Source organism: Micromys minutus (genome assembly GCF_963924665.1).
Source record: "Micromys minutus genome assembly, chromosome: 17".
Taxonomy (NCBI): domain Eukaryota; kingdom Metazoa; phylum Chordata; class Mammalia; order Rodentia; family Muridae; genus Micromys; species Micromys minutus.
The window spans coordinates 26700229-26771075 of NC_137952.1; the positions used below are offsets into that span (position 1 = coordinate 26700229).

Sequence of the window (70847 nt, forward strand, 5' to 3'; positions counted from 1 at the left end):
GGGTATTGGACAGAGTATGCTTAGCAAACTTCCATCCCAGGGGCAATAATGAAGGTGCTTCCAGAGAGGGCCACTGGGACTGCAGCAAGGATCTCTGAGAAGGTCCAAAGGAGGTAGATATTCCATGTCTATGAATCATAAACTTGAAACCTTCGGGGATTAAGACATCTCAAAACATCCCAAGTAGGAAAGCAGGGACTGTGGGCAAATTAGAGCATGCCCACCCCCACAAAGATGGCACTTACTACATCCTATCAGCCTATCACTGCATACAGAATGTGAGCCAACAGTAGCAAATCTTTTGATTTTTTAAAGAGAAATTGGAGCTTACTTTAAAACTCAAAAAAAAAAAAAAAATCAGCATTGGCTTCTAATTTTAGTCTTTTCTGAAAGTCCTGTGAAAACCAGCAATACTTGCTTGCTGGGTTGTTCCTGGAGACTAATTTAACTTTAAGTGGACTTGAGGAAGGGTATAGAGGTGAACGGCTGTATCCAGAGGTTAAATAAAAGCTGAGGAACAGGATGGGTCATGTTTCCTTGGGGCCAGAAACTATGGTGGACCCACAGGAAATCACGAAAGAGGATGTGGAAGCCACAGACCTGCCCTTCAGGTATTCCTAAGACTCATCGTCATAGAGACCCAGATGCAGCAAGCAATAGGTGATCCAGAAGGCAGAGGCAAGGAGCTGTGTGGTCTTCCCAGAACTCTGAGCTTTAGAAGATCTTTCCAGAAAGTCAGGATTGACTCTGAGATAGCAATTCCAGAGGCAGAAATTCTAGAGGGTTCCAGAATGGAAGGTGAATAAAATGATCAGAAGATGAGTAATATAGCACTAGTGTGTAACCTGAGAGTTCTGCAGCCTGGGGCAGCAGAAAGGTGAATTTGAGGATAGCCTCAACTAAAGAAAGTTTGAAGCCTGCCTGGGCTATCTAACGAGACCTGGTCTCTTCAAATAGACAGATGTATAGGCATGGCCTGTGCGCAAAGAACTTGTTTGCAGGTTAAAATCTATATGGAAAAGGCAGTGGTATAGCATGTGGCTTCCAACATACTGTCACATGGTTAAATTCCAGAATGAGATGAAGCCAGCTGGGGGTGGGTGGGGGATCCTGCAAACAAGGCCCTACATGCCCTTCCCGTGCTGTGGGCTGGGGTTAGTGAGACAACTCCAGGTAGATGCTGAGCGCTGACTTATGAGGTCAAGAGACACGTAAGTTCCTTTCTGTAACTAGGAATAAGGCACTTACTGTTTTAATCATGGGTTTCCTCATCTGTGAATCATCCGCAGTAACTGCATCCCAAGTGGGACTGTGGTAAGAATGGGAAACGAATTCACTTTTCTCCATCTATATACGACACACAACCCCCATACAGGCTCCAACTAAGTAGCCCCCACTTAGTATGGAATTCACTAAGTAAACCAGGCTGGCTTCGAGGAGATCACCTACCAAAGGATGGGATTAGACACGCTGGTCTCTATGATTTTTATAACCTGAGAGTTCTAGTCTCAAAGGGAGTAGGGGTAGGAGGGAGCATTTTTGGTCTCCACGTTGGCATATTTTTTAGTAGTTGCTCCAGTAAACAAGGGTTGGGGGTTGGCTGCCTTGGGGAGAATAAACGCGAGTCGCTTTTGCCTTCCTTCCTCGACCTTTCCCGGATATGGTGGGCAGTAGTAGGAGTAGGAGCTGTACGGGGTGCAAGCATCCTCGGGTGCACTGTACCGCAGAAAGGACCATTTTCACCCAGTTCTTACCTGGGAAAGAGGGTGAGACCCAAAAGTTAAACTACCAGGAAATCGAGGGGCAACCCGACTACCCCTGCAGGAAGGGATCTTATTGTTCGATCAGTTTGCATTTTTGGATCTCAAGACAGGATTTCCTCTTCCTTAAATGATCTAGAGAGCCCCCAACGCCTTTGGGGCAGGACGTGGCGTGTCTTAGAAAACTTGAGCAGCCCCAATGGCTTTCCAGCTTCGGGTCCTACTGTCAGCGGGTCTCACAGTTCCCTGCCTATACTAAAAGGGTGTCCTCATCTTTCCAGTTCCCGAAGGTCAGCCTTAAAAAACAAAAACCAACCAACCAAACAAACAAAGAAAACCACACCGACTCCTCAGCAAAGTAAGCTCGCGTGGTGGACTCTTGTCAGAACACCCGCACCTTTCCCAACCCTACACCCTGTAAATGACCCTGACACCTGCCCCTCCCCAGCAGCCATTACACGACGTTCTCAGAAAGTTAGTTTTCAGTCTCCTCCTCCCTCTACCCACAACCCATCCGGGTGCCGGACTGGAAGCATCTTGAAAGTAGGAAGTCACAAGCCTCTGCCTTGGGACATCCAGATCACTCCCTAAGGGATGGAGCGCAGCGGGAGGGGGGGAGTGCGGGGAGGGGAACGTGGACGGGTGCAAAACCCAGGCTGCGGCCGACCCGGCAGCTCAGCCTGAACCTTGGGATGGGGGCGGGGGGAGGTTAATACTTCGCCCTCTAGGACAGGCTCCAGTCTAACCCAGCCCACCCGGCTCTGCTCCGACTCCCAAAGGCGTGCCCACCCAACCAGGTGATCTCGAACCTTCTCCCTCACACACCCCAACAACAAACAACCCTCTGCGCTCTCCATCCGGAGAAAGGAGGTGGAGCCTGACCTCAGCCGGAGGCTGCTGCAGCTACGGGGGAGGGGGAGGGGGGGCTCACTGCTTCAGCCCTTGGGGGAAATCTCTTCCTGAGAGTGTCAAGGGTGGGCGGCCTTGGCGGGTCCCCAAGCGTCAGCAAAGTCTTCTCCCAGCAGTGTCGACCCTCCACCGGCGAAGGGAGAACGCAGAAGAGGTGGCTTTAGTGAGTGCGACTTGTGACTATTCCTCTCCGGCTGAAGCGCCCTCGGACCCCTCTCCGCCATTTATGCCCCCCCTCCTCCAGCCCTAAGGGTTGAATGAACCTATGTGCCTAGTAAGCGGCGGAGAGAAAGAAGATGCAGCTTTGCTGCGCTCTAGGGAGCCGAGGTGTGCCCATCCCCCAGCCTTTGACGGGTGGGGGTGCAGGCGGACCCCAGGGACGCCGACTAGGGCAGGAAGGAGCCTGAAATAGGTATAAGCAGCAGTTGTTGGCACTCGCGTGTGGGGTAGAGAATGCATCTTTAGGGGAAGGACAGGGGACCCTACGAGGCGAAGTCTGTGTCAAAGGGAAGGAGAATACAGAAACGGCTTTCGCTGGGAGGGGCAGTCTGCAAACACTTCCCTGGCTAGCAGTCTGGAGGATAGCTCTGGACAGATAGGGGTTTGGGACGTAGCATCATGGAATGCGGTCCCCAAAGTCTAAGCCCTGGCTGGCGGCTTGTTTGAAGACTGGTCTCACACAGACCCCTACATCACCCTGATCCCTCAGACTCATCCCGTGGCCTTTAGGGAAGAGAAACGATCCACTTCTTTGATGGGTACTCAACAACTGGCTCCTTGGTGGCAGGAGGGGGCCCAGCCCTTTCGCCTTAGTTACTAAGAGAACACTTCTGACTCTCCCATCCCTAGAGAAAAAGGCCACAGCAGGTAAAAACCAGACTTCTACACTTGGCTTTGCCTGGGGGCAAATAATTTCCGGAGGTACCTTTAAGGAGGGGGGGTGTTCTGATCCCTTTAAGAGTGAGCGGGTCCCAGCAAAAGGACTATAAAAGTCTAACTTTATTTCCCCGCCCCTGGGGGCTTCCTTTGATGGGGGAGGGGGCACGTATTGACCATGAATGTAATCTGTGACAAGGAGTCCCTCCAGAAGAGAGACATTCCTTCATCTTATCCAGTGGAGCTTAGGGGCCAGGTTGCTCAGTGTTCTAGGACCTGGAATTTGGACGGTCTGAGGTGAGGCAGGGGAGGGCTGTCTGCCCACACTCAGCAAGGAGACACCTGGACAGGACATCGAGTCAGGCGAAAGTGGTCGGTGCCACCTTCATAGGAACTGCTGCGGGTTTGGGTTCCCTGCCGCGCGCAGGGACTGGATCTCAGGGCAGGCGGTCTGCTGGGACTGCTGTGGCAGTGGGGGGAGGTGCCTTTCGGCTGACCTGGGAATGACAGAGCAGCCAGTCTGTCCCTGCTGTCAGTCTGGTTGTACGTGGTGGGGGAAGGGTGTGCAGCATGCAGCATGTTCTCTCTGGCCCTGGATGTCCTCCTCCTGGTATCTCTCTCTCCTTTTCTCGGCTCTCCTACTCTCAGGGAGCTAACCCTTACTGATGGGTCTGGAGATGCTGAGGGGGCTAGTCGCAGAGACCTGATGAATCCATCCATTTCCAGATCAAATGACAAACCTTTTTTTTTTTTTTGACGAGAGAGAGGAAAGGTGACAGCCCCCAGGCACTGGCACAGCTGTTCTGGTGGAGTGGGATGGGAACTGCATGCACTAAGGAAGAAACTATGGGAGCAGGAGCCTTTTCCATTTCCAGATGTGCTGATTAAGGCTTATTATAAAGATAAAGGTTTGTGTGTGTGTGTGTGTGTGTGTGTGTGTGTGTGTGTGTCTTTTATCCGGGAACTAAATGGTCAAAGGCGGGGTAGAAACCCCGGATTGTGATTTAATATTTCTACAGCAGGAAGGCTCTGGATTGGGAAGGAGGATGGTCCAGATGCAGGGGTTCCTGAAAATGGAATGAAAAGACAGGAGGCCAAAAACTCCCTTTGGGGTACAAGCAGCTTGTCTAAAACCCTGGCCTCCTCTTGTCTGGTTTGTGGACCAGCCTTAAGAAGCAAAAGAGAAATGGGACCCAGAAGAGCAATGGGCTGCTAAAGGAGGAACACCAAGTGCCTTTAGGAAGTCTGTCCTCCTCCCTCCAGACCCCACCCCCAGCCTTAAGCCCGCTGAGCCGGAGCCTCCTGGGGCTGATGAGCCAGCCACCCTCCGGGAAAGCTCTGAGGACAGAGTTCCTTTGGCTATTGGGCAGAATGGGCCATCTAAGCAGCTCCTGGGTCTTCCTCCACCATCAGGATTCTCTCTTCCCTTCCACTTGGGTCCCAAATAAGTCAACCTTCTCAGGTACCAGGACCACAGGGGTTTTACCTGAAGGTGCCAGGAAGAAGCCTACTCCAGCAACAGTATCTGTCAGTATCCAGGCTTAACATGGGCTGCTACTTGAGTTTCTTTCCCTCTGACCTGTTACATTTTTTTTTCTTGATCCTCACATTCTCAAAGCCTCCCCCCCCCCTCCTCATCAGAGTCTGCTCTCCTAAGTGGCCATAGGTACCCTCTACTCCCAATTGATGAGGACTGGGGTCAATCATGAGACATGACAACGGACTTGGCTGAGGAGAGGGGCTCATTTTGTGAGATGGTTGGCATACCCGGCCTGTATGTGTTGAGGACACTGCAGAGTACCTTTGCCTTGGAGGCTCAGTGAAGGGAGAAGTCCTTCAGTGCCCTGCTGTCCGAGGTTTGGGATTTTGCCTTCCCTAGGGATGGGAAGTAGAAGGACAGAGGTACTAAGATTGTTTAGCCCTTTGAGAAGTTGGCGCACCACGATTTTAGCCCGGCCTTGGTAAACCGTCTGGAGACTAGGTAGTCGACCTGGGGCAGTTCTGGAGGCAAATTAATTGGGATTGTCATTCATATTCTCTCTCTCTCTCTCTCTCTCTCTCTCTCTCTCTCTCTCTCTCTCTCTCTCTGTGTGTGTGTGTCTCTGTCTCTCCCTCCCTCTCTCTTCCTGAGGGAAGGGTATTGCTCACTCACAGAGGCTAGCAGCCCTAGTTACTTTACAAGCTGCCCGGGTCAGAGCGTCAGTAGCACGGTCTAGGAAAGGTGGGGAAACTGTATCTGGTGCAGGAGGAGCCCCTAAGCCACTCTCCAAGGCTCGGTTTTTCCTGCTTACTAACTAGGCTTCCTCAGCACTCTGGGCGCTTCTCTGCCCTAGGCGTTCCAGGGCCCAGCCCCTCCCCGGCTGCTCCCAGGCTCGGGTGACTTGACACTACCCTTTCTGCTCCTGCTCCTTTACCTCCCAAAGCGCCCCTCCCCCGCCTGAATTGGGAATGAGGCTTTGTTCAGGGGTGGACTCGGTATTTCTCAAGAACCTACTGTGTGCACATTACGGCTCCTTGAAGTGAAGTCCTGGGCTGGCTCTGGCGCTACAAGGTGTCCAGGACACGGCCCCTTCCCGCACCTCCCAGGGACTTCCCACCCCTTCGTATGACCTCAGCCTGCTGTGCCCACCCACCCAGCTGACCCCGAGAGCGTGCTCAGGCTTGGAAAAGCACGTCTGTGGGTGTGAGAGACGGAGCCACAGCATAAGGTGACTATGGGGAAGCTAGGTAAGTATCTGCACTGGTTCTACCCTGGCTTGGGGACGCGAAGGAGTGTGTCCAGCCGCGCCTGTTGGGCTGCCCGCCCCTTTCCCTCTCCCCCGGAGAGCTCTGATGTTCCCCGCGGTGGTGGAAGAGGGTGTGTGGGTGTCAAGGACTCACAGACCAGGCTCTGCTGTCAGCTGGAAATGGATGAGGGTTCCACACTTGGCTTCTGAAAGAGGGCGAATTGGGAGCTGGGGTGGGGGCGGTAGGTGAAGGGCAGAAAGAGGAAAAAGAGATGCGGGTGAGGGGTTACCGAGCCAGGACCGACCTTGCTAGGAAGGAAAGGAGACGTGGCAAGCAGGGAAGTCGGAAAGATGAGGCAAGGGCGGGAGGGGCTTCTCAGCAGTCGGGGCCCTTTCGCGCGAGTCTGGGGCCCTTTCAGGAGGAAAGGGGGTGTTGTTCTTGCTTGAATTTTTCGGTTGGTCTTCCCGAAGCTTTGCTACGGGGGCAGCAGCCTGAGTAGGGTGGGGTGTCCCCTCGGCCCTCAGTTTACTGTAGCGGGTGCTGGAAAGGTTACAAGGGATGTAGAAGGGTGATGGTCAGGGCGGGGGCGCGCTAAGATTTTTTTTCAGGGTGGGGGGTCTGCAGTGAGGTGCTGGGCTTCAGGGTCAGGTCACCATGGGATACTGGCTCAGGCTCCAAAGACCAGGAGAAAATACAAGAAGCCCGCAAAGAAAATCATCCCCCGCCACCACCCTTGGCACCGTACCCCTCCCCCCAGGCCCCACCACTCCCCGCACCGCCTCCCCCGGCCGCCTCGTGCTGCCCCCTGCGTCGGGACGACCGACCCACGATTCTGATTGGTTGGAGACCGGGAGGGGGAGCCGAGGGCCGGATTGGCTGGCGGGGCCAGCGCAGGGCGGGGCGGCTGATTGGCGGAGCTTGCCGAGGGGCGCGCCGCTGATTGGCTGGGGACGAGGAAGCAGGAAGGAGGGCGGCGGAGGCTCTGCTCTCGGGGAGTTTGTGGGGGAACCGCGAGCGGCGTAGCGGATCCCGGAGCCCGGCCCCCGCTGCTCGCCCGTCCGGCCGCCTGCCCCGCCCGTCCGGCCCTAGCCCTCTGCCCGCCCCGGCCAGGCGCGCCCGCCCCCCCCGACGGCCCCGCCCGACCGCGGCCCCCGCTCCGCCCGCCCGGCCCCGGCCCCCAGGAGGAGGCGCTGACGCAGCAGCGTGGAGCCCGGGAATTGAGCGCCCCCGGGGGGTTCCAGCCGCCGGATTCCAGCCCGGCCAGGGCCTGCGGGCGCCCAAAGCCGCGCCGTCCGCGCCGCTCGTCCCGGTGAGCAAGGAAGCGGGATCCAGGAGGGGGAAGGGGAGGGCTAACGAGCGAGAGCGAGCGAACGAGCTGGGTAGGCGGACTAGCAAAAGGGAGAGGACCGGCCGCCCGTCAGCGCGCCCCGCCGAGCGCGCCGCGCCGCCGCCCCCGCCAGCCCCGGGAAGGGACGGACGGACGACAAGAAGCAGGTGCGGCTGCTTGCCCGCCCGCGCGCGCCGCCTCCCTCCCCCGGGTCCGGCGCTGCGGTCCCGCCATCGGGGAGCACTGCGCGCCTCGAGGTGACAGCCCCCGGGGGGCGCCCGCTTCGCAGGCCGGGGGCGGGGTGGGTGGCGGCCGCAGGGTGGCAGCTTGGCCGGGCGGCGGCGGCGCGGGCGTCCCGGGCTACGGAGGGCGGGAGGACGCGGGGTGCTTCCTTGCCGCGGCGGAGCCAGCTCGCCTCCGAGTGCGCGGGCGGCCAGGCCCCCGCCAAGCCCCCTCCCCCATCGTGGTCCCCGAGGCTAGGGGCCGCGGCTGGGGGCGTCGCCGCGGGAGCGCCCTCTCGGGGTGGGGGGCGCCCTCCGTTGTTGGGAGCTGACCGGCAATTGCCGGAGGGGGGGTGGGGATGGGGGCCGCGTCAGGGTGAGGGGTAGTGTGGACCCGATCGGGTCGGGCTGAAGGAAGGGAGGCGCCGAAGACGGAAGGGGACCGGTTCGAACAGCGAGTGTGGGCCGCGGGAGGCCCTGTGGGGACCTTGCGGGGCGGCGGCCGAGTCCGAGGTGGGGCGGGGGGAATCGAAGTTGTCAGACCGCCTCCAAGTGACAGCCGGACCCGGTGCTCCAGGCCCGGCCTGGTTGTGCCCTGCCAGCCCCGCCGCCTCTCCTCTGGGGCCGGGGGCCGGGTCAGGTCGGGCCCAAGGGGCCCGCTCGGCGGTGAAGAGCCGGACAAAGGCGGCGCCCGAGCGGGCGCAGGTAGTGGTATCGGGGAGGGGAGCGAGTCCGGGGCACCCACCCCAAGGGGCGGGCACGGGGCCGGACTCTGCCCTGGGGACTGCGGGGGCCGGGGCGTCCACCGGGAGGAGCTGCGGCACTGGCTCTGGGCTGTAGCCGCAGATATCCTCGCGGCTCCGGGAAGAGTGGGGTCGACTTAGCCAAGGCGGAGGGGCAGGGTTGGGGGTGTGCGCACCGAGTGCCCTGGCCGGTGGTGAATGGGCTGGTGGACTCACAGAGGCGAGCAGAACCAGCTAGCAGTGAGAGGCTTTCAGCAAGTCTGCCTATCGGTGGAGGTTTAACTCCACCTGGGATGTCTCCTAGTGGCCCATTGTCGGCAGTCTCTAAGAGCACAGACAGCTACTTGGATTGGGACTAAGGGACCCCACCCCCCCCAACACACACACCCACTGTGCTTGGCGATGCCTTCACTGTTGCTGTAGCAGTTTTCCTTAGGCAAGAAGGTCCCCACATAGGGGAATGATAAGCTGAGACCATAAATCGAGGCAGAAATTTGATGATGACATTAAATAAGGTTTCCAGCTCTCTTTTATACCACCTGGCTCGTTCCTCCCCCTCTTCTACCAAAAAGGAAAGAGCCTCAGAGGGACCACATTTCCCGGGGACACCACTATCCGAGGACACATTGGAATCTCTGGCTTAAGCTATGAGAGAGCTGCTACCCTCAGCGGTGAGCACCTCTAGGCTGTGTGCTGTTTACCCGTTTGTGAGAATCCACTCAGCTCCCACGGCCCTCTTCATGTGATTAGGTTGGGAACAGGAAGAGCGGGGACTCGGGCAGATAACGGCTGAGAATATGGCCTTTTGCTGAGAAAAATCTGGGTTGGAGTGGTACACCAGTGGGACTGGTCAAGAGCAGCGCTCGGCTGTGTTTGGCTCTAAGCCCACCTTGAGAACGCTGCTGTCTGCCAAAGGAGCAGGAACAGCGGGGTGTGCAGTTCATTCATAGCACCCCATCTCTCTCCCCAGGAGAGTCTGGACCCCAGCTTGGGTGGAGTTGAGGCTTGTGGGGAAAGGAGGATATTACTTCACACAAGAGACTGAAGTTTGTTTGAGAGAGTTTAATTGTATGTCTAAAATCCAGAGGAGGCTGGAGAATATTCTTTTGCTGGGGTTGCACTGGATGTGATTTCCTTTGGTGGCAGTCAGAAGGGTGACCTGGTTTGGCTGCCGGAAGGTGGGAATTGCCAAAATAACATTTCCCTCTGTGACAGGGGTTTAACCTGGCAGAAGATGCTTGTCTGTCAGATGAGTGGTTAGGAGGGCTGGCTCTGGGGAGTTGAGCCATTAATGAGATGTTTTCACTCTCCATTTTCTTCTGTCCCTTCCCTCCCTTGTTTTTCTCTATATCTCTTTTTAGAGAACCCAGGCTAGCCTGGGACTAGTACGTCCCCTCTCTGGTGTGCACTACATTGCTGGTGTCTGTCTGTTGGTTCTTTTTTCTGTCTCTCCCTTCATTTTTGTTGGCATGCCTCTGTGTCGTTTTCCTCCTGCTCTCTCTAGCTCTTCTGGTCCAGTCTGTTCACAGCTAGCAGATCTTTCTCCCACAGCACCCCTTCCACGAGTCAGTTTCTTACTCCCTAGCTTGTGCTTGCGGCTTTTTCCTGCAGTCTGACCCTAGACAGTGTCCCTAAGGCTGTCACTGGTCACGCCGAGCACTTTTGTCTCTTCCTGCCCTTTGCTCCCAGCTCCTACCCTTCCTTCCCTCTCACTTGTCCATTGTCTTGGTGTTGGTCAGGCCAGGGAGCTCATGAAAACGGTTTGTCGAACATGGTGTCTTCACAAGTGTTCTGTAGATTAGAAGGTTCTTAAGGGTTGGAGTAATGAGTTAAACGTGTGTATCTGTTGTGTGATCTAATCTTCCTCTCAGGGTTGTGTGATGTGGAATTCAGTGGGGATGGAGAACCTTTGGCTCTTCTAGAACTGCTAGTGTGGATTTAGTCCTTGGAGGTCTCTGACCTCTTCTGTGAAAGGGCATGTTTGTGAGGCTCTGCCCATGGGCCTGTTAACTGCTGTTTCTGATCCATCTGCTGAAGAGTCAGTCCTGTAGGTGGTTCACATGACACCACACAGACATGAGTTGGGAAGGGGCTGTGATCCTGTCCAGTCCCCGTGGACCATTCTCCTTCTGTACCCAGCTTTGCTGTGTGTTTGCTACTTACCTGCTGTCCGTGCTGCATGGATCCATACGCTTCACCTCTTCTTGTCTGGATGTCAGTGAAGGAAGAAAACACTGGAGAACAGAGAAGAAAAATAAACCTGGGTCAGTCCCATGGGTGGGATTGTGGGGTTCCTTTTATAGTAAGTGCTTTTACTGACTTTGGGGGTTATGTCTGTCCCGAGGTACAGCTTTGGGGAAAAAAGGCTTTTGTTCAACTGTCTCAGAAGTTGGTGTATTGATGATCAAGCCTAGACCATTGGGGGCGTGGGAGAAGACTGATGACTGGTTTGGAGTTAGGTGATAAAGAAACATACCCCCACCCATCCTCTCTTCCCCCCAAACCTTTCAGTTGTGCCCCAGTTTGATGATTAATGAACCAGCATTTACCTTCCAATCGGGAAGGCCACCCCTCACAGTTGCCATGGCAATGCAGACCTCTCCCCGTCAATTAAGAAAAAAAAATCCTACTTACCTTTTACTGCAACAGAAAAGCCACCTCAGAAAGCCTCTCCCTGAGTGTTCTCCTCATCTGCCTGCACAGGCACGCATCTGGGAACACAGTCCTTCCCCTCTTCAGGGACATTTCCTCACCTTGAGCAATTTTTGTCCCTCTTGGAGCCAGCAGCTCTAGAACCATCAGAAGAGGAAACAACCTTTTAATTTATGCATCCATGATGCAAATTACAGTCCAGAATGAGCCCTTCTCTCTTCTGTAGAGATAGAGGAAGTGCCTGCCTCCTTATGCTCCCGTGTTAAGAGACATGAATTGGATAGCAGTCAAAAAGAAAATTTCAGTAGACCTGAAAGAAATTCAACCTAGCATATCTACTTGAAACTGGAGTTCAGTGAAAATTGGCTAATTATTTTCATTTCTCTCCGCCGATCCATCTTAGTGGCTAAGAGGACTTACAATGTTTTCATTTTATCTACTTTTGTTCCTCTTGGTCTTGCTCAGGCAACATCTGGCCTCAATGCCCTGTCAAAAGGTGAGTCATTAAGGAGGAGAAAAAAAAATCCAAAGGGGGGGAAGTCCCCAGAGCTGAAAAGTAGCCTGTGTTGTACTAAAGCTGCCAGCCAGAGCTGCCGAGTTTATGGAGCATTATATGAACAGTCCCGACATTAAAGGGCCTCCTTTTTATGAATGGGTTGTGAAGAATGTAAATAAAGCAGCATCTCTCAATGGGGAAGCATTTCACATAAGTAGCACTACCCCATCCCCAGTATTTATGGGAGCTTGCTAGCACAGTCTGGCAAAGCTTGTTTCCTTTGTGACTTTGGAGGGACTTTGGTTCTGATGCAGCCTCAGCAGGCGCTCTCTAGCTTTGTGGGCTTGGCCTTGTCTTAATGGGTCAACTCGTGTCTTTTAGCCCTCAAAAGATGGGAAATACCAGGTGATCTCCAGAGCAAAGGCTCCTGACACCTAGTGCTGAGGTTCTGCAGCTCCTGACTCCTGGCTGCTCACATCTACCACATTAGGCCTGGGAGGTCTTCAATGATGAGATCCTGACTAGTTTTTATGGGAGCTACATAACTGGACTAAAATGGACTGGCTTGAGTGTCAACTCCTTTTATGTTTCTCCAGCCCATCTCCTGGTTTTGCTGCTGATGAGGTATAAGATGCCTAAAGGAGGTAGAAGAAAGCAATAGGCTTCAAACATCCTGCCCTTGGGTCCCAGGACAGGTGTGTAGCTATACCAGGCATCTTAGGTGAGAAAGCTAGGAGTTAGAGGCCACTGGGATAGGAGAAGAGGACCCAGAATGTAGTCATTGTCCTGGGGTAGTCATTGTTCTTTGACACAGGATGGTTATTTACATGACTCAGTGTGGAGGGTTCTCTTCAGGCTTGCTCTGCCAGGGAGAAATGAGAGTTTGCCTCTAAGTCTGGCCTTACTAATTGATAACTTCCAAAATAACTATAACCAAGTTACTTTAATGAAAAGACTGGTTTTTCAAAGATAACGATTATCAGTACTAGCTAAGGACTTATTTGGGTCTGATTATTTTTTCTTGCCTCTGCATTCTCTGAGATTTGGGAAGGATAGATATGTTGATTCCCAACCTGGAATAAAGGAGTGTATCTAGTTTCTGCCTCTACCAATTCAACTTTTCCCGTTTTCTGCTTCAGGAGAGAAGAGTAGGCCCTTCAAATGTAGTCACTTGTCCAGAATGTTTAGGGACAACACAATTTGTTTATCAGCTTTCCGTGTGGCCAGGTGGTTTAAGAAGTGTGTTTTTAGGATAGTTATCAGGGTACCACTTGATGCCCTGAGATCTTAAAAAGTTTTCGAGAAGCACAGCACCATCAGGGTCAACTGGGACCTTCCCAGCCCTGGATTGGTGTCCCTTGCACCTGTACGTCCTCACACGGTTTCTATTGTATGTAGAAAAATAATCACATGGAGAAGAACGATGTTTAGAGAAAATCGAAAGTACTAGAGATTGTCTGCTCTGAAGAAAGGAAGCCAGGAACAGTTACTCTGTGTCTATAAGTTAAGGTGGGGTGTAGGCCACCCTGAATCTTCACTGCAGTCTAAGTCAGGGGAAAGGGGTCTCCTTCAGCACTATAGGCTTGCATTGGAGCTGGGAAAAGCTTTTTCTGTATTTACTGTAAAATTCTCTCTGGAATACGCACCACTTTCTAGGTAATGGGTTTGTTTTGGAAATGCTTATAAGAGTTTATTCGGAACTTTGAACCAACTTTCTGTTTGTTTGTTTTGAGACCAGATCCTGTATAGACCAGTTTGGAACTCTCCATCCTTCTGTTTCACTTTGGGTGCTAGGATTACAGATGTGTGAACAAACACATCTGTCTGTACAAACAGTTCTTTAAACTGAAAATTCAAGAAAAACTATTATGTTGGGCTGTCACCTAGCCACCTACCTGTGTGAGGCCCTAGAGAGCGGCAACATGGTAAAAGTATAGGCTCTGCCCTTGCTTATAATAAATAGTGCGAGGAGGGGAGGGTGGAGGGAGGGTGTGTGCTCTCTAGTGCTCACTGGTGTTGGTGCACACTCAGATCATCTACCTTGGCAATATGCTCCTTTACCTGCACGCGCACCCCCACCCCCATTCCATGCATCCTCCTCCTCTTCTTTTTTAATGAACTTTCTGAATCTGTTTCCATCTGCCGAAGATGTTATGGTAACAACTTTTTCCTAGAACTGTTGTGAGGGTAGATGCAGTGATTGTCATGTGCCAGGTGGTACTGGCTACCCAGATTACAGATTAGCATTCCTGATAGAGTAGGAGGCTCTGGTGAATCAAGTTCTCTGCCCTCTTAGACATCTTGGAGATGGGTCTTTACTCTGGCTCTTTGCTGCTGATTCCATCTTCCTATCTTTTCTGGATTTATTGCTTATTTTGTTTTGAGAGTCAGGGTCTCTCGTGCAACCCAGGCAGGCCTCAAAATTGCTGTGTAACCAAGGATGACATTAAACTTCTGGTCCTCCTGTTTCCACCTCTGGGATGCTGGGATAAAGCTGTGCATCATCCTGCCTGGTTTTACACAGTGCTAGGGATCAAACCCATTACTACCAGCATTGGGCAAGCACTGTGCTCTATCCCCAGCCCATCTCGGGCATTCTTTGTCATAAATGTATTTAATGGTGGTTGATGGTAATAAATAGAATCTTTTCCTTGAGGTAGCTAGGGCAAATTGGGAGAGAAAAGGGGATGGTCGTGAAAGCGTTGAATAAATATGAATTAATTTATGAATCTGAATAGGCACTGTGGACTCTCACGGATGAGGGGAAAAGTTGAAGGCCAATGGGATCCTTAATCTAGGCACGTGAAGTCCTTGGATTGCTTTCAAAACTGTTTGGGAGCATATCCTATTTTTTATGTTTCAGAAACCTGTGTGTACCTGAAGAGAGAGAGAGAGAGGGAGTGTGTGTGTGTGTGTGCGTGTGCGCGTGCGCTCGCAAAATGAGCTAGGGAAAATACCCAGAAATCTAAAATACTTAACAGATCCAAGCATTTTGAATAAAGGGTTTTCACCCCTTGTGGGTCAAGCCAGTGAGCCAGCCAGCCACCAGGTAAGCCTGCCTTGTGGCTGGAATTTAGTAGTGGGGAGGTCAGATGCTACCTAACCCTCCCCCAGGCTTGCAACCTGTTGAGGTAGCATTGCAGCCTTATGACTCCCTCCCTTGCTGGAATGTTTGGAAGGCTTGGCCTTGGGACTTGTTTTTTGTGGCAGCCTTGTTCAGGAGGTTCTTTGTTGGGAAGGTCTGGGGTGGAGCTCTCCTCCTGACTTGGTGGGTCACTTCTGTTCAGGACTGGGAGGTAGCTGGCAACCAAGGGGGGGGGGGGGCCTCCCAGTCTTAACCAGACTGACTGAAACTCCTTGAGCAAGCCTGACTTAAGATCCACCCCCAACCCCCTTTTCTTTTACTGATGCTGGGGATTTGCAAGTGTTAGGCAAGGAAATGCTTTTCCTCTGAGGTCCATCCAGAACTCTGTCCGGGTGGCTGAACCTGTACACATTCTTTACTCCTGGACAGGCTCGAAGAACAGGTCGGTAAGCTGTGGACTCTTAATAAGGAAGGCTGCATCAGTAATACAGGGTTTGCTCCTTAGTTGCTAAAAGCCCATTACTGAGGTATGGGAAGCGCTGTCCCCATTCCTGTCTCCAAACAGCTGCTTAGAGCAATGGGTTGTGGCCCCAGGCATAAGTTTGCTTCTGCTAACCCAGCCTGGGTAGTGTGGCGTATGGTAGTGGGGTTTGAGGGAGCCTGGCCTGGAGATCCTGTACCCCACCTTGGAGTAACCCTTGTGGAACCCAGCAGCGGAATATAGGAAAAGTTTCTTCCCTCTGTTGTCCTGCAGCCTGGTACTTAGGATTGGCTAGCACTGCCTTCCCTGCTGGGCTTTTGTTCTCACCACACACCTGGTGTGTCTTAGGCCCTGAATTGATGAATCAGAAGTGCCCTCTGCAAACTCAGCCAACTCTGGGGCTCCCCATCACAGCCTTCTCAGAGCTGGTCCTCCCTTCCCCCAGCTCCATGCGTTCCACTAGCCCACTCTCCAATTTCTGGCTTTTGCACTTTTATTTTCATTCCTTTGCCTGGTACTTGGAGGGAAAGGGGAGAATGGGCTAGGGCTGGAAAGGTGGCTCAGACCCAGGTTTGATTCCCATCACCCACATAGTAGTTCACAGCTGTTTGTAACTCTGGGCTCAGAGGATCTGATACCGTTCTGACACACAGATGGTATACATACATGTAGTTGAAACCAAACTCGGCACACAAAGGGCAATTTGTAAAATGAGAAGAAAAAAAAGAGAATGGGCTTGTATTAAGTTCCTGGTGTATACTCAGCACTCGATATATGTTCTTACTTAGTCCTATAAACAAAGTCTTGCTTTGAGAAGGAGCCCGAGCAAGGCATGGGATTCAGGCTCTTTTCCAGCTTGATCAGGTTAGCTCTGCCGTGTGGGGCTGACAGTGGGGGCAAAGGTTGTAAGAGGTGCTGGGTATGAGCAGTGGGTGCTCTGAATGCTCACCGGAGCACCAGGAAGAGCTAGTAGAGAGTAAATTGGCTAAGGTAGAGGTTTGGACCTGTAAACAAATCCCTTAGGGCCAACTGCGTGGCTCAGTGGGCGGAGGCATTTGCTGCCATGCTTACTCCTGAGTTCAGTGTCAGAACCCTCCTTGCAGGAGAGAGCTAACTCCCCCACAAGGTGTCCTCTGACCACCACATGTTCTCTTGGCATATACACTCATACACATATGCACATAGCAAAAAAAAAAAAAAAAGTTTAAAGAAAGTCCCTAAATACTAGTTGGCATTGCATGTGGTTTCCTTCTCACTTGTCAGTTTCGGGGAACAGAACATAGGTGTTATTAAAGCACAAAGCTCTCTGCCCACTCTCCTTGTTTAGGGATCTGTAGATAGGAAAGGTGCTTGCTCCCTTTTTCCCCTTCTTCAGCCCCTGCCTGTTGGGGCTTTGCCTCAAACTGAGGCATTGGCAGTTTCTGACCATCAAGAGCTTACCATTTCTGTTGTTAACTGCCCTGAACTTTGGTCTCTAACAGACATGGGAGTATGTAGCACACACACACACCCCCATCCCCAGGGGTTCTGTGTGCCTTTACTGTTACTGGAAGGGGGGCTGGCTGGCTTTGGCCCATGGGTTATCATGCTGGGGTCATCAGAATTGATAAAAGTCAGACCTGGCTTTAAGGTTGTGCTGAGCTGGCTTGGCCCTGCCTGCCGGGAGTGAGCGAGAACCTTTGCTGTGCAGCTATTCACCCTGTGTCTCTGGGGTCCCAAAGGCCCCAGAGGAGCCTGTGACCTGTGAGGAGCAGGTGTGGTTTTATAGGGCCTCAACAGTACTGGTGTCTCTGGATGGCAGGTGTGATTCCTCAGATGGATGCCAGACCTAAGAACAATCGAAAACTTGCCAGCGCCCAGATGGGTGGGACCTGCTCCATTTGGTTGTGCGCTATGCTGTCCTCTCTGCCCACGTGTTTCTGTAGTTAAGCTCAGCTGCAAGGTGGCTTGAGTACCTGCAGCAAGTGAGGCCAGATTGGCAGGGCCACTGCTTCTTAGCAGGTGGTGCTTAGCAGGGGGGTGGGGTAGTACCTCAGTGGCTCCTCAGTCAGATACTGTGGGCAGAACACCTGCCACCTTGACCCCATCCTGTGATTGCCCCATCTCCTCCCATTGATCCTATAGTGGCTTCACAAGGGAAAAGTCCCCATCTTTCCCTGGGATGGACATTTGGGTGTCCATAGCAGAATAGTAACAGAACAGAGTTCAAGTGCAGGCTGGATGCTTGGATGGGCAGTCCAGGCTGCTCTTGGCTCCTGCTATAGAGAACGAATGATTGGTGCCTCGCCTCTTGTGACTGGGAGGGAGAGGAAAGCTTCTGTTCTCCAGAACGTCTTGCTTGCCATCCTTGTCAGTACTGGGAAGTAAGGTTCAATTTGGTATGTCTACTTCAGACAAGGAACCTCCAGTTCAGAGAGTTTATTTAGGTGAGTGATGCATTTGGCATAGAACCAGCTTTTGTCTTGCAAAAGTTGAAAGTAGAATGAGCCCAGGACCTCACACTTGGTTAGACAAGCCTTCTACCATGGAGCGGCAGCCCAGTCTCAGAGTCAGGTCCACCTTCCGTAGGTGCTCGGGTCTGTCTGATTTTCACCAGAGACTAGCAGTGTGGTACCTTTGCCTGGCTTTACCGTAAGTCCAGCAGAAGCATCTGTTTTCCCAGGTGCCATTACACATGTACATGGAAGGGAGACTCTACCTTTACATGATTGTTGCTCTTCTCCAGTAAGAAGATTCAAGAAAGCCAGTGTTTCTGACAAAGGTTACTCCTTTCAGGGGTGGAGCAGCTCCTGCCCTAAGACTGGGGCACTGTAGTAAGGGGAGCAGGAGTCAGTTCTAAGGATCTCCTCTTACGGGGGTGGGGGGCAGATTTAGTTTATGGGAGTAACTCACATTATGACCTCAGTCAAGGCCCCTGGCCTCCCTTGCTGGAGCCTTCAGCTAGACACCTAACACTTTGCATGTGCACCAACTACGTCTATTGATCAGGATGGTATCTGCACAAGAGACAGAACATCTTGCCTTTGCTTCTGGGGAATGGCTTCTGCTAGCCTCAGGCAGACCTCAGTCCCAGTGAAGTCTAGCCCCACTCACTCACCTTACACTTCAGACCCACTCTGTACGGAGCCTTTGATGTACACAGTGGGACTCTGGCTTGCCCAGCCTTGCTGTATACTCATGGATTTTGGATTCAACTTGTGGGGTCTTTGACCTAGAAGCCCTCTGGCCAGCCACTGTCCTTCAAGGCAGCTGTTTAGAGCTGATGACAGTCAGACTGGTTTTCCCCAGTGGGAGCTTGCTTGATACCAGCTTAGTAAAAGGTAATTGCCTGGGGGCTTCCTTCTCTCAAGGGGCCTGCATCCTTGTGCAGGGGTAGGCTGTTCCAGAGGCAGAAGAGCAGTGCTCAAGTACCCCCAGCCCCACCACTTATAAGCCATACAAAGTTCCGGGTTGCATTAGTGTAAATGAGAGAGCCTCCAGGACATCTGTCCTGGAATCAGGGCCAGGCCTACTGCATGCTTGGGATTTCCTTCCCTCTGGTTGGAGGACACACACACACACACACACACCCCACGAGCGCAAGCTGAAAGCCCCTCCACCCAGCCCCACCCCAGGGAAAAGCTGCTGCTGAGGTTCTCACTGGTGCTTCTGAACATGACTCACACCAGCTCTCCAATATCTAAGTACAGCAGAAGCTGGCAGCAGAGACCCCAGCCTCTCCTCAAGACGGCCACCAAGGCACCACATGAAAGCTGGAGGTTATTGCACAATGTGCTTTGATGGCCCAGGCAGTCTTTGGCCAATGACAAACAGGAGGTTTGGCAGATGCAGAGGAGGCTAGCGGGAGGCTCCTGTGCTTGGCTTGGAAACAGGACTTGCTCCCTAATGTTCAGCCCTGGGGGAAAGGGGGGAAGCAAAGGCTCCCCGAGTACCGAATGGAGTTTAAAATGAAAACCATCTCTACAGGGAACATACACTCCAGGGATAGTCTCCTGAGAGTGACCTGCTTTTCTTCCCACCAGTCTGCTTGGGAACCTCTAGGGTGCTAAGAGGGAAAGACTTGAGTGCATCAAGGACTGTCGGCACACCTAGGTAACAGTTCACAGCAGGCAGCTGTCTCCTCCCCGCCCACAGCCCTTCCAGCCGTGCTGCTCTCCGGTTGTGCCCTTTCCCACCCCCCTTTGCTCTGTACTTGGTATCCATGTGTTCAAAGGCCACAGGACCAGGTGACCTCACCCTTGGCCCCCAGCCATTCTCAGGCCCAGCTGCTCTGGCAACTTGGGGCCTGTTGAGGGGCTTCAACCCATGTTTAGCTGTATTGTCTGATCGCTCGTCCTTCATCTCCAAGCTCCTCGGGGATGGGGAAGTAGGGCTTAAACTGCCCGGAAATGCAGATGTGTTCGTGGTGGTGGTGGTGCTTGCTCTTGGCTGCTCCAGCACAGGGCACTCTGGTTTGAGAAAAGGATCTGTGGGTTGTCTGTGCTTGGGTGCTTGAGAGTGAAGGGGGCATGCTGGTGAGTATGCTGAACAGCCAGGACAGTGGTCACTGATTGAAAGCAGAAAAAAGAGCTTCACAGAGTCCTGAGGTTGTTCAGAGCTCTGCCATTTAGGAATGAATGGATTTGCTTCTGTGACTCCGATGTGCCTGGGGCCTGGTTTTGGACAGTAGCAGGTCTCCATGTGATGCCATTGCTTCTTCCCTTTCCCAGTTTCCCCGTCCTTTCTCCTTGAGGGTTGTCTCCACTGCCCTGTCAGCTGAGTTTTCTCAGCACCCTTTCTATGCTAGTGTAGTGTGTCTGTACAGAGAACCCTGCCACTAGCCCAAGACCAAAGAACTAACTGGAGAAAACTTGGCAAAGCCTGGAGTGCTCAGGCTTGGGTTTTCAGGGCTAATCCTCAGCCCATCAAGACCTTCTCTCAGAATGAATAACAGTGGGGAAACTAAGCTGAAAAGCCTGACCCGCAGGGTGGGAAGACTCCTGAGGTGCCTGAGGAGGAGCGTGCACTGTCTGGCACCTTGCTTGGCAGCCTTTGTGCGTTGGGAAGTGAATGGCTCTATAGTCTGGCCACACTCCCTCGCCCCTGCAGTTGTGCATTGTTTTTACATACAAGTGTGCAGTGCACAGTTCTGCCGGCTCTGTCTGGCCTTTGTCACTTAGAACTCGGGATCAGGCTGCCCCACATGTGTACAGGGGACCTCAACAAAATCGAAGTTAGGGGATCATGCCTGGTCATGGGTATCCTCAGGCTTCCTGGGGCAACCCCCTTGCCCTTTCTGCCCCCTACCTGACACCTTGCTTATCAAGAAAAACTTAGGGACAGGGCAAAACTTAGAGGGAACACCACTTTGTCTCCTTGCTGGCTTTGATCCTAGCCTAATGTCCTTTACCAGTAGTGGCACAAGCTGCCTTTCTCTAGAATCTGAACCATATTGTGTGAGGGCTGCTTCCTAGGGCACACTCAGGTCTCACATCTCTTAGGGATTTTCCAGAAAGATTCAGTTAAGGCCCTCTTGCTTTACGTTTCATGTAAAGTATCGTGATAGAATGGATCTGCCCTTCCCCTGCCTGGCAGGCAAGTTCTTCAACTCAACTCTGTCCATCTTTTCCCTCCTGTGGCTAGTCTCAGAAGGGGGGGATGGGGGGAGCAGTCGGCAGTGCTTTGGCCATGATTCTGAAATGCTCCGTGCTCCTATCACCTAGCCCTGCTCCGCCTGTGTTTTCAGAGCCCCTCTTGAGTGTCCAGTGGGGAGAAAAGGAGGTCTGATCGTCGTTTTCCGCTCCTCCTGTGCCTTGGCACTGTTATCTGCGGCACTCTCAAGCTTTCCGAACTTAATTCACGGGGTCTAGGAGAGAAGGGGAGCCAGTCCTTGAATAGCTACTGAGCGTCTTACCTGTGTGTACCTAGAAGCCTAGCCCTAGGAAACTACAAGGCAGAGGACGAGCAGGAGTGAGCAGGAACCGCTTTGGGTGAAGGAGGGTGGGCTGCAGCGGAGGAAAAGTTACAGGTCTTCTCATTGCCTGCCTTCTGACCTGCAGCTTGGAGGGATTCCATGACACACACTCGAAGAAAGTCCCTTTCTATGCTGAGTTCCGGCCCCACTGGCCGAGGGGAGCCCCTGCAGATGGAAGACAGCAGTATGGAGCAGGGAGCTGAAGACGTGGAGCCAGGCATGCCTGCGAGCCCTGGGCACCTTACGGGGCGGCGCAAGAACTACCCATTGCGCAAACGTTCACTGGTCCCAGAGAAGCCCAAAGCCTGCAAAGTGCTGCTGACTCGCCTGGAAAATGTGGCTGGTCCACGAAGTGCAGATGAGGCTGATGAGCTGCCCCCTGACCTGCCCAAGCCCCCTAGTCCAACCCCGTCCAGTGAGGATGCTGGTCTTGTGCAGCCCCGCAAGCGGCGCCTAGCCTCCCTTAATGCGGAGGCCCTTAATAATCTGCTGCTGGAGAGAGAGGACACCAGCAGCCTGGCAGGTGCCCGCCGTAGCAGAGGTGGGGACTCTCACCGTAGCCGGGACCGGGCCACGGGGTCCTGGTCTTTCTCTAAGAAACGACCTCGGCTGGGAGATCTTGGAGAAGGAAGTAGGGACCTGTCACCAGAGCTAGCCCCAGATGAAGGTACCCGTCGAGATGGAGATCCAGCTCCCAAGAGATTGGCTAGCCTAAACGCCGCTGCCTTCTTAAAACTCAGCCAGGAGCGGGAGCTACCTCTTCGACCTTCTCGTGCCCAAGCAGAAGCAGATGGGCGCTCCTCTGAGCCCCTGGCACCCAAGGTCCTGCGGCCGAAGGTCAATGGAAAGAACTGTCCCAAGGCACGGCAAGGGGCTGGCTCTGGGGAGGCTACAGGGCCCCCCAACTGGCAAGAGCAGCCTGAGGAGCATTGGCCATCTGCTCCGCCTCGTGGGCCAGCCAACCAGCCATCTCCCCAGGCCCCAGGCAAAGCTCTGGAGAACCCCTTGCGCCCCAACCTGCCTCTACTGATGGGTGGACAGGCAGCCCTGAAGCCAGAGCCTGGACGACCAGGCGAGGAGTCACCAGCCCCCAAGCAGGAGCTGCATCAGCCCTCTTTCCCTGCACCTCAGCTGTCTCCGCTGCCGATGCCTGGCAATCCAGCTGACTATAGTGGTCCATGTGGAGGGCCTGAGCTCACTGCACTGGGCAGCTTCTACCTGTACTGTGGCCAAGGTGGGCTACAATGTGGGAATTACTCCCCTTGCCCCATGCTCCCAGAAGGCAAGCTGTCTCCAGTGGCAGCCCCCAGTGAGGGGCTACTCATGGCCCCAAGCTCAGTACCCTCCGGCGTCCCTTTCCAGCACCCTCCTTGGAGCGCATCTCGATACTGCTCTAGTGAGGACACTGGAGCGAATGGCTACAGCATCTGTGGAGTATTGCCTCTGCCTCGCACACACATTGGCACTACCTGTGGTGGCTGCCCTTATAAAATGCCTTTTACCGCAGGTAAGCCTTGTGGGGACACATGGTGTGCTAGGGGGGTTTTAAAACATGGCATCTCAGGAGGCTGGGATCTAGCTCTGCACAGAAGCTCTGTTGGGTTTATATGTACTACCTGGGAGGCAGGGAACTTTGAGAAGGGAGGTCTCTACTCATTTAGGCAATGTTCTCCGCCTAGGAGCAGCCCCAGGAAAGTGCCCCATGCTTAGCTCTTAGGACCTGCTTTGCCTAGACTGTCAGTGAGATTTCTCAGTTTGGAAGTGAATTAACATTGCCATGGAACAGGACAAGGTCTTTCCTTCCATATTGGGACTTCCCCTTAGACTCCTAGGTACAGGAGTTAGGGCCTTCTGTAAGCCCTGTGGTACAAGTCTATAAGCTCAGCAACATGGAAGACTGAGTCATGCTTTAAGGCCAGCTAGGGCTATAGAAAGAGACTCCATCTCTAACAGAAACTGAAAAGGTCCTGGGGCTCAGCCATGATAGGAATGTTGACCTGGTATGTATGCAGGGAGCTCAGTCCCCAGTCCTTGGGGAGAAGGAATCAAACTAGGGTTTTACCGTGTGCGCTCTGTCCTGGGCTCTCCCTCTTCCCTTGGAGAGCTGCCATTCTTTGTGTTCTAGAGACTGTCTGAATGCTGGCTGAGTTTAGCAACCATAGGAAGGTTATGGGCTCAGGAAGTTGTTCCGGGTGTAGTGGGAGCTCCAGCTATACCGGCTTTGAAAAAGACAGTGCCCAGACATGGCATGTGTGAATAGTTGTGTGTAGACAGGGTGAGTGGCCCTAGGAGAAGAGACTAGCAGTGCTCTCTGTTATGGTTGGCTCAGACACTGGAATGGTTTATGCCCAACATGAACAGCATTAGACTGGTAAGGTTGCCCACACCTGTCTCTCCAGGCTGCTTTCTCCAGCTTCTGAGTAGAAATGAGGTGACTAAAGCCATCCTGACTAGCAGGTCTGCCCTGTGAGGGCTGGGACTTCTCTATGTTCTTCCTTCCTCTCCCCATATCCCTTCATGTAGGGGTCTATAAAACAACTTTATAGACCACTTGGCTCTGGACAGACTGGTTATATCAGGTTCTAGCATGAATCTGAGTCCTAAGAAACAAGAGTAGGCTGCTTCTTGGCTTTTCCTTAGACCCTCACCTTGATAAGTAAGACCACCAGTGAGCACTGTGTGCCAAGAACTGTTCTCAGTGCTTGACACACGGGTCATAAGGCGTGTAATTAGGCAGACTCAGCCAAGGTACCTGGATTGAAATGCACCCCCCCACCCCTCCATCCTCATGCCCATTGGATAAGCCAGAGACTGCCCTGTCTATTTCCTTCATTGTAAAGTGTAATAGTACCTACCTCAGGGATGTTGTAAGGGTGAAATGAGTTAATATGTAAATAAGGAAAACAGGAAATTCTGTGTCATACTTGAAAGCACTACTTAACATTTCTCAGAGGGGCCTGAGTGACTTGCCTGAGGTCACGTGGCTGTTAAGTGGTAGGTGTGGGACTCGTATTCCAGTCTGACGCCAGAATCCCTGCTCCTCAGTACCATGAAAACCCTAGAGAAGCTTAAGTCAGATCTAATGAAGATGTTTTTGCTGTCACTCCGTCCTGTTAGTGACACATAAATGTCTGCAGTCCAGTTCCCAAGTGAAGAAAGCCCTGTCCCATCTGCCGTCTCTGTGACGTTTGGGTTGTACCTTGGGACTAACTGAGGCTTGAGACCTGAATGTAGACCCTAAAGGGGTCACTGTTGATGCTTCCTGCCTTGACCCACTTTCCTTTTCCTAGAAGGCTGCAGGTCGCTCGGCCAATTGGAATTTACTCTCCCAGAAGCTGGCCACCCAGCCTCGCCTGCTCACCCCCTCCCGGGATGCCCCGTACCCAGTGTGCCACCTGCAGCAGAGCCTATCCCTCATCTTCAAACACCCATCTCGGAGCCCCAAACAGTAGCCCGGGCATGTCCTCAGAGCGCCAAGCCTCCAAGTGGCTCCAAGTCAGGTCTGCGCACAGGCTCCAGCTGCCGGCACACTGTGAGGAGCAAGGCTGCCCGCAGGCCCAGCCACCCCAAGCAGCCACGTGCCCAGCGCCCACGTCCCCGCCGCCGCCGGCGCCGCCGCACAAATGGCTGGGTGCCTGTAGGTGCTGCCTGTGAGAAGGCAGTGTATGTCCTGGTGAGTGTTAGCTCTTAGCTGATGGGAACAGGTAGGGGCAATAGGACACAGGACATGTAATATGATGGGTCTGGCTACTTGGTTCACTTCAGGAACCAATCCTGTTGCTCCCAGCCGCCGCCCCTCCCCCAGTCCTGTACTACATGCCCTGGTAGTTTTTGTTTGTCACTTATTCTCCTTGACCTAAGTCTTCAGCTTCCTCTTCACCTTCCACCCTACACTAAAATGGGGATCTTCTGGAGAGAATGTATAGGAAGAGTTGGGGTGAAAGTTAAATGATAGAACAACACTGGGAAGTGGAAGCTGTATCAACCAAAATGCTGAGCACTGTGCATGCTTTGTCCTCTTTAATTCTCACCACTACCATGTGTAGTGCACCTCTACCGTCTGTTACAGAAACGGAAACCGAGGCTTAGGTACCTTGACCCAGGCTTTGCCACTAAAAATGGTTATTTAAGGGTGCAAATTCAGACTGCGCCATTAGTGCAGATGCTTAGAGAGCCAGCCACATTCCCACCAGTCACTTTTTCCAAGCATAAGAGTTCCCCGCCCTCAATCTCCCCAAAGCCAGGCTTGGAGAGGAGGACCCAGCCTGTGGCTGTGCTTAGTGGGTTGACTGCCTTGATGGAGGAAAGTGGCTGTTCCTCTCTGCTTCCCTCTGTTCTCGCTGAGCATGGCTCTGAAAACGTGTTTATGTCATTGGTTCGTTGCCCAGGATGAGCCGGAACCTGCTATCCGAAAGAGTTACCAGGCAGTTGAGCGACATGGAGAGACAATCCGAGTCCGAGACACTGTCCTCCTCAAGTCAGGCCCAAGAAAGACGTCTACACCTTATGTGGCCAAAATCTCTGCCCTCTGGGAGAACCCTGAGTCAGGTACCTGTTCCTCAGATGGGAGCCAAAGGAACAGCTGCCCCCAGTTGGCCCCCGCCTAGAGTTTGGCCTGGTACAAGACCACCATTCCTGGCCATCTGCTGACCCTTTATCTGGGGTCTGTCTCCTGTGGAAGCTGTAGCGACCTCGTGACTTGAGTCAAATCTGTGCACTCACTCTGTTAGCCACCAGAGCCTGAGCACTTGCCCATACCTCACCCGCCAGAGCCTTCTTCCCACCTCTCCATGTCTAACAGCATTCCGGGCTGCTGCATGCTTGGCTTTGGTCAGAGGACACAGGTGGCCAGAGCCCGCAGGATTGGGCCAGTAGCTGGGGTTGGACAAAGCTCTCGGGCGGGTGGCCAGCCTGTCTTAAATAAGCAGGGTTGCCAGCTCCAGCCATGACCTCTTCTGTTGTCCCCTAGGAGAACTGATGATGAGCCTCCTGTGGTACTACAGGCCTGAGCATTTACAGGGAGGCCGCAGCCCCAGCATGCATGAGGTGAGCTGCCTGGCACGGGGAGGGGGCAGAGTAAGTTGTGGCATTAAACACGGGTAGGGAGGGGACAGCTAGGAGGCAGCTAAGTCCCCTGGGGTTTAGCCTCTCCCAAACACTGTCCCAATTTATGTTTCAAATGGGAATAATGATCCAGGAGCTTTGAAAATGGGAGTGAGCAGTTAGATTCTAACCACAGGATGTTGAGGTAGCTCTGTTCACTGAGCCCATTTCAGTACCAGCAGCACTCGGAACCTAGCTGAGTGCCTACAGGCTGAGGGCTGGCCAGACACACCTTTTATTCCTTTTGCTTTGCTTTTTGTTTTTGAGACAAGGTTTCACCACATAGCTCTGGCTAGCCTGAGACTTGATATGGATAGACCAAGTTGGCCTTGAACTCACAGACACACAACTGCTAGAGTTAAAGGCTGACACTAGCACACTGTCCCATTGGTGGGACGTTTCATTTCATGAGGGAGATAGGGATCAGTCTCCTTTCCTCTCGGGGCCGGCGTGGGCAGTCGGGTCAGGACTTACACTACACTGACTCCCTCCCTCACTTGCTGAAGGTGGCTAAGGCCAGTATGTTCCTGGAGTTAGATGCCTCCTTCTAGCTCCCATAACCAACTAAGCTGCTCCTGTCTCTCCTTGAGCCTTTGCAGAATGAAGTTTTTGCATCGAGACATCAGGACCAGAACAGTGTGGCCTGCATTGAAGAGAAGTGCTATGTGCTAACCTTCGCTGAGTACTGCAGGTGGGTAGTACCCTGCACCAGCACCTGGCCTCTTCCCTCAGACTCAGCTAGGGTGATTTGGGGGAACTGCATGAAGTTTGAAGGATATAACTATTCTCTAGACCCAGAGTTTTATGGACTCAGTGTTCTTCTCTAAAACCTTCCTCGAACACCTTTTTTATTGTTGTGGTTTGGTTTGGTTTGCTTGAAACAGATAGTCCAAATGTCCTGGACTCACTCTATAGATCAGGCTGGCCTTGGACTCAGAGTGATCCTCCTGCCTCTGCCTCCCGAGTGCTAGAATAGAAAGCATGTATTACCACACTTGGTTAGTGTTGTTTTTAATTAGCAGAGCTGTCCCTACTGAGGAAGCTGGAGAGTAAGCACAGTTTAAGCCTGCCCTCTGATCATGTGGCCCACCACCGTTTTAAGAGAAGTCTAGAAAAATGAGAGATATTGAAGAGAGAGGGCCCTGGAAGATGTATGTGTCAAGGGGCTGAAGTCAACTGAAGTTGGCAGGTGACAGCCTTGGGTGAGAGTAGAACCATGTCACCTCTCAGTTCCAGCTCAGTGTTGGGATGGGGAAGGAATTGGTTTTCTTGAAAAAGCAACTGTGCTAAAGGCAGTTATTGTGTGTCACTACAGATTCTGTGCCATGGCCAAGCGCCGGGGTGAGGGCCTTCCCAGCCGGAAGACAGCACTGGTGCCCCCATCTGCAGACTACTCCACCCCACCACACCGCACAGTGCCGGAGGACACGGACCCTGAGCTGGTGTTCCTTTGCCGCCATGTCTACGACTTCCGCCATGGCCGCATCCTCAAGAACCCCCAGTAGCCTCTTCATGCTCACAGTGGGGCTGCCTTCGGGAGAATGGGGCCTGGGGCAGGGGGGCACTGCTTGAAGCACAGCACTTGATTAAGGGGCCATGGGTTGCTGGCCTGTGGTTCTCTTTGGGGGGAGGGAGGGCAGGGGCCCTATGGATTCTGGGCCCCTTGGGAGAAAGGGAGGCCAGGATATGAGAAAGGTATCTAAACCCTCAGCTTTGCCTGGGGTACCCATCTGTGCACCCCAGAGTGGAGACTCTTGAAGATTCGGTCTTCCCTGAGGTTGGGCCAAGCCTGAGGGACAGGGACAAGTAGAAGGGGTAAGATCCTTCCAGAACCAGGCCTACCTGGCCCTCCTTCCAAGGGGAGCAGGAGCCAGCTTTACCTCACCCACTGTGACCCACTGCTTCCCTGTCAGCCTGGGACCAGGCTCTGCAGACTAGCACAGCTCTGGCTTGTTCCAGTGAGTCAAGAGAGCCGAGCCTTGACTTCCTCTTCCTGGACTCAAGGCTTTACCCTGGCTTTCTTCCTTTACCGCTGCAGTAGCCACTGGTGCTGGCACAAGTTGACCCTGCCCACCCCTGGGTGTCAGCCTTATGTCAGCTTGCCATTAAGGGTCACCCAGCAGGTCTGGCTTCCCAGAATACTGGTCAGGATAGAGTTCATCATGTCTGGAAGAGCAGATGTGTGCTGGGAGAAAGGGTGGGGGCAGGGGACAAGGAAAATTGCTACCTGATTTGTCGAAGATTTCTCCTCTTGCCTTATACTTGGAGGTTCTGGGAAACCTCTTGCAGAACTTCACACGTGACTCTTCAAGCCACACCCACCTGAAGTCAAACCAAAGGAGCTTTGTGGCTCCTCTTGCCCTGCCACCCCCTCACCCTAGTCTTTTGTAGATTGCACTAACTTACATCCCAGTGAGAATCAACACTGTATCAGTCCACAGTTCTGAGCTGCAGCCACTCCCTCTAGGAGCTAGGCCCTGCATTATCAGTTCCTTCCTGTTGCCCTGAGATTGTTAAGGCCTCATGTTCCCCACCAGTGATTGATCAGAAGGCTCGGTCCCCTGTCGTCCTGGGCTGAGGGGCTGAAGCCTAGTTATTTGTACCAAAGAGGAGCCTGGGATCAGGGAGGGTGCAGTGCAGGCAAGTGTGGTGTGGTTTGGGACCAGCACCAGCCACCTGCCACCCAGGCACTTCTACATGGGCTGGGGTAAGGATAGTCTGACACAGGCTTCATTGGGAGGTGGGAGTAAGCCCTGAAGGCAAAGATCTGGCAACCCCAGGTCCAGGCCCTGATCCTTAGAAGATAAACTGCTCCTGATGGGTACTTGGGCTGGGTGAGGCCTGAAGGAAGCCCTGTCCCAAACCCAAAGGGAAGACTTTCAGGTTGAGTAAGCTCTTTGGAGGAAGGCATCAATCTAAAAGAGCCAGGCATAAGTGAGAAGTTGTCAAGAGTAGAGATGGGATCCCTTTGGAGCCTGCTCACTCAAGGGGTGCTGCCAAGGAGCCCAGTCTCACCCATGGAAGATGAGATAAGCTTTCCTAGGAGGCAGGGGGCTGCTGCCCAGATGTTAAATGCTTTTGGAATCTCTTTAGATGTGGAAATATTTTTTCGAACATGAAAATGCAGCCGGTAGAATTTCAATGGAAGTATAATCCATGTAAAATATATTTTAGTTGATATTTTGTAAAATGCACTTTTTGTGTGTGTCGATCCTGGTTTCCCAGATCTGTATTTCAGTGTTTACAAGGGAGGGGGTACCTTTCCTAACCTCCCTTTTGACAGAGATTAGAAGTACTTCTTTAAGAAAAAAATAAATAAATTTGAGAAATTGTATTGATTTAGAAAAGAATTACTTTCTGTGTGTCTTGTTTTGGGTTTGGCTTGATTTTATTTTGGAGAGTTGGTTTGGATTTTAGTTTGTAAATATGAAGGGGCTCGCTGTTCTTGTTTCAAGGGTCCTGGTTAATTCTTGCAGTAGAGGTGTTTATTAAGGCTAATGAAGGTGCAAAACTAAAATTAGGTGGGGGCAGGCAAGAGAAAAGAGGAATTGGGTCCTGAAGTTAACATTAAAGTAGCCACAACTACCTTCTCAGTTTGTCTTGGTCAGTTATCTAAGTGGGCATCTAGATGCATAAAGATAACTCTCATAACCTTGGGACTGGTTAGAAACTTCTATCTCCCAATTTCTTACAGCTGGTATTCCTGTGGTGTGGGATAGGACGACATCTTGAATTTCAGGATTTGACAGGTGGAGTAGCTCATTCTGGTAGCTGCGGTCTAAATCTATGGTCAAAGAAAAGTAATAGGTCAGAGTTTTCGTCCCCAACACTGTATGGGTAAGCCATCCCATGGTATGGACAGCTACCCAGGAGAGTTTTAAGAGCTGTCATTTTACAGAGAGATATACCAAGCAATCCCACCACCAGAAATCTATACACTGTCAGCAAACAGACAGCAAGCAGTGTGGTGAAGGGTCAGAAGTGGCCCAAGATAACACCCAGTTTGAAAGCCACTGACTCCCAGTTGTGACTCTTACCCTGTGCTTTCTGTGTGGCTGTGTTTGGAGAGCTACCCATGAACAACACACATATATACACCTCATTTTATCCCTCAGACCCCCTCATCTGCCTAATCAGCTAGCTTCATCTTCCCACCATTATCACCCAACCTTTCCATCATCCTCTGGGTATATATAACCTGTCCCAAAGCTAGTACTTCCTCCTCCCATCTAGTGTGTAACTAGAAAAAGGTCAACAGAGATGGACAGTGGAACATGCCTAAAGCTAGGCACTCTGGAATGAGGCAGGAAGATCTGAAGGTCAGCCTTGGCTAAACCAGTGAAACCCTTACAATGTCTAACGAACAAAACCCTGAAGTCACAGCTACCCCAGAGTATACAATGGGAACATCCACAGAATCTGCTTGTCAGGTGGCTGAGTGGATGAAGACTGAAGAAATAGTAAAAATGAAAAAGAGAGAAACAAAAAACTTACATTTGTTCCCCAATTCTGTTGTCTCAAGCCCCACATGAAGTCAAGCTTCAGTGCTTAGGGACTAGTTGAATGTTGAGTGCTCTGGGAGCTGCCTATATGCTCAATCTGGTGCCGCTGGGCACATACTGGCTCCAAGCTCTTTGTGTGGTTGCTGCGTTATACTTGCACGTGGTTCTGAAGTATATATTGGCTCTACATGGTCCCTAGGTATTTTGTCCATAGCCTCTGACCAGAGCGTCCCAGTTAGCCTACTTCTTCAGCCTTAGGAGGAGACCCGGATTCCATTTATGAACAGATAAGCAAGCTTTGCTCAATAGATAAGCACTGTAGTCCCGAGGAATTACTAAAGCAAAATGTCACCATGGAGATATTAGCCAGAGCTTGACAGAGTGGCCCTGTCCTGGGCTGGGGCTGGTAAGGGTGGCTAAGGACCATGCTTCCAGTCAGGACAGATCTGTCTAGACCGACTGAGTGGTGGGTTGTGTCCTGCCTTCAGATCACAGTTGGAGGGTGCAAATCTTAACGTCCAGCACCAAAAGGGCACGTGTTAAAGAAACACGGGACCTCAGTAGCTCTTTCCCGCTTTCCGGGTCTCATTTTGTCCCCAGGCCCAGGGGTCTGGAGTGGCCCAGGTTCTTGTGTCCCCTCTCCCGGGCTAGGGTCCGCCTGCGGCCTCGGCAAACAGCTCCTAGGACTCAGGCACCGGCCCCTCTCCCCGCCCCCCGACGTGGGCCCGCCCCCGCGCCTGTATCAGGGAGGGGCGGGGAGAGGAGAGCCGCCGGGCAGGCGGGACATCCGGCCCTGGTCCCTGGCTGCACCTCGGGAGCCGGCCACCCACTATCCATCCCCTCCCGAGACCTCCAGCCCCAGCTGCAGTCACCTCCCTTGCAACCTCGAGGTCGGCGAGGTCTGGCCGCTGCACCATGTTTCCCCGCCCTCTGACCCCACTGGCTGCCCCGAAAATCGCCGAGACCCTGGGCCGCACGCCGAGGCGGGCCCCATTGGGCAGGGCCCGGGCTGGGATCGGGGGGCCGCCTCTGCTGCTGCCGTCCATGCTGATGTTCGCAGTAATCGTGGCGTCCAGCGGACTGCTGCTCATGATCGAGCGGGGCATCCTATCGGAGATGAAACCCCTTCCCCTGAACCCTCCCAGCCACAAAGGCGCGGCCTGGAGCGGGACAGATACTAAGCCTAGAGGCCTATCCTTGGATGCTAGGGACTCGGATTTGCAAGTGCGGGAGGACATCCGAAACCGGACCTTGAGGGCCGTGTGCGGACAACCAGGCATGCCCCGGGACCCCTGGGATTTGCCAGTGGGTCAGCGGCGCACCCTGCTACGCCACATCCTCGTAAGTGACCGCTACCGCTTCCTCTACTGCTACGTCCCCAAAGTGGCCTGCTCTAACTGGAAACGCGTGCTGAAGGTGCTGGCGGGTGTCCTGAACAATGTGGATGTCAGCCTCAAGATGGACCACCGGAGTGACTTGGTGTTTTTGGCAGACCTGCGGCCTGAGGAGATTCGCTACCGTCTGCAGCACTACTTCAAGTTCCTGTTTGTGCGAGACCCCCTGGAACGCCTCTTATCTGCTTACCGCAACAAGTTTGGAGAGATCCGAGAGTACCAGCAGCGCTATGGGGCTGAAATTGTCAGGCGCTACAGGGCTGGAGCTGGCCCCAGTCCTGCAGGGGACGATGTCACCTTCCCAGAGTTCCTGAGATATCTGGTGGATGAAGATCCTGAACATATGAATGAGCATTGGATGCCTGTGTACCACCTGTGCCAACCATGTGCTGTGCACTACGACTTCGTGGGTTTCTATGAGAGGCTGGAGGCTGATGCCAACCAGGTGCTGGAGTGGGTACGGGCCCCACCCCATGTCCGGTTTCCGGCTCGCCAGGCCTGGTACCGGCCGGCCAGCCCTGAAAGTCTTCATTACCACCTGTGCAATGCCCCACGGGCCCTGCTTCAAGATGTGCTACCTAAGTATATCCTAGACTTCTCCCTCTTTTCTTACCCACTGCCCAATGTCACCAAGGAAGCCTGTCACCAGTGACAGTGGGCCAGCACCTTTTGGAGTTTGGATTTAATAACACCAGCTTTAAGGTGTCTTCCAGAGATACTTCTGGCTCTGGGGTTTTCTGGTTTCTCCAGGTGCTGCCATATCTCAGTGGTCCTCGGAGGTCCTTGTGCACAGTGACTCAGAGGACAGATCTAGAAATGAGGCCTGCTGCTTTCACTAGTGAACTGACTCCCTTAGGGGCCGGTGGCATCCTTGTCTCATAGGATTTAATAACCAGTGGTTATTAAAGCCATATGTTTGATCTAAAGTCTGACTCCAAGCCCCTGGCTGCTGGATCTGTGCAGACCACCTGGTCCGTTGTAATTTAACCTGTGGCTAAATCCCAAATATGGCACTAGCCAAGCACTAGCCATGCCAAGAATCAATGGTTCGGACTCCCATTCACCCACACCATGGACCTCAGGACTGGGATGAGCTATGGTGCCTTAGAAATGAAATTTGTGCCTTTCTACTCCAGACAGTAAATGTCCTCTTTTTGATAGGCCTGAATCATTTTTCTAAGGAAGGAAAAACTGAAGTAGGGCCCTTACCTCAAAGCACTAAGGCCTGGCCCCTCAAGCATCCAAAGACCCCTGTGCATGACCTCTTCCTAAGGCTCCTGGAGTATCTTCAATAAGCCTTGCTTCCCTAGAAATCTGAGACTATGTGAGACGGCGTGTGTCCTGTGTATCTGGCTGTCACTTGTCTGATGCATTTATTTAAAATGTGTATATTTTGATAGAATCCTTGTAAGGGTTGACTTTTAATAAAAATTTTTTTTGTATACAAAATGAACACCTCTAGTTCCCCTCAGTTCCCAGTGGTGCTTGGAGACTCCTAGATGCTTGTCTTCCTGGTCAAAAGAGAAAGCTTGCAGGTAGATAACGTAACCTGCTCAAGCAGGTCCAGTGGCCCTGTAACATCGTGAGGTCTTTTGGGACTTCTAATATGCTCACAGACTCAGTTTCTAAGATGCCATTTAAAAGGCAAGGCCTGTCGAGAGGGACACCAACCAGGGGAGGGGAGTGCACACACCTTTACCCTAGACAGTCCCTGTGAGTTTGAGGCCCGCCTAGTGTATAGGGGGAGTTCCATGCCAGACAGGGCTGCACAATGTGACATCAGGGACACAGCACACCAACGAGGAATAGTCCTTAAAGGGAGTGAGGGCTAGAGAGGTGGCTCAGCCTTAAGTTCCGAAAGCTCTAGGGATCCAATGGCTCTGACCTGTAGGTCAGTCCCCATGCACACATGGCATCCGCTCACACAGGTAGATGCACATACATATGATTAGAAGAAAAGTAGAGCTCCAAGAAGGGAGGCACAGGCTCTGCATTATCTCAGGTGAGGCAGGAACACGTTTTGACACGTTATTCTTGGTCTGGTTTTGGGTTTTTTGTTGTTTGTTTTTCTTTTTTCTTTTCTTATTTACTTATTTATTTAGATAGAACCCTAAATGCTGACTCTCCGTAGCATTAGCTGCCCTAGAACTTGATATGTAGACCAGGCTGGCCTCAAACTCAGAGATGCACCTGCCTCTGTCTCCTGAGTGCTGGAATTAAACGCATGAGCCACCACACCTGAGTTATTATTATTTTTTATAAAGGTAAGGTGGCCTCACTATATTTTTTGTTTTGAGATAGGGTGGGGAGATCTTACTTAGGCTAGACCTAACCGTACAATCCTACTGTCTTAGCTTCTGGAATTATAGGTGCCCACCATTATGACATCCTGGAATACCTCTTAACCGAGGATCCACCCACCCCACCCCCAATATTTTCAAATGACAACATAACAGGGACTGCTGTGTGAACAAGGGGACAATTGAGAATTACAAAAAGGGATTGTCAACAAGTCCTACGAGCCTCAAGGACCTCGGGAGTCCATCCTTAGCCGTCCCTTGCTCTTGGTTTCTTACCTGGGGCTTATAACAAAAATGGTGCCTTCACTAGTGTCGCTCATGGGGCGGCAACCTAGAAAGCCCGGAGAAGTGAGGCCCAGCTGTGGACTCGGCTCCATTCCACTTAATACTGAGGGGTTCCGTTCCCTCGTGTGTCTTCCTGTCTTACAGATGTAGGAATCAGCCCAGAGAGGGTAAGGAGTCCACCCTAGGTTGTACATGCCCCTCAGGTAGGAGGGAAAAAGAAAAGGGCAGACACACAGACAGATGAGCCAGTTGAGCACACTGGGGGATCAAGGAAGTTTGTGGAAGGTGGGAGTACACGGGAGCAAGAATGAGAGAGCAGGACTTACTGAGGGCCTGTGGCCAGAGGCCTTTAACAAAGTTTCTCCACTCTGATTTGGAAAGAATTGAACCCAGCCTAACTGGTTGGCCAGCAACACTACTCTAAAGGAAAAAGGGGAGGGGCAAAAGAGGTCCTTGGTTAGCATATTGGTTCTTGTCCTCCTTGCAGGAAAGGATGCTGGGCCACAGAGCATCCTGCTGGCCAGGGGTGGACAGCTGTGATGTAGGAGAAGCGGAGAGATGAGCTGCTGGGCCTTTTTGCTGAAGTTTTCTTTCCAGGAAGTGAACTTCTCAAAAAAGGTCCACAAGGTAATGACAGAGAGTTATGGGGCCCAGCTGATTCTAGAGGGAACTGACTTTCCCTCCATGTCCAGGCCAGAGTCGGAGTGTTGTGGGCTCTGGGTCACCAGAAGAGACTTCTCAGGACTAGATTTCAAAACTGCATCTTCTGAGATTCCTGCCTTTCCCTGGGTCAGCTGTGACTCCCACTCAGAGCCAAAACCTCTACTCTAGGCTGGTCTCTAGGAGAACAAAGGCCCCTTTAAAAGTAACCCCACCCAGGACAACTCAGGTCCCCCGGACACAGAGTGAAGGGACTGGCATTGTTTAGCTTCTGTTACAGTCGGGGGCCAAGGGCAGAGGAAAGGGAAAAGGCCCCACGGGGTCTGGTTCTCTGAGTCTGGACCCTGACTCCACTTCGAAGCTCCAGTGCTTGTTTTTCTGCCTGTCTGAGGTGGCTGTGCAGAAAGTCCCCTCCCTGTAGGGGGCCACACCATCTGGGACTCTGCAGGAAGCCATAAGGAGGGCAGAAGAGCTGCTCCTCCGCCTCTCTGGGAGAACACAGAACCCTCACTTCTCCTAGGGGATCCAATCACCAGAGACTCCCAGGCCCACTCCTAGGATGGACCCAGTGCCTTTCTTTCTCAAGCCAGCTTCTGCCTGACCTGCTTTTCAGAGTCTAAAAACAGTAATAAGTAACAATGGCTGCTCTAAGTCCTGAGATCCTGACCAGTGTGTTATACGTATTTTTTGCCATCCTTGCAACCCAGTACTGTAAGAAAAAAGCCTGTTTTTATGCTAAAGAAGAGGAAATCAAGCCTGAGGATTAAAACCTAGCTCTGTTCAACATCTGCCTCCTGAGAGTGAGTCTGTGAGCACAGTGGGTGACCTAGTCTGTTGTGTGTGCTGTGAGCATGTATTCAGTTGTTTTCTCCTGAGTTTTTGCACCCTTTCAAGTCTTGCTTCCTAACAATATACAATTGATTCTGTCCATGGGCTTCTCCAAAGTTCTCCAGGCTTGCCCACCCCAAAGGTAAACACTCTGGTTGCTGTTAGCCCAAGACCATGAATGCAATCTCTTCACATTTTTTCAAGTGGCTGTGAATATAGAATTTGATGTGCCGGGCAGTGATGACGCATGTATTTAATTCCAGCACTAGGGAGGCAGAAGCAGGTGGATCTCTGAATTCTGGGCCAGCTTGGTTGGCAGAGTGAGTTCCAGAACAGCCAGAGTTACACAGAGAAACCCAGTCTCAAAAACAAACAAACAAACAAAAAAAGAATTTGCCGTACAAGAAATTAGAAATTTCCTGGGAATACTCAGACATCGTGGGTAAACCTGTAATCCCAGTACTCGGGACACTGAGACAGAAGAACTTCCTAAGATCTTGTTCTAAAACGAAAGATGGAAGGAGGCAGGGATGGGGGGAGGGGAAACAAAGGAAAACTTTGTTGGGCATGGTAGCTCATGTCTATAATCCCAGCACGCTGCTGTGATTTTGAACCAGGCTGATCTATATAGCAAGTTTCAAACCAGCCAGGCAAGGAACGGGAAGTCAGGAAGAGCCTACACCTGTAAGATGAAAAGCCAGGAAGAATCCTGCATCTACTAAGTCTGTTTCTGGCAGGACTGTAAGAGATATCCCATCAGAAGGTAAACTCTATGGTGATGATAATGGTGGTACTCCACCATGTTGGCAGAAGGCAGCAAACATGTGCACTGAGGCACACAGAGGTGCCAAGGGCAATGGGTACAGGTGCTCATTAACCAGCTGCATTTTCCCAGCAGGCCATCTTAAAGAAAGATGCTAATATTCTGGTCATGTGATCCCATGGCTACCACACAGAACCAATGTGCTGCTTTGACTTTTGCCTGTTGTCCCCTTGGGTTCTGTTGACATCGTTTTGCTTGGCAGCGCTGGGGTCTTGCTCATGCTAGGCAGCCATTCTACCTGTGAGCTGCATCCCAGCCTTTCAGCCTTTGCTTTGTAAATATGTCATTAGGATAAGGAGAGAGAGACAGAGACAGAGAGAGCTATCTGTATGTGTGGGTCTATGCTGCCATAGCAAGATGTGTCAGTGGGAGGATGTCCTAGCTTTTCACCTTGTTGCTTTGCCACTGTGTCTGCCAGGCCGGCTGGCCTTTAAGCTTCTAGAGATTCTCCTGTCTCCAGGTCCCATCTGGGAGGTGCACAAGGACTACTGTGCTCAGCTGTAGATGGATAGACTGTAGATGGATTCAGACTCTGGTCTTAAAAGCTTTTACTCACCAAGCTCTTATCTGTTCCAATTTCTACTTTTAAAATATTGTGTTTGTGTTTATGTGTACGTCCACGTGTATGTATGGGCACATGCGTGCTGGCCCCTCAAGAACACCAGAAGAGGATACTAGATGCCGTTGAAGCTGGAGTTATAGGCAGTTGTAAACAACCTGAGATGATTGCTGGGGATAGAACGAAGGTCTTCTGCAAGAGCAGTACATGCTCGTAACCACCTGTCTTTCAGTCCCCTGTCTCCTTTCTGATAGCCGGCCTCTGTCATTGCCCTTCAAGTGGCAAGTACAGTCAGCCTTCACAAGTGCACAGTTGTCCGTTTTGCAGTTTACCCAGCTGAGGAAGGTTTCCGTTATCTGGACTGTGTCTTTGTCGTCAGTGTTCAATATCTCTGGTGGTTTCCATATCCCCAGCCCCTCCGTCACACACAGCTGGGTTGAGGAGGGCAGAATCAGTTGGAAAGGATAAGAGACGCTGGTGTTGTCTACTAAACCCGGCTCCCTCCAAATATGATCTTCCAGCTAGACTTGAACTCCAAGGCAACATGAAAAGAAAGGGAGGTTTCCCAAAGACAGACATTCACACTTATATGAAAACTTATTCTCTTTTTTCTTTTTTCTTTTTTCTTTTTTCTTTTTGGCAGGGTTTCTTTATGTAAAACTAGCTCTACAGACCAGGTTGGCCTCAAACTCATAGAGATCTACTTGCCTCTGGGATTACTCCTGAGCTCTGGGATTACAGATCCCACCACCACCAGACTGAAAGCCTGTTCTTCAGTAGCACCTATCCCCAGCACTTTAGCTCCTTTCTGCCTGATCCAGCAGAAAAGTTCCCACTAAAGCAAAGAGCATCATGGTTGGAAGCTGGGGGTGTACAAGGCAGACCTAGGCCAGGCCAGGTCACCTTCAAGTTAGTGCCCTGTATTCTTCTAGAAGGAAAGCTATGGTTGTCTTGACTTTGGGATATGGGTCCACGCCAGAAACAATAACAACTTCTTCTTCTTCTTCTTCTTCTTCTTCTTCTTCGTCTTCTTCTTCTTCTTCTTCTTCTTCTTCTTCTTCTTCTTCTTCTTCTTCTTCTTCTTCTTCTTCTTCTTCTTTCTTCTTCTTCTTCCTCTTCCTTCTCCTCCTCTTCCTCCTCTTGTTTTCTCCATCTTCCTGCTCCTCTTCTTCTTCCACTGCTCACCAGAAACATTTCTTTGCCTCATTGTCCTTCTACAGATATAAAAATCGACTCACACATCGGGGAGCTGATTTATACTGACTGACTCTCTGTGCCAAGCCTTGAGCTTTCCTTTATTTTTTTTTCTTATTTTAAAAATGTTCAAACCTACATAAAAGCTATAAAAATAGTACAATGAGCACCCATGACCTAGATTCTCCAGTTAACACTGGGTGCTTTTGTTTTCTCTCCTTGAATATGTATGTTCTGTTAAGCCATTTCAGAATAGGTTAGACTCTAGTGCTTCACCCCCCCCAAACTCCAGCTTATCCCTCCAGCCATAAAAAGAAGATTCTGCTGTGTAACTTGCTACTGTCATTAAAGTTAAGACATTGTATCCAATACAACAAACAGTACTATAAGATCCCAAATACAAACTTCAAAATTGTCTAAAAACTGACCATTACAACTTTCTTAAAAATCCAGTAAACTATCAAGGATCTTGCTGTATTTTACCAACATACAGCACATGTCTTAGTCTTCTTTAATTTATTTTTTTAATTTTGTTTGTTTCGTTGTTGTTATTTTTTAAGACATGGTTTCTCTGTATAGTTCTGGACCAGGCTGGTCTCAAACTCAGAGATATCCCTGCCTCTGCCTCCAGAGTGCTGGGACTAAAGGTGTGCACCACCAGCTCCTGTCTAATTTCAACTTTTCTTTATTACATCTTACTCATTTTTTTTCCATCTGTGTGAGGATGCGCATGTCTGCTACATCGAGTGTGGAAGTCGGAAAACAACTTTCCAGAGTCAGTGCTCTCTTTCCATCATTCGGGTCCTGGGGATCAAACTTACATTGTTAAGCTCAGTGGCAGATGCCTTTACTCATTAAACTACCTCTCTTTCTCCTTTATTTTTAGATTTATTAATTGTATTATGTGCAAGGGTGTTTTGCTCACATGTGTGTTTGTGTACCACATGCATGCCTGATGCCCTTGGAGGTTAGAAGAGGATGTTAGAGTTCCTGGAACTGGAATTACAGATGGTTATGAGGTGCCATGTGAGTTCTGGGAATTGAACTCGGGTCCTCTGGTTAAGAGCACTTGAGCCATTTCTCCAGCCCTTACTGTCTTTGAAGTAGGATCTTACTATGCTGTCCAGGCTGGCCTTAAACCTACAGCAATCCTTGGGCTCATGGGCTCATTCTCCCTGGTACTGTGATTATCACTCCCAGCACAGGGTTAAGGTGGGGGGAGAGCACACACATGCACACAAGTATGTCAACGTGTATGTGCATGTTATGTGCATTATGAATGTGGAGGCCAGAGGTCAACTGTGCGTGTCATCCTTAATTTCTGTTCCTGTTATTTTTGGAGACAGGATGTTTTTTCACTGAACCTGGAGCTAAATGACTCAACTAAACTTTCTAGTCAGGGAGCCCCAGAGATCGATCCTTCGTTCCAGGACGATGATTCCACATAACAGCTCAGCACCCCACTCCCCTTGTGCTAGAGATGAAACTCGGGTCCCTGTACTCAAGCTTCAAGCAGTTTAAGGACTAGACCATCTCTTCAACACAATATATTTCTTTAACAGCTCCTTTTAGCACTTTGGCTGTGGCAGAAGGCATATATTTTCAATTGTGCTTTCTTTCTTTTGCAATGTATGCATCACCGCAGGCGTGTAGAGGTCAGAAGACAATGTACAGGAGCCAGGTCTCCTTTCTGCCACGCCAGTCATGAGGATGAAACTTAGGTCATCAGGTTTGGTGGCAGGCACTTCTCCTGCTGAGACATCGCAGGTTTTGACAGGTCCTGGTGTGCTGGAGGAGAGGACATCTTCAACCTACTCTGTCAATCAACCTGACCCCCAAGGCAGCCTGCCTCCACCCCTTCAGGCCACTTTAGGAATTCAGTGTCTTCTTTCCATCCCCTTCCTAGACCTCCAAGGAAAGTGCTACATTGTATTACGTACAGCATGATGCTGAGGGTGTAGCAATTCTCTGGGTACAGTCATCACTGAATTCTGTCCTGTTGCTTAGCAACTCCAGGACATTTAGCCCTTTCCAGCCACAGGGTGGGTGGAGGGGGTGACAATATGAGTGGCTAGGTCCTCCTTGCTCTGGGGATCTCCACAGGGCCAGCAATCTAACAAACATGGAGGTTCTGCATTGAGGGGAGTTTTCCTCCTCCTCACAAGGGGCAAACAGTATCTTCAAGGTGCCTCCTTGTGGTCTGAGAGACACACAGTGCAATGGAGTGTGGGCTCCTCCTCGGGAGGGGGTTTCAGGACATAGAGGAGGCAGAACAGCACGCCTTCAATGAAGCCAACAGGGGAAGAGGCAGGTGAAATTGCACCATGCAGGGAAAGACTCATCAGCCTCGGAGGTTGCCTAGGGTTCAGGGTTTGGGTCTCAGCCATGCTTCTCTGTGGGAGATGTGGGCACATCCTTAATCACCCGAGCTTGTTGTACCAATCATCCAAACTCACAGAACAGGTCCTTCCCTGGTCTTAGCAGAAAAAAGCAGAGAATCATCTAATCTTGGCTAGGTATCGAGAACTTTATTCATTTTACTTGGTTAAGGTTTAGGGTCAATGATTTTTTTTTTTAGCTGGGGTCCTCAGGAACCCATTAGGGCATTTGGAAATAATCAAAGGGGTAAGTTTTGAAGAAAGTTACATAATTTGTATACATTTCTGAAATGTTAGTAAGTTCATGGTTTTGTGAGTATTTGTAAAATCCATGGCTGTCATCTATGTTAGCCACCGAATTTCTACACCTCTTTACAGTTGATAAAATATCAACTATGCCCTGAGGACATAGGAACTCCACAGGAAGACCAGTGGGGCTCTCTGAACCACACACACACAAACATACATGGGCTGGACCTAGGCTTCTCCACACACATGTACCAGACGTGCAGCTTGGTCTTCATGTGCGTCGCAAACAACTGGAACAAGGGCTGTCCCCAAAAGCTGATGGCTGTGTGTGGGACATGTTCTTCTAGCTGGGCTGCCTTGTCTGCCCTCAGTGGGAGAGAAAAAAACCTACCTAGCTCTGTAGACTTGAAGTGCCAGGGTGAGGAGATAGTCAGGAGGGCCCCCACCCGATCAGAGAAGGGGAAGGGGGAAGGATTGTGAGAGGGGGTGACAGGGGGGGGGGAGTCAGTAAGCAGGATGTAAAGTAAATAAGTAAAAAAATAATAATAAAATTAAATTTTAAAAATTTAAAATTTATGCTGATCACTCCTTAGATGTTATGGGAGTTAGTTTTTCAGTGCTGGAGGTTAAACTGCAGACTTCACATAAGCTAGGCAGGTAGTCTGCATCTGAGCCATACCTTCAGCCCAGAAACTGTGGCGGTTATTAGACCTACTGTGTTCGTGACGGAATACATACAGCATTTCTGTTGTTTAGTTCACAGGTGGGTTTTTTTGAGAAAGCATCTTCCATAGCTTAGGCTGGCCTCAAGGGTGACCTTGAACTTCTGGTTCTGCTGCCCCTGAGTCTCTAGGGCTGAGATAAAAGGCATGTACCAATCACCCTGCTGCATACATATTCTTAGCTCCATGTTTATCTTTACTTGAAAAACAAGCCTATATCAGAGATCTGGAATTGTGCCCACTGAGGGTGAAATGCTGGGCTGGGGCATTTACCCCTGACTCTTGGTGTTTCTATGTCTCTTCCTGTGGTTCATCACCTTTATAATTTTAGTTTCTGCTCCTGTTGTGTGTGTGTGTGTGTGTGTGTGTGTGTTTCCTACACTATTGTATATATAGGCTGCCTCAAACTTATTCTGATCTTCCTGATTCTGCCTCTGGAATATTGGAGTTACTTTTAGAATGTCAACAGATATCCTTTGTGGTCGTTGTTGTTTATTTATTTATCAAGACAAGATTTTTCCTGTGTAGTCCTGGCTGTTCTGGAACTCACTCTGTAGATCAGGCTGGTCTCAAACTCATAGAGATCTACCTGATCTTGCCTCTGCCTCCTGAGTGCTGGGATTGAAGGTGTGTGCCACCCAGCTTGAAGTTACTTTTAAATTTATCTTTCTCTTCAAAAAGAGACTGGGTCTCCAAAATAGGTAGGGCTATAAGCGTGTGCCTCTGTGCCTGGTCTCTACCCCTTTTTTTGGGGGGGGGGCGTAGGGAGGGCTGAGACAGGATCTTAGTCTAGCTCAGGCTAGTTCAAACTCATGAAAATCCTAAATCTCCCAATTCCAATTATGGAACTGAGTCATCACATCTAGCTTTCTTTTTAAAAATTTATTTCTATTAAAGTGTGTAAGTCTGTATGTGTGTGCACGCATGCTCACCTGCAGAGACCAAAGGCATCTAGTCCCCTGAAATTGTAGTTATAGGCTATTGTGACTTTCTTGATATGGATGCTGGAAACTGAACTCAGGACCTCTGCAAGAACAGTATGTGCTCTTAACTGCTGAGCCATCTCTCCACTCCATCCTCTTTTCCTTTTGAAGAAGGAAAGAGTTAGGGTCTCAAGCATCCAGTGGCTCTGTCTCAAAGATTTCTCAGATGCAAGGTTAGATCACTTCTGGAGATGTCAAGTGTGTAGTTCCTTGGTTGATGAAAAGCTGTGTTTTCAGACATCAAGAACGGAAGCGTCAAGGTAGCGTAATGCCGGCAAGAGCCCCTGGGCTATCTGACTTTCTCACAATGCAGATTCTTTGTGGCACTAACCATGAGGTAAGCACATACTACCATGGAAACAAGAGAACAATCTGGACTATATATGGTGTTCATGAAGTATTCTCTCTCCCTTTCTACTTCCAGGGAGTATTTAAATCATGTTTCCTGTGGTTACATGGTCGCATATATGTTTTTAAATTTGTACTGGTACTTGTAACTATGACAGTGAAAATCAGAGCCAGGCAATGGTTGGACACACCTTTAATCCTGGTACTTGGGAGGCAGAAGCAGACAGATCTTTGAGTTTGAAGCTAGCCTGGTCTACAGAGTAAGTTCTAGGACAGTCAGGGCTACACAGTGAAACCTTGAAGTGGGAACTTAAGGGTTCTTTGGAGAGTCGTGTTTTGCTGGGCCAAACAGGTGAAGGAACATTGAGTTGAAGCTGACCCAGCTGAAAGGATGTTCTGCTAATGCAAGCATGTGAAAGGACAGGTGAAGGACTCTTTGCCAACAACAAGCATGTATTGGTCTGACTTTCATTGTGTGGCTGAGCTGGATTTGTCAGGACTCCATAGAGAGAAACACACCAAAAAACTTCTGGTGTTGTGCTGCAGTTTTTTGCGCTTCCTCTGACTCTGGCTGGTTGGCAGAGTGACATCAGCTGATACAGACTCAAGGTGCTGAAGCAAGACACATGCTTAGGCAAGATACGTGGAGGACACGTGATGTGATATGATGTTTGAAGGCTATAAATTGGACAGTGATGGGGGCTGAGTTTAGCTTGCTTATAAAGCTAGCTTGTGGGGCGGGGCACTGGAGAGATGGCTCAGTGGTTAAGAGCACTGACTGTTCTTCCAGAGGTCCTGGGTTCAATTCCCAGCAACCACATGGTGGCTCACAACCACCTGTAATAAAATCCAAACTTCTTCTGGTGAGTCTGAAGACAGCTACAGTATACTCATATACATAAAATAAATAAATGTATCTTAAAAAAAATAAAGCTAGCTGTGTAATGTTTGTGGGTCTGGTGTCTTTGCTGAGATTGACACAGCCAAGAACTTCTGGCATTCCTCAGGGTCCCTCCTGCTGCTGACTTGTGCTGAGGCTGAAGCCTGGCTGTCTCTGCTAGGTGGTGCTACCACTGCTGATCCTGACTCTACCGAACTAGATTGCTGGTGTATCCATGAAGTGTTTTCGAGTGGATTGAGCTGCCACTGCTAACCAGTGAAGTGAACTGCCAATTTACAGACAACACAGATAATAATTGCTCCAAAGAAGCTTCCTAAATGGTCTATTTCCCCACTTCCTCATATCCTTTGTTTCCCACTACCTCTGGTGGGTGGTGGGTTAAAGGGAGGTTAAAGTGTTTAAGAACCATCGTTAAAAATAGGTTTTGAAAAAATTAAAGTTACAGAACTGCCTCAACAAAACAAAACAAAAATGAAAGAAAGAGAAAAGAGAAAATCAGAAACTCGGCTGTAGAACTCTTGTGAAACCCCGGCCGGCCTTAAATTCATAGAGACCCACCCGCCTCAGCCCGCCTGAATGCTGGGGTTAAAGGCAGCATCACAATGCCCAGATGAAAGCTCAGTGACTTCTCTGGTTGTTTAGGAGCTGGTTAATGGCCGAGTAAATCTAAACACTTTATTAGCACGCATTTGGATATTAATAGACTCCGAAGAAGAAAATGTGTGCAACCTGAACCCCAGACTATGGCGTACTTGAAATTAAGTGCAAACAAGGCTCCTAAAGATTAATTAATATTAAGTTACAAGCAAATGTTTCCCCCCTCCACCCAGCCCAATATTTCTGAAAGGAAATTCAGATGACCAGGTGAACCTCAGTTTTCTGATTGATGGACCAATGGGAAAAACTTCAGTTTAAAAGCGTGTCCTAAAAAAAAAAAAATTAAAAAAAAAAAAAAAAAAAAAGTGTGTCCTGTTTCTGGGTTGGCATCCCTTTGGCTGGTGAAATCCAGGGGCTTTTAATGAATTAAAGCCACATTTGCCCACAGAAATCAGCAAAGTCACTGTATAGCTTGAAAACAATTGTGCACGCAGTAGGTTAAGAAAACACTTAAGCAGCCGGTGCTGCTCTTCCCCCACCCGACTGTTTATGCCAAAATCTGTGGTCTGCGTCTGCCTGTGCGAGGAATGAATTTCTCCATACCCACAACGACACAGCAACCCAGCTTGGAAGAAGCTTCACCGGGAATGCTCCTGTCCCTGTGTGTTAGAAGAATGTCTCAGGGAGCAGCGTGCCGCACGGAAAATGAATGTAAGTGCATTTTTCCAAAGAGAACCCCGCCCTAACAGGAAAAAGCAGCTATTCCACTCTGACGAGGGACTTCCAAATACAGTTAATTACTGAGTAAAAGCAGGGCTTGTGGGTCGCCTCCGGGTGACTGATTACCATCTAGTCTTATACTTTTTCAGATACTGTATTAGAAATTTTTGGGGTTTTGTTTTTTTTTTTTTTTTTTTCTGTTAGTTTCCCCAACACACATACACACTTTCATTCTGTCTTCTCTTTACTTTTACATGTATGGATGTTTTGTCTGCATGTAGCACCACATGTACAAGATGCTCACAGGGTCTAGGAGAGGCCTTTGTATCTCCTGGAGCTGGAGTTACAGACGCCTGCTGGAAATCAAGCCCAGGACCTCTGGCAGAGCGGCTGAGAGTCTTAACCTCTCCAGTCTATTTGCTTTTTTTAAAAGACAGGGTTGCAGTATTACACAGACTAGTCTTGAGCAACTGGACTCAGATAATTCTGCCTCAGCCCCCTTCCTGATAGTTCACACTACAGGAAGGCATTTGGTTGAAGCCAGCACATGTTTATGGAATGCCACACATCATTCCCAGCACTGGAGGCGTAAGTCATATGTGGTATTCTAATGTATCGTATACCATTTTTTCCAAGTTTGTCTCCAAAGATGTGTTATGACAGTGTTGATCTTGTGAAATTCCTCAATAAATAAAGAGATGCTCTTTTTGCAGGTCTGCATTTGTGAAAGCTCTTTTTGAGATTTTTTTGCTCTTTGGGTGTCCTGGTGTGGGTTTTTGGCTGATCTCATTGAAAGACTAAAACTGTCTATCATGGTGTTTCAAAATGAGCACAGTTAAAACAGGCACGGTGGTTCAAATCTTAAATGCCTGCACTCAGGAGGCAGAGGCAGCTGAATCTCTGAGTTTAAGGCCAGCCAGGACTATGGTGAGACCCTGTCTCCAGAACAAACAAAAACATAAGGCTGGTGCACACAATTACCAACCATAGTGACGTATATTCGTCTGTATATTTTGCATCTCGGAATTTCTTTCTGAGTGCCGTTGATATGCTCATAGCCAGTGCCCTCGTAGCTGTCCAGTGTTTATGGTGACATTATTATTGTCCGTTTTACTGTCCAAAACACCGAGGAAAATGGGATTTGTTGTTGTTTTCTCTTTGCAATTTACTTTTCTCGAGCAAACTCTCTTTCCAAATGCAACAGATATCTTTTCGTAAAGATTTGTTTTATATGTGAGTATACTGTTACTGTCTTCAGACACACAGAAAAGAGCGTTGGGTCCTCTTCCAGATGGTTGTGAGCCACCATGTAGTTGTTGGAAATTGAACTCAGGACCTCTGGAAGAGCAGTCAGTGCTCTTAACCACTGAGCCATCTCTCCAGCCCCGTAAACAGATATCTTTAAAAAAAAAAAAAACAACAACAAAACAAAACAGGGGTGGGGGAGACTGGGAAGATGGCTCAGTCAGTAAGTCTTGCTGTGCAAACCTAAGAATCTGCGTTCAGATCCCCAGCACCCACAGAAAAGCAAACTTACCAGATGGAATCTGTACCTGACACCATTATCAGGGCCACAAACAGGTGATTGGAGAGCTCATAGGCCCTAGGGGAGAACCTATTACTCTCCCAAATGGACACAGTTTTGAACTCTTTTTATGACTTACCGCTATCCCCTTAGATTAGTGAGTCTCTCAACACTCTTCAGAGAAGTTTCCAGTAGATGGCAATTAACACAGACCTACAACTTGTCAATGTGCAGACAAGGAGACATTGCAAAGTGTTTCATCCTACATAGGATTCTATGCCATATCCCTCTCCCAAGGCTTAGGGATCGTCAAAGAAGAGCCTTAGGGATCGTCAAAGAAGAGCCTTAGGGATCGTCAAAGAAGAGCCTGGCAGAAAAAACACAAAAAACCTGTCTCCTGGATACGGAAGGACAGATGCCCATGTGAACTCACAGCAGCTGTGACCGCAGCCACAAGCTCTGCCAGATGTCTCAGGTCACACTGCTGCTGTGATGGAACACCATGACCAAAAGCGAGCTGCTGGGGAGGAAGGGCTTACACGTTTACACTGCAGTCCATCACTAAAGGAAGCCAGGATAGGAACTCAAACAGGTCAGAAACCAGGAGGCAGGAGCTGAATGATGCTGGTCTCCTCACTCTTTTTTTTTAAGATTATATATGAGTACACTGTGGCTGTCTTCAGACACACCAGAAGAGGGCATCGGATCTCACTACAGATGGTTGTGAGCCACCATGTTGTTGCTGGGATTTGAACTCAGGACCTCTGGAAGAGCAGTCAGTGCTCCTAACCACTGAGCCATCTCTCCAGCCCACTAGTCTCCTCTTAATCATCTCTGTTTCTCAACTCCAGCTAACCCAGAATCATCTGCCTCATTAAAGCAAAGGCTTTACTTTTGTGGTTCTTGGTCTCTTGTTAATCATAGATGATTCTTCAGTTCTAGTTGGCCAGACACCAGATTCTTCACTCGAATGACCTGGCACAGTCTTTGCTTCCCCCTGAAATGTCACAAGCCAAGCCTCCATCGTCCGCACTGCTCTCAATAGTCTTACCTTCCAAGCTCCCAGAGAACAGCTCACTAAGCTTTGAATACTCAATGGCTTTTCTAGCCCAAAGTTTCAAAGTTCTTCTACAATCCTCCCCAAAACAACCCAGCAGCACTCCACTGTCCTGGTACCACTTTCTGTCCTAGTTAAGATTATTATTGCTATACTACACTACAAACAAGTAAGTTGGGGAGGAAAGGCTTTATTTGGCTTACACTTCCACACCTCAGTCCATCTCCAAAAGAAGTCAGCGAGACAAGAACTCAAACAGCACATGAACCTGGAGGCAGACGCTGATGCAGAGGCCATGGAGGGAGGCTGTTTGAAGGCTAACTCCTCATGGCTTTCTCAGTCTGCTTTCTTAGAGAACCAAAAGCACCTACCCAGATGTGGAGCCACCCACAATGCCCCATGGGTCGCTAATTAAGAAAATACCTTACCCATGACTGCAGGAGAGCCAGCTCCACCCCTCCATCTGCTGGACTCCCGAGATTGCCCCAGACCTCTCCAAGGAAGTGCGGCAGAGTTACGGGTGAACCAGCTTCGAGGGTGTGAGTGTGGGAGAGCTGGCCTCACCAATTGTATGCCGCGTGGTGGTGTGGGCGAGGGAGACGTGTCACCCTTTGCCACCTATAGCAGGCAGCAGAGCCAGCCCTAGGTCATGAGAGTAAGCTAGCTTGGCCCTGCTCCTCACTGTTTCCAGCACTGGGGGAAGGGAGGATGGGGCAGAGGGTTCGGGGTGGGGGTGGGGAGCGTGCACCTCGCCTGGGCAGCACAGCAGCTGGCCCTGCTTGTGGGGTTTCTTGTGAGCCTCGGAAAGCTGGCCCTTCCACTTATCTAACCTGGAATGTCACGAGCAAGGGAGAGATGCCCTCCTCCCACCCCTCACCTGCTGCAGCACTCCAGAAAGCCGGCCCTGCACTTTGCCAGGGCAACAAAGTAGAACTAGCCCTGGTTGTGAGGGTTGTAGGTGAGCCAGACCCTCCTTGGCTGCTGCACTGGATGAGCTAGCCGGGCTAGAGAGCTCGCCTGATGGTGTGAGTTTGCGAGAGCCAGCACACTGAGCAGTTCAGCTACCACCTAGACCCAGATGCAGGGCTCTGAGTGAGCCCACCCCAACATCTAGCCCATCCACCAATGTCTGGAGCCTGTTCCTGGGGCCAGTTCTTCAGACCCAAAGCTGCAGGATCTCCACAGGGCAGCAACAGGATATCTGAGAGGATTCCCGCTGAGGATCCCTTATTGAGAGTGTAGCAGAAGCCAGAGGCCTCAAACCGGAATAACTCATTTCAATGAGTCTTTGCAAGCAAAGAAGTGTGGACAAAAGGGTATAGTGAAGGACACACTGAGACACACTGCAACTTCCACAACAAGTATTTGTTTTTGTTTTTGTTTTTTTTTTACCCCCTTTTGGGAGGAAGGTTGCAAGGGTGGAGGGTGGGGAGAGCGGATGAGTGGGATTTGGGTGCATAATATGAAATTCACAAAGAATCAATTAAAAGTTACATTAAAGAAAGAAAGAAAGGAGGGAGGGCGGGAAGGAGGGAGAAAGGGAGGGAGGGAGGCAGGGAGAAAGGAAGGGAGAGAAGGAGGCAGGGAGAGAGAGAGAGACAGACAGAGAGAGAGAGAGAGGGGCCTTACAGCAGATTGTATGGACGCATCTTCTCAATTAAGGCTCCCTCCTCTCTGATGACTCTAGCTTGTGTCTGGTTGACATAAAACTCTTCTGCACTCTAAACAAACTTCAGCTTGGGGAAGGGGAGGTGAGCACAAGTCCCCCAGCAGACGAGCTATTAGCATTTGATAGCTGTTGTGAGAGGAACAATCAGTTTCTTTAAGGATGTCGCAAGCTCCAAGGCAGATCTCACACCCACAGTTATCTGGGCAACAGGAAGTGGATTCAATTGGGTTTAAAAAAGATCGGGGTGTGGGATGGGGTGGGGGTAGAGAACAGAGTGTGGTCTGGGAAGAGCTGGAGAATGCAGTTGTGTGAATATGATCAAAATGTTGCATGAAATTCTCAAAAGAAATTAGCAAAAATATTTTAAAAGAAAAATGGTAAAGAAAAAAAAAATCACTGGATACCGTGGGATAATCTGTAATACCAATAGATCGTTGGGGCTTGGTGGACAGCTAGTCTCATGGAATTGGTATACCACAGGCTCAGTGCAAGACCCTGTCTCATAGCACAGGGAGGAGAGTGATTTGTGAGGGCACATGGACCTTTAGCCTCTCTACACGTATGCACACTCACCTCCACAAATAAACATGTACATGCATGCACAAAGCACACATAATTTTTCATTTCTTCCTTTTTTCACTTTCTTCTTTCTTTTTTTGGGGAGAGGTGATAGAGAGGAAGGACAGGGTTTCACTCAGTAGCCTTGGTTGGCCTGGAACTCACTATATAGACCAGGTTGGCCTCGAACTCAAAGAAGCCTACTTGCCTCTACTTTCCAAGTGCTGGGATTGAAAGCCTGTGCCATTCGTTCCGGTTGCTTTCTGAGTTTTGACCTTTTGGGACTTCAACCCTAGAAATTATGACTCTGAGGACAGTGTCTTTGGGAACCCATGATGGTCCTCTCCCCGTTCTTATTTCCTCCCCATCAGCTTGAGTGTGTTCGGTCCTTCGCCATCTTCCCTTGGCACTGCCAGGTCCTGACTGTACCTGCAGGGCCCTGAGGTACCACTCTTTAAAGTTGGTTGATTCTTCTCTGCCTCTCAGCCCAGAAACTGCAGCTTTACACTCCTTTCCTCGAAGGAAGGAGCTTAGAAAACAAGTCTCTCGGGGCTGGAGGCCGCTGCTGGTGAGGCACAAAGCAGCTGCAAAGATCTTCCCAGAACTGCTGTTTCTTCTGCCCACTGTTATTACTGTAAAAACAAACAACAAAGCCATGGTGGTACAGACCTGCAATCCTCAGCATGAGGAAGCATCAGAAGTTCAAGACCATCCTTCATTATATTGGGAGTTCAGAACCAGCCTGGGCTGCAGAAGACCCTGTCCAAACAAAAAAGGCCTGTAACCTAATAAACATTCAGCGGAGTGTTAACTGTAGGCTATTTATTGTATCAAGATTGACTCCATAATGGTCTCATTTTGCACAAATGAAATTCTAATCTCATTACACACGTCTCCCACTGCCTTCCCCCCTGCCCTGTCCCACTCCCACTGCCCCCTCCACTGCCCCCCCACTGCCCCCTGCTCCACTCCCACTGCTCCCCAACGCTTGTGTCCCAGTTCCCTCCTGCACTCCCCAGTCCTTGGAATCCGCTACTCTACTTTCTGTTTCTATGACTTTGATTACTTGAGACCTTTCCATATTAATGGAAACATGCTGTATTTATCTTCTTGTGACTGGTCCATTTTGCCTTGCAGAATGTCATCAAAGTAGCATTTGATGGGATTTCTATGTGGTTTGGTTTGGTTTTTGTTTTGTCTCTGAGCCAAGGTCTCCCTAGGTAGCCCAGGGTGGTCTCAAACTTGCATTCTTCCTCCCACAGCTCCCAAGTGCTGTGACTACAGATGTGTGCCATGGCATAGCCTTCTTGTTTGAGCTCAATCACCTTCTTTTGGATGTACACACCATATTTTCCTTATCAAGTCACTCAATGGGTGTCTCCACATGAGATATTGGAATGAATAACACTCCAGTGAATTTAGATGTGCAAATGCTTCAAGATCCTGTTTCATGCTGGCATGGTGGCACACACCTAGCACTCTAGAGACAGGGGCAGGCAGAGCTCTGTGAGTTCAAGGCCAGTGTGGTCTCCAAAGCCACTGTATTATTTTACAGTCCCATCAACAAACAATGCAGAAGGTTTCTGCTTCCTCCTCAGCTTTTGCAACTCAGATTTTGTGTTTCTTTGAGAGTGGCATTAATCACTACTTTTCATGGTGCTGTTACAAAACACCTAACAAGAGCAGCTGCCGGAGGCTGGCAAGATTGCTCAGCAGGTAAAGGTGCTTGCTCTACAAGCCTTGGAGACCTGAGTTTGACACCCCCCCCCCCAAACCCTTGAGAAGGTAGAAGGAAAAAAATGACTCCACAAAGTTATGGAATTATATATTGTGGGTTATATATTCCTATAACCTCTACATGTGTATTGTGGAAGGGCATCTCTTACATATACACTGTGAACACACAAAATAATAATAAATAATAATAAAAAAGATAGATTTAAAAAGTACAAGGATTCGTCTGCTGTCTTCTCAGATGTTTTTAGGCCGTTCTAGAAGGAAGGGCTTGACTCTCACACTCATTTTGAAGGTACATTTCATCAGGGCAAGGAAGGCATGGCTGAGGAATGAGGAACAGCTCCCAGCTCCTTACCTCTTAAAAGGACAAGAAGCAGACAGTAGGCTAACAGCACTTAGGGGACAATTCCACAATCTGTTGACACATCTCTCTCTTTAAAGAGCATCTTCCTGTGCAACTCAGGCTGGCCTCTAACTCACGATGTAGCAATGACTGGCCTCAGACACAAAGCAAAATTCCTTTACCCTCCCAAGGGCTGGAACTGCAGACAGGAATTACCACACAGTCCCATACAGCCTGTTCACCTCCCCAGCATCTTAACCAACTAATGAGACAACAAATACATTAAAAAAAATAATTGTTAACATAATTGTCATGCGTGAGAATCTGCCTATGAAAACATGAACAAGGGCTGGAGAGATGGTTCACTGCTTAGGGATACATACTGCTCTAGCAGAGGACCTGTAAGTAAGACAGCCCACAACTACCTGTAAGTCCAGCTCCATAGCATGTGTAGATTAGATGCTTACTCTGCTAGCACCAGAATTCATGTACCCAGACATGACTTAAATAATTAAATAAGCTGGGAATGGCGGTGCACATTTTTAATCTGAGCACTGAGCACTCAGGAAGCAGAGGCAGGCAGATCTCTGTGAGTTTGAGGCCAACCTTGTCTATAGAGTAGGTTTCAGGATAGCCAGGGCTACACAGAAAGACCCTGTCTTTAAAAACAAAACAAAACAAAAAACCTAATTAAATAAATATGATGAATCTTTTTTTAATCTCAAGTAACAAAATGTTATATTCTATTTTTTTCCTAATCCACCTGATATTTCTGTCTTAGTTAGGGTTTTATTGCTGTGAAGAGACACCATGACTAAGACAATTCTTATAAAGGTAAATATGTAGTTGAGGCTGGCTTACAGTCTCAGAGGTTCAGTCCATTATCATCATGGTGGAAAACATAGGCTTATGCAGGCACACTTGGTACCAGAAAAGATGCTGAGAGTTCTACATCTTGATCCAAAGGCGGCAAAAGGGCACCATCTTCTGCAGGCAGACAAGAGTCTTATTTCACTCTGGGCGGAGCTTGAGCACTAGGAGCCCTCAGAGCCCACCTACACAGTAACACATTTCCTCCAACAAGGCCACACCCCCTAATAGTGCCACTTCCCAGGGGCCAAGCATATTGGAACCTCCACACCTTGCTTTCTGGAAACCTTCACCTGAGTTGCAAACAAGAAGTTAATGTTTCTTTGGACCAGAGAAGCAGATTTGCTCAGAATGTGTTGACTCTTTTGCCCTCGCTTTGGTTACAATAACCATGGCTTTGTCCCTGTCCCTTCCCTTGAGTCACACTTTACTCAGGTGGCTGAAGATACTTTTTATCAACAGACTGGGTTATCTGGGTCATGACTGCTGCCGTAATGTGGGATCAGGGAGGAATTCCTGCAGAGAAGTGACCTGCTTAGTGACAAGCTTCAGGGGTCAGAGACACTGGACAAACTCAGAGTCACACTGAATTTAGAAGATTGCTCCGTGAAGGCTTTCAGCTATGCTAATATGTCTTACACCTTTGGGTAGCACACACACCACTCTTGGGGAGTGGAAGGGCATGAATGGAAGGAAAGGTGGGCGGGGGAGGGGAGGAGGGTCAATACCAATAACTGATGGAACCAGGAATATGGCTCAGTGGGTAACGTACTTGGAGCACACACATAAAGACCTAAATTCAATCCCCAACACAAATGTAAAAAGCTGGACATGGGCCAGGAATAGTGGTGAGCACCTTTAATACCAGCTCTGAATGACAGAGACAGGTGGATCTCTGTGAGTTCAAGGTCAGCCTAGTCTGCTTAGTAAGTTCCATGACAGATAGAACTACACAGTGAGACACTGTCTCAAACAAACAAACAAACAAACAAACAAACAAAACCAAATCAACAAAAACAGCAAACAAAACAAAGCAACAACCCAGCTCAGCATAGTGATTTGTGCTTGCAATCTCAGCGTTGGGGAGGAAAGATAGAAGGATCCTTGGGGCTCACTGGCCAGGCAGCCTAATGTAACTGGTAAGTCCCATGAACCACTGAGAGACTGTCTCAAAGAACAAGATTAGGCAGGCAAGGCATGATGACACATACCTTCAATCCCAGCATTTGGAGAGGCAGAGGAAGGTGAAATTCTGAGTTCAAGACCAGCCAGAGCTACATAGTGAGATTCTGTTTCAAAAACAAATGAATAAGATGGGTAGGTCCTGAGGAACAATATTCAAGTTTTTCTCTGGTCTCCACACATATATGCGCATACATGTATACCTCCCACATACATCACATACACACAAAATAGAATAATAATAGACCAAGTATGCATTGATAATGCCATAATAAAAACCTACTTCTTTTATGCTAATAAAATGTTTTAGTAAAATAAAAGATAAAGGAAGGAAAAATGAACATTCATAACTCGACTATAGAATTTCTTTTGCATGGTCTGGAAGACCGGGGGAGGCTCGTATGCTCTTTTTGAAACATATGTAACCTATGTAACCCTGGTTATCTTATAACTCACTGTGTAGACTAGGCTAGTTTGAACTCACATAGATCTGTCTGCCTCTGCCTTCCAGTTGCTAGGATTTAAAGCATGTACCACTATGCTTGTCTATTGTGTGTGTGTGTGTGTGTGTGTGTGTGTGTGTGTGTGTTTTAATTAAAAGTTTAAGGGGATGAACAGATGGCTCAGCAGTTAAGAGCACTGGGTGCTTTCCTAGAGGTCCTGAGTTCAATTCCCAGCAACCACATCGTGGCTCACAACCATCTGTAATGGGATCTGATGCCTTCTTCTGTCATGAGGGTGTACATGCAGATAGAACACTCATACATTAAAAAAAGGTTTAAATTCATACATGAAAGATTTAAAACGGCACATATTCATGGAGTATTGTAAAATGTTGTTTGTTTGTTTAGACAAACTCTCATAGCACAGCCTGGCCTGGAATTTGCTATGTATCCCAAACTGGCTTCAAACTCATAATCCTTCTGCCTTAGTCTCCTAAGTGTTGGTAACATGTCATGTTTTGACGAATGCACACACACATTTATATAATATATGCCAGGTTTAATATATCTATTTCCTCAAACATTTATTAATTATTTTTCTTTTTTTTTCTACTTTTGTGTCTTAATTTTGGAGTTGAGTTTGGCTCCCCCCCCCCATTGTTTAGGTTTTTGATGTTTCATTTGTTCATGACAAGGTTTTATTCTGTACCTCAGGTTGGCTTGTACCCAACTAGGTAGTCAAGCTAGCCTCACAGTAATCCTCCTGCCGCAGTCACTCAAGTGTGGGAATTAGGTGAAACATTGCACCTGCCTTTCTTTTCTTTTTCTTTCTTTTCTAATTCCACCCCATCCCCCACATACCTCATTTACAGGTTCACAGGTAGCGTTGCTCTTGGAGTGATAGCAAACACCTATAATCTCACTACTTGGTGGCAAAATAGGTAGACCTGTATGAGTTCAAGGCCAGCCTAGTTGAAATAGTGAGTTCTAGACGAGCCAGGGGGCTACATAGTAAGACCACGTCTTTTAACAACAACAAGAAAGAAGTGGAATTTGCTGTCAGGGGAGCGGTGTTCAAACTCCTGGCTCAATGGCTGTTCCTACCTCGGCATCCCAAACAGCTGGAGCAATAGACTTGTGAGTCTGTACTCAACTTTGTCCACTTGATAGATGATCTTTTATTCGGACAATCTTTCCTATTGCATTTTTCTTTGGCTTTGATGTTATGTGCCACGGTATCGATAATCCCAACACCATCATTTGTTGGCTCCAGAAATGGAAAAACCAGCGTTCTGAAGTTTCAAGTCGATTTACTCTTTTCTCCCTAATCTGCCATTCTAAATCTGAGGATTATCCCTACCAAAGCATTCACAGAGAGGTTTCGAGGAGCTTGGAATGTCTACACAGATCTCTCTGTGAGCCACAGACTACGGGGTGGAAAATGCCTTCCTCTGGGTGTGAACCTTATCCTCCCAGAATGTCCAGCGGAGTGAAGGTGAGCAGGGGCTGGGTCAGCAGATGCATGTTCACATTTGTCCTTCAGGTTCTTTCACTTCCTGCAGCTCCCATGATGGCAAGTCTCAATGGCCAGTGACTCCAATGGCCTACAGACTTGGAAGCAAGCCTTTTCCAGTCACAGCCATTTGTGTGGACTGCCTACCAGCATTAATTTCGCAGAAACTAGAGGCGAAATTAATGACAGTTTGATTTGGGCAGCATCAAAGTCTTCTTGCTTCTACTTTTGTGATATATATATTGAGGGGCTGGTACTTGGGACTGAACCCAGGGCTTTATGCTTGCTAGCCAAACATTCTTACCGGTGAATTACAAACTCAATTACAGATAATTTTGTGTGCCACCCTGGCCACTTTACACTGGGCAGGTCCTCAGGATGTTTAGGGAGGACATTGACATTTGTATGGGTAGCCTGAGCAGCAGGTGGCCCTTCCTAGAGAGGGTGGGCCTCTGAGACAATCAGTGGAAGGAGTGGAAGGCCCAAATGGACAGAGTTCACCTCTGCTTTCAGACTCCACCAGCCCTCTTCCCTCTGGGGCTGGAATTTAGACTCCCAGTTCCTGTTCAGCATGCCAAGCTTTTGATCTGACCCAGAGCTATAGAGCTACAGCTCTGGGGTCTCCAGCTCATTCAGATCTCAAAGCTTCTTGGCTTTATAGCCACATGGGCTGATTTGCTGTGATAAAAATCTTCCTGTACTATACCTATATCAGACTGAGCCTGTTTCTCTGCAGCACATTGATTAGTTTAATAGGCTGTCTTAAAAACTCAGTAAGACTGTCAAAAGTATTAGAGAAACGCCAAGCTGAGGACTGGTGGAAGTATTAAACATACAGTGGCACACAGAAATACAAATGAGGATCAAAAAAGAAAATTTGCCTTTAAAGAACAAAGGCTCATATAACATGACTAGAGAAACCAGAGAAAATGACTCAGCAGATAAAAGCCTTTGTCTGATGATATGAGTTCGAGCCCCAGATAGATTCCATGTCATAAAAGAAGGAAAATAGAACTGACTTCAAAAGTTCTCTGATCTCCATGTGTACTGTGTCACATGTACCGACACATATCTACACATAGCTATTGTACCTGCCTATAATCCCAGAACATGGGAGACAGAAACATAAAGAATGAGTTCAAGGCCATCCTTAGTTCAAATCCAGCCTGGACCACAGGAGACCTTGCCTCAAGTAACAAACAAAAACTCTCCTTTATATTTGGATTTTTATCCGTAGGAATTCATGAGCTATTTTGAATCTGTCAGTAGATCAATTAATATACACATCTGGCTGCTATAGAGTCACTAGAAGAGATTAGAAGCAGCATCCCAGCAAGGAAGCAGTAAGTACGCCACCCAAATTGTGGTACTGAGATTCCATTTCCTGTCATAGAAGTCAACTTCCAGAGGCAGCTATTAGACCAGTTACAGTCTCCGAGGTAGGTCCACAAAGTCACTATTGGAAAGAAGAATTGGTAAAGGAAAGTGGATTTATTTACAATTTGGATAAACAAAGGGGTGGGGCAGGAAGACATTCCATTTCCTCTCTACAGTGCTCCCCGACCATCTTATTGTTTAGACAAAGCTTTGGGACAAAGGCTAGAACAAATTTAAAAACAACAGTGAGAGAGAAATCAGACCCTTCCTGGTGTGTGTGTGTGTGTGTGTGTGTGTGTGTGTGTGTGTGTATGTGAGAGAGAGAGAGACAGACAGACAGAGAGAGAGAGAGAGAGAGAGAGAGAGAGAGAGAGAGAAGAGAAGAGAAGAGAAGCTGGGGGAAGGAGAAGGGTGGGAACCTGATTTAGAAGGGTAAATCAAAATACCAAAACCACCCAGGTTGCCTCTGTTTCCTTACACATCTATGCACATAATAAGCCTGGATGCTATTTTACCGGCAGAAGTGGTGAAAACAATTCAGGAACCACCAGAAAAGGCTCCCACTAGCCAAAGACAGGACAACTGTCATCAAAACAGGACAGTGACTGGTTGTGACTATTAGACCAGTCTACTTGGTCTTCACAGCTCGAAAGCAAGTCAATGAAAGAGTCAAGCTTTCTCTTGAGTTTTATCTATGCCTAGTCAAACAGAAGACGAAGCACGTTTTAAACCAGGCACCCCAACTAGTAGAGACAACGAACATGACGGAGCTGAGGGTGTAACCCAGTGGTAGAGCATGTTCAAGGCCCTGAGGCCAATCACGGCACAAGAGAAAAAAGAAGAAAGGAAGAAAAGCTGGACAGAAATGGATGGAGTGAAAGGAGCTGAGCCATAAGTCCCCGCAGCTACTGATCTCATCCAGCCTTAAGTAGGAACCGTCCACATCCCCACCTGTGGACTGATCGGCCACCAGCGTGCAGGAAAGGTTCAGAACAAACCATCCCAGGGAGCTGGGGAGATATGAAATGGCCAATATTTACTATGTGTCACCACATTCCAGGGTTGGTCCTGGCCTATGGTGTGTGATCTCCCTTCATCTTCAAGAAACTCTTGAAGCAAATGCAATCACCACAATTGTTTTATAGACTACGAAAGCGAAGCATGCAGGGGCATAGTAACTCCTGCCCAAGGTCACAAAGCTAGCAAACAGAAGAGCCAGAATTTAAACCATGGTCACAAGGCTCCAGGACACACTCTCTTAAACAGTGGATTGACTATATTGTCTCTTTTATAAAAAGCCACAGGAAGCCATCTAGATGATGTTGGCTGAAGGCCTTTGCTGTCAAACCGGTGGGATTCTGTTCTATAGAATCTTATTCCTAGACTGATAACCCAAACCATAGAAAAGAGAACTGGGAAGAATCCTGAAATAATATTAAATGTGTGCATTGTCTAAAGACGCTAACACACAATTGTCTCCCACAAAGACGCTGCAGGCTGTATGTTTAAACCCAAGCCTGTGAGTAGCAACTAGGAGAGCCTAGCACCATCAGCTCTAGCAACAAGGAGAGTCTAGGACCATCAGTTTGGAAGGCTCTTCCCTAACAAAGCAGCCAAGGCAGAGAGCAGGAAGAATTATCCCCCACCTCTTGCTTGCTCTCTCCCTCTCCCAACTTCTCAGACACAGCCAGGAGCCAAAGCCAAAATGTGGGTTAGCTTCTGCTGTGTGTCCCATTTTTCTTCCCTACCAGTCTTTCACTCTGCCCCTTAGGCCCAGGCAGGTTTCTGAAAACATCCTCTATCCCTGAGGATAAACACTCCTCGAAGGCAGAATTGCCTTTTTGCCCCCTGACTTTATCTTTAATTCCTTAGCTAAGGGATTTTCCCTTTGCAGCCCCTCTGAGGGAGTTTTATTGTTGTAATTTGTATTGTCCCACTCAGAGTCAGGAAGTCCTGACTCTGCTCCCTGGCTAGGCTCTTGGCTGGCTAGAGTTTGCTGTCTTCCCCAGGTGAGGAACGTCTCTCCCAGGTCATCTGTTCCAGCCCACACATGGCCAGCCTGCTTTGTTGGTCTGTACTCCCTGTTCTCCTTCAGAGATATGAAAACCCTGGTATCTTTCCAACCCCAGTTATACTGTGGTGTCCTTGACAAATAGGAATTGTCTGTATAGCAGGGTGGTAGTGCATGCCTGTGACCTTGGCAGTTTGGGAGCAGAGGCAAGAAGAAAATCAGGATTTGGAAGCCAGTTTAAAGCAAATCGAGATACTGCCTCAAAAAGGGCATATGTTCACGTGTGTATGTGTGTGTAGCATGACATGATGGTTTGATATACAGATTCCTGAACTACACATTATCACTACAAACTAATTAACATAAGTACCATCACATATACCTTTGTGTGTGTGGTAAGAACACAAGATCTACTTTCAAATGTAGAATACACGAATGTTATCCATGTTATTAATGGCAGTTACCATGCTGTATGACGGAGCCTGGGGTCTTTCATAAGCTAAAGGAGGAGCTCACAAGTGGGGTGAGGCACGAAAACACCAGATGTCTGATCATAGATAACAGGCACCAACTAACACTCAGATCAGAATAGCCTCTCTGACAGCCACATGCTGTAGGAAGCAGAAGTTTGAAGTATGTCTAAAGTGAAGTTTTCGTTTGATTTTGTTTTAAGACAAGGTCTCCCTATGTAGTGTTGGCTGCCCTAGAACTTGATGTGTAGATCAGGCTGGCTTCAGAGCCACAGAGATCCACCTGCCTCTGCCTTTTAGCTGCGGTTAAAGTTGTTTTTAGGAGACACCAATCCTTTTGCTCTTGCTGAGGCATCTCTGCTGACTGTGATATACTTTCCTTTAATTAGCACTCAGGATACAGAAGTAGGTGGATCTCTATAAGTTTGAGGCCCTGGCCTGGCTCACAGGTCAAGTCCTAGAACAACCAGGGCTATACAGAGAAACTCTTGTCTTAAAAAAAGAACTTTTCAGACATTCTTCACCCTCCCAACATTTGTATCAACTTATTAGGGTCTAATTTGTATCTGATTTTACGTGTGTGTGTGTGTGTGTGTGTGTGTGTTGTTGTTGTTTTTATTTACCCCTCCAACCACTATGTAGCTGAGGATGAACTTGAATTTCTTAGCCTCCTGCCTCCATAAATATAAACACCAATATGGCATTCTGTGGCGCTGGGGATCAAACCCAGGATGTCACAGTTGGAACTCAGAACTTCAGGCATGCCAGATAAACATTCTACCAAGCTATAGCCCAGGCCCCCAGAATGAAGGTTTTAGACATCAAAACTTAGGGTTAAACTTGGGCATACGTACACAAATGGGGGGGATGTGTTGATTTCTGTTGCGTGCCAAGTGAGTGACATCTGTGTCTCCAAATGTGTCAAAATGTCTGAGGTTAGAGTTTGAGACTAACAGCATAGTCTGCTCTGGCAAAGGATGTCAAAGCCGTGATATTAGTGTGTGTTCTAGTCCTCTAAGCCACCTCCTACCCTTGTAGTTCTTAGGTTGAGAATCATGTGCCTCTGTCTCCAGAGCAGACTCTGCCGCCTGGCTTTCTGGTGGCCTCAGCACAGTTCGAAGTGTCACAGGCAGCGCTAGGAGCCCCGGGTGCTGATGCACGCTGTGAGTCATGAGTTCTGGTGCAAGCATCCATCATGGTGATTAGTCTCCTTTCCTACCACTTCCTCCTGGTAGATCAGCAGGCTAAAACAAGCCCCAGATCAGTGATTGTCTCTCGAACCATCTGCACACACAGATCATGCTGTTTAGGTTTATAGGTGCAGACCCCAAATGAAGAGCATTTGTCTTGTTGCCTCCTTGATATACATACGCAGCAGTCCTCTCAGAATTGAAGCTCCGTGGCTTCAATGGGAGGGGCACCAATTCTGCTTTAGTATGTGGGTTTTCATTGACAAATGACGGCTTTCCTCCCATTGAAATATGACACTCGCTTCGGTGAATTACAATGCGGAGGCTTTACCTTCTCAGTCCCAGGCTCTGAGAGCTAAGCTTCTAAAAGGAGCTGCTTTACACTCATTGTCCTAGTTTCTTAACTCTCTCTCAGTCTTTGACTCCAACCTCCCAGCAAAATATCCTTTCCCTGGGTCGTCAACGACCTCTGACTCACTCCATCCACTAGACACCTTTAGGCTTCGTGTTTGACCTCTCTGTTGACCACATTCAGTTGAAATCCCCATGCTTGCGGGTAGGGCTATGGCCACACTGGGTTAAAACCATGCCCTGCCTCTCTGATCACACCTCTTAGGTGTCTCAGTGCTACTTCCAGGAGGATAAGGTGGCCTAGTCACTAAGCCTTAGTCGGTAAAGATGCTTTTTGTTTAAGCCTGTTGACACCAGTTCGATCCCTGGGAGGAGAGAGAAAGCTAAAGAACTGGCTCCTAGAAGTTATCTTTCACACCTGTAACACACACACACACACACACACACTACACATACACAGCCTCCCCACATACCACACATCCATCTTACACACAAAATATACACACACACACTCCACACACATGCCATGCACACATACCACATACACTACACACACACAGCCCTGCACACACATAACACACATACAAGTCACGCACAAAATCCACACACACACACATACACACAAGTTAGTAATTAACAAACTAAAGCCAGGTGGTAGTGGCGGTGATGGTGCACACTTTTAATCCCAGCACAGCACTCTCGGGAGGCAGAGGCAGACAGATCTCTGAGTTCAAGGACAGCCAGGGCTACACAGAGAAACCTTGTCTTGGAAAGAAAAAGGTTGACATTTGCCAACTAATTCAAGACCCAAAATAAATGATTTGACCCTCCTTTTGAGATCACGCCCCAACACCATAGGTATTGTGTTCTTCATCTGTTTGTACGTTTCTCAGAACAGTCTTCCTCCTCTCTCCCGCAGATCAGACGACTGCACCAAGCTCTCCATCACTGAGCTCCTCCCTTCTGTCTTTACTAACCCATGTGATAAACCCATTTATCACATGAAGATACATAGAATAAAATACTTTGAGGGACAGGAAGGAGTGCACACATTTTTCTACTTGATACTCCAGCTGCATGTTTTATTAAAGTACTTTTTTCAGGGCTGTAAAACGCACTCTGTTACCGGCTTGTGGGCATCCAGCCTGGCACTGGGGTAAAGGGTCATGTTACCAGCAGTACAGAGAAGTGAATATACTAATGGCAGGCAGGGAGGAAGCTGCAAGAACACTCAGCTCCTGCTTGGGGACATTCAGCGTTCTCTGCTAAAGAAGGTTTCAGAGGGACAAAGGGCTAGACAACCCCATCACCGAGTGACAGGAATTCCTATGACCCATGAGGCATGGTGGCTCTTGAGAGGGGTCCCAGATGGGACAGGGCAGTCTGACTTCAAACATTTCCAGGCTTGCTTTGTGGTCTGTCACTTCGTCACTCTCTGGCGCTGGAAGATAACAATGGTGTGTAGAGGGACAGGACCCGACTGGGAGTCAGAACAATGCGCCAGGTCACTGGCTCTCTGTAAAAAGTCACACATCAACAATAAACCTTGTTGCAGTGGGGGGAAAAAAAAAAAAACCCTGGCAGGCTATGCGAAAGATGAAGGGGGCATGGGCTGGTTGTCACGGCAATAACCGTCCCGTTCCGAGGAGCATTTGCCATGGTGGGTACTTGCTGAACACTTTGTATGCATTACCTCATGTAATCCTGAAATAATCTATCAGGGTTCTTATTATCACCGTTTTTCATGCAGTGGAACCAAGCGTCAGTGTGACAATGTGTGCTCTAAGTAAGCCAGCTAACAAATGTCATAGACAGGATTCTTAACCAGCTCGGACTCCGTACCCGTACACTGGCCTGTGCGGTGGGGCCGCTGGTAGGAAAGTCGGGTTCCAACCTGGCTCTTCCTTTAGTGCTGTGTGTCTTAGGGTTACGTTTGGGGGAAAAATGTTATCCGTCAAATACGAATGATAACCCCGTGGCCTAGTATTGGTGAAGATCGAAAGAGAAATGCAGTAAAAGTCTATTTTGATGTAGCCAAAAAATGGTCCTAGCTGGTGAGTTTGGACTATGACCGTCACAACCCAGAGAGAGGTGCTAAAGGTATAAATATGAAAATAATATTGTAAAAAGGATGTAAAACATATTGCTGAAATTAATCTCACCTTTTCTTTTTACTCTTTTTTTTTTAAAAAATATGATGACTGAACTTGTAAAACCTTATGTGACTAATTACATTTCTGCTATGGTGCAGTGTAGTGTCCTCCAGAGGCCTATAGAGGTGAATTATTATTATTAGGGTGATTTCACTCAGGGCAAGATCCCATTTGCCACTGAGGTAAGCACCTAAAGTCAGTCACAGAGCAAGGACATGTTTGCTTATCAATATGATGGATTTTGTTTTTGTTTTCCCAAAGACAGGGTTTTTCTGTGTAGCCCTGGCTATCCAGAAACTCACTGTGTAGACAAGGCTGTCCTTAAACTCCCAGAGATCTGCATGGCTCCGCCTCTTGAGTGCTGGGATTCAAGGGTTGCACCACCACTGCCTGGTGTCGATGTTAGGGTTTCTTCATTTTGTTTTGTTTTTTGTTTTGTTTTGTTTGTCGATGTTAGTTTCAATGAGGAAAGCAGAAAGGGGCTTCAAATGTTGAATCTATTATTTCTGACCCCTGCCCCTTCCCTTTGGTACTGAGACAGAGTCTCGTTTATCTCAAGCTGTTTTCCAACTTACGATGACGCAACTGGGGATTATCTTAAATCCTGACTCTCCTGCATCCACCTCTTGACGCTGGGTTTACAGGCAGAGAGCACAATGCCATTTTTAATGATGCTTTTCAAATACACAGAATCTCCCACACAAAGGGAAGTACCTATGTCTGGAGAAATCACTAGATTCAGAGAATACACAAAATGGTCTAAAACACTTGTTATTTACATGACTTTATTTCCTGTTGACACTGGGGTCTCATTATATTGCTAAAGCTGATCCCAAGGCATCTTCCTGACACAGCTTCCTGAGGCATTAACCACCAAACCCATAGCCTCCCATAAACCACGCCGCTCTAACATGGAGTTCCCTCCCAGCTCTGGCAGCTGTAGTCATGTAGTCAGGAGTGATCTGCGTCTCATGAACAATCAGAGACCCTTTTCTCTTACATGTAGCAAGAATGACTCCTTTTATTTCTCTCCCATTACTTATTAGCCGCTGTGTGAGACTTAAAACCATGTCAGGAAGTTTGGTAAGGTAGAGCAGGTTGAGACCTGGAGACTCAGTGGGCTTAGGTGACTCCCAGCTCCCTGCCAGACTTCCTGACATGCTTTTACGTCCCACACTGCTGCAATATCTAAAGTAATAATAAGAGCTACACCCATTACAGTGGTTTCAACCAATCTTCAGGAAAGCACTTCTTTTCTTAGTGTCTAGCTACCCTGTGTAAACCAGGTTGGCCTTGAACTCACAGAGATCTGCTTGCTTCTGTCTACAGGGTACTGGGACTCAAGGCATGCGCCACCACACCCAGCTGCCCATATCTTTTCGATGCATGCCTAAACTTCAGTTCAGTACTTTCGGATCTTGAGTTCCTCAGTGTGTGCCCGCGCTCTTCCACTCCGCTTTGTGGTTTTCTGCAGGTCGCACCGCGGCCTCTGCTGTTCATTCAGGTTACAGAATACTAAAATGAGGACTAAAACTTGGAACAGTCAACCAAATGATATCTCTGTAAGGACAGAAGGTCGCATTTGCAAAGCTGATCCTGAAGATGGATCTGTGTTCTGCATTAAAGTTACATCCCAGAAAAGTACAAGCCAGGAGAGGAGTTTTACTTCAGGGTAACACAAGCTGCTGTAACACCGAAGCTCCAACATTTCAGAGGTTTTTATGGAACTGAAGGCTGTTTCTCCCGTAGCAGGTTGGAGCTAATGTTCCTGGGCAGTGGGGCTTTCGGCTTTCTGGTGGTTGAGGCTCAGGCAATTCTTTCATGTGACTCTGCCAATCTCTAAGAGCAGTCAGTTCTCTGCAGCCAATCAGCATAGAAAAGGCATACCTGTTTCTATCTGGGCCTGAAAGTGGGGCAGGATTGCCTCTCTTCCATGCCATTAATACAAATGTATCACACAGGCTCCCTGAAATATAAGGGAGCTGGAAATACAGCTCTCAGGTGGGACGTCTCTCCCTAACAACAGTATTATGCAAGAAGAGCATGCAGGCTGGTAAACAGCTCTCCACTCCGGCTTCAATTTCTAAATGGAAATTATTCCCATAAGGATGAATGTGGAGCGTTGAGATGTGTTTCCACGCTTTATCATCAATACTACCCATTATCACAGCCCCAAATCATTAAAAAGCACTAACAAGCTAAGAATATGGCCTAGCACACATAAGGTCTTGCCTCAATTCCAGCACCAAAACAATAGCACACACACACACACACACACATACACACAATTATATTATACAATATTACAACATTATATATAATACAACAAAAGACAAGAAGTCAGGTGGATCCTTCAGTCAGTAAAGTAATTGCCTTAAAAGTATGGAAACTGGGGCTGGAGAGATGGCTCAGTGGTTAAGAGCACTGACTGCTCTTCCAGAGGTCCTAAGCTCAATTCCCAGCAACCACATGGTGGCTCATGACCATCTGTAATGAGATCCAATGCTCTCTTCCAAAGACAGTGCCGGTGTACTTATGTAATATATATATATATAAAATGAAAATCTGATTCTGGATCCTCAGAACTGGTATAAAAAGGTGCAATGTACATGGTGACACATGCTTGTCACCCAAGATGAGCAAGATTGGAGGAGAAGGCAGGAGACTCTGGAGCACACTGACCAGTTAGCATAGCCTAGTTGGCGAAGTGTCAGGCCAATGAGACATCCTCCTCAAACTCAGGTGGAAGGTACCTGGAGGTTTGAGAGTGATGTACCCCACAGTCTGGCATTTGGATGGTAGCAATGTTTTGGGACCCGTAGGACGTGAGGCTTTCGTTAGAGGAAGTATCACTGGAGGTGGGCCTTGAGAGTCTAAATACTTTTGACATTCCTACTTTGTTCTTTCTGTTTCTTATTTGCCTTTCAAGATGTAAGCTCTGCATCTTTCTGTTCCTGCTGCCAGTCCTGTCCCTGACTGCCATTGACTCCTTGGCATGACAGACCCTTCTCTTCCTGGAACTCACACACATACATACGTTTGCTTGTTATGTTTGTCTATGTTTATTTTTGAGACATGGTCGCCCAGGTTGGCCCCCCTTTTCCCCCAAGACAGGAATTCTCTGTATAGCTCTGGCTGTCCTGCAACTCACTTTGTAGAACAGGCTGCCCTCAAACTCATAGAAATCCACCTGCCTCTGCCTCCAAGTGGATTTTTTTTTTGAGACACTATGTCATTATGTAGTCATAGCTCTCCTGGAACTTACCAAGTAGGTTAGATTTGACCCGGGATCCAGAAAGAAGAGAGATGCTCTTTAGCTGTTTATGTAGCCAAGGATAAGGTTGAACTGCTCCTCCTGTCTACTGGAATTATAAGCATGTGTTTAGTTTTTGCAGTGCAGCGGAGCAAACCTATAGTTTGCTGAACACGAGATAAACACTCTACCAAGCAGTCATACCCATGAACTGCATCCCAGCTTGATTGTCCATTGTTTTTAGAGGTTATGTAGCCTAGGTTGGTCTTTTTTTTTTTCCTTATGGTTTCACAGTATTTATTAGTTCCTTTCTTTTTTTTTCAATTTTATCAGATATTCTCTGTATTTACACTTCAAAAGTTGTATCCTTCTTCCCTACTTCTCTCCCTCCTCCCTCTCAACTTGATTCCATTAAGGTGCTTCCTCTCCCAATCACCCTTTCCACCTCAGTGCCTTGGCTGATGATGATGTTGTTCTTCCCATGAGGGTGCAAATCTTTCAGCTATTTCAGTCCTTTCTCTAGCTCTTTCATTGGGGTCCCATGTTCAGTCCGATGGTTGGCTGCAAGCATCCTCGTCTGTATCTGTTTGACTCTGGGAGAGCCTCTGGGGAGGCATCCATATCTGGTTCCTGCAGTAAACACTTCTTGGCATCAGCAATAGTGCTTGGGTTTGGTGGCTGCATATGGGTGGTTCTCCAGCTGAGACAGTCTCTGTAGATCTTTTCTTTAATCCCTGCTCCTCTATTTGACCTTGTAGTTCCTCTTCTGTTCTGTTCTCCTTCTAAGAAGGGCTGAGGTATCCACATTCTGGTCTTCCTTCTTTTTGAGCTTCATTGGTTCTGTGGATGGTTTCTTGGGTATCCCAAGCTCTTTTTTTTTTTTTTGTTGGGGGGGGGGGAGTGGATAGGTTGGCCTTGAACTCATAATCTTTTTGCTTTAGACTTCCTGATTCTGGGATCACAGGCCCAGGTCACCATTGGGTCATATCACACTACAAGCAATGGTAAGAAAACTCCACCATCAAGAGGGAATGTGCTAAGCATGTTACAGATGTGTGGAGGGGAAATGATACGATGACCACATAAAAGGGACAAACGCAGAGAGAAGGCAAAATGACTCAGTAAGAGCGAGGCTGTTGTCTCCTTCATCATGCCTTCAGTCCCAGCACCAGGGAGAACAGCGGCTTGGTGAACCTTTGTGAGTTCCGGACAGCCTACATAGCAAGTCCTAGGCAATCAGGGGTTATAAGTGAGACCCTGTCTCAAAATAATTATTGAGAAAAATCAAGATGAAGAACAGTGTACCTAATGCTATAGTCTATTGAACCAAAAGAGAGGTTTGCACGTGAAGAGACTGTGGTCCTGAACTATGCACTTGCAGTGGAGAAGAGCTGGTGAGAACCCAGTTCCCAAAGGTGCTTTAGAAGGGACCGTTCGTTAAAAAATGTTGCTGATATTTTCTACTGTTTCAACCTCCCGTATTGTCTGTTTGAAAAACTAGCGCTAAGCATAGTGATGTAGGCTTTTAATCCCAACACTCAGGAGGCAGAGGCAGAGGCAGGCAGACTCCATGAATTCAAGGACAGCCTGGTCTACAGAGCAAGTTCCAGGACAACCAGGGCTACTCAAAAACAAAAACAAAACAAACAAACAAACAAAAACAACAAGCAAAATTGACAAACAAAATTAAAATTTGGGCAGAGGATGTAGCTCTGTGATGGGGGACACACACAGGGCCCTAGATTTGATCCCCAGCACAACTTAAAAAAATGTTAAATCCTGCCAGACAGTCAGGAATAGAGAGAGGATTAGTTAAGAGTCTTTGCTGAGGGTTTGGTTCTCAGCACTTGCATCGGGTGGCTCACAATATGTGTAGCTTCAGTTCCAGGGCACTCATGCAGTACGTATAGATACATGCAGCCAAAATACATATACACATAAAAACCAGGCAGTGGTGGAGCACGCCTTTAATCCTCCCAGCACTTGGGGGACAGAGGCAGGCACATCTCTGAGTTCAAGACCAGCCTGGTCTACAGAGTCCCAGGGCAGCCAAGACTACACAGAGAAACTCTGGGTCGAAAAGCAAAACAAAACAAAAACAACAACAATAAAACAAAAGCCAAACAAAAAACAAAAAAAAAAAAAAACCAAAACCAAAAACAAAAATGACTAATTTACCAGTCTGTGCAGTGTACGCCTATAACCTAGTGCTCAGCCAGTGGAGACAAGAAGACTAGAGCCAGTCTCAGCTATATTGTAAGTTCAAAGTCAGCTTGAGCGGAAGAGCCTCCTACCGCGGCCTCCTGGGCGCTTGGATTCCAGGTGCTCAGCAGCCCATCCATCTAGAATGAAATCACGTGGTTGGATGATGACAGTCTCAGGGAAATGTGAATTTTGACAATTACTGGAATTATGCATTTTGTGACATTGAATTTTGTAGGACTCACTAATCTGCTTCTTGCCCCTCAGTCTGGTTTCCCCACTGAAATCGCCAGCTCCCCCACTTTCCTGAAGACAGCTGCTGTAGTGCTGAGCTCTCTTGGGTGTTCGTTTCCTCTCATAACGGCCACTTAAGATTCCTGCTTCTTCCTTTTAAGTAAACCAAGTATTAGAGCAAAGCACAGGCGAAACTGGACCTCCTAAGAGCGAATCTTTAGCTTTTTTTTTTTAAAGGCAGTTTTCATTTTATTGATGAAAATGTGTTTGCTTTCTACTCAGTCAATTACCCATTGTGTATCGGATGGCATTTTCTGGTCCAAATGGCTGTCTGTGCAAAATACCAATATTTAAAAATCTTTTTTTCCCTCTACTTCTGTTTCAGTGTTGACAACTCTATTCGAATCTGCAATTCGATGCTTTTCCAGCTGAAGAACAGTTCAACCGAGATGTTTGATTTTTACCATACAAACCTGATTCTGCTTCTCTACAAGAGCCGCTTCCTTTAAAATAAATAAATAAATAAATAAATAAATAAATAAATAAATAAATAAGGCTCTCAGAGGACAAAAGGGAAAAAGAATAGTCGAATGCGTGCTGGGCTGACTGCTGGGATGGGAGGCTGCGCGCAGGCTTCTGAAATACTCCCGCCAAAAGCCAGGGTGGGCTCCGGGCCTCGCCTGGGAGATGCAAAGCTGCCCCTGACCGGCCTCTGGCGGCGGGCGTGGCTCCCCCTGCAGGACCGATGGAGAACCGCGCTGGGGAACGTTCCAGCCTCGTGCGCCCGGGAGTCCCGGCTTTAAAGGGCTGCTGGCTGCTGCGCCTGCCTGCTCGCCGCTTCCGGGAGCCGGGGTGGGCTGCAGGCAGCGGCCGGCCCCGGACGCTGAGAAGATGACCAGGAGTGGCTGAACCCCAGGGCTCAGCTTGGGCAGT

General features: G+C 48.9%; 2 protein-coding genes across 3 annotated transcripts; both read left to right on the plus strand.

The window, feature by feature from the left end:
• Positions 1 to 6215: 6215 nt before the first annotated feature.
• BAHD1 (bromo adjacent homology domain containing 1) lies at positions 6216 to 27854 on the plus strand. 2 transcript variants are annotated; one of them, XM_080931016.1, is made up of 7 exons: positions 6216 to 6272; positions 21316 to 22737; positions 24521 to 24903; positions 25619 to 25778; positions 26200 to 26276; positions 26933 to 27024; positions 27649 to 27854. In XM_080931016.1, the coding sequence occupies exons 1-7, from the start codon at positions 6260 to 6262 to the stop codon at positions 27836 to 27838; spliced, it is 2337 nt and encodes a 778-aa protein (XP_080787142.1). In that variant the 5' UTR covers positions 6216 to 6259; the 3' UTR covers positions 27839 to 27854. The 2 variants fall into 2 exon arrangements, with proteins under 2 accessions (XP_080787142.1, XP_080787143.1); XM_080931017.1 differs by lacking the exon at positions 6216 to 6272 and adding an exon at positions 7295 to 7581.
• Positions 27855 to 31750: 3896 nt separating this feature from the next.
• CHST14 (carbohydrate sulfotransferase 14) lies at positions 31751 to 33557 on the plus strand (the record flags this gene model as incomplete). The annotated part of the gene is made up of 1 exon (XM_080931163.1): positions 31751 to 33557. The coding sequence occupies one exon, from the start codon at positions 31751 to 31753 to the stop codon at positions 32879 to 32881; it is 1131 nt and encodes a 376-aa protein (XP_080787289.1). The 3' UTR covers positions 32882 to 33557.
• Positions 33558 to 70847: the final 37290 nt, after the last annotated feature.

Bases quoted from the DNA above. Each gene is read 5' to 3' on its own strand.
- BAHD1 (XM_080931016.1), top strand. The intron at 22,738-24,520 runs GTAAGCCTTGTG...TCCTTTTCCTAG, and splicing joins TAAAATGCCTTTTACCGCAG to AAGGCTGCAGGTCGCTCGGC. The intron at 25,779-26,199 runs GTACCTGTTCCT...GTTGTCCCCTAG, and splicing joins CTGGGAGAACCCTGAGTCAG to GAGAACTGATGATGAGCCTC.